Source organism: Ictidomys tridecemlineatus, chromosome 1, assembly GCF_052094955.1.
Source record: "Ictidomys tridecemlineatus isolate mIctTri1 chromosome 1, mIctTri1.hap1, whole genome shotgun sequence".
In the NCBI taxonomy this organism is placed as follows: domain Eukaryota; kingdom Metazoa; phylum Chordata; class Mammalia; order Rodentia; family Sciuridae; genus Ictidomys; species Ictidomys tridecemlineatus.
Genome location: NC_135477.1, coordinates 98,925,522 through 98,997,610, shown reverse-complemented (window position 1 = coordinate 98,997,610; position 72,089 = coordinate 98,925,522). Strand labels below are relative to the sequence as shown.

Here is a 72,089-nt window from a genome sequence, read left to right as displayed (position 1 = left end):
TAGAGTGCTTGTGTAGCATGTGTTAGACACTGGGTTGGATTCTTAGCATCGAGAATAAATAAATATATAAATAGACAGATAGACAAATAAATAAAAAAAAATAAAGGTCCATTGACAATTTAAAAAATATTAAAAGAAACTTAAAAATACTTGACCATTAAATAGACAAATAAATTGAAATTTTTTAAAATTTTAAAATAATATTATTTCTTATGGCTAAAATGGTAAAAATTATAATCTTTAATGAAGAAGGCCTAATAAGAGCCACTAAGAATTTGATTATTCTAATAGAAATATATGATGTGGAAAGAATTACAAAAAAGATGCCCAGGAAGACTCAACCTGATACGAAAGTTTTATTTCATTTCATTTTAGCAACACTTCAGCCATGGGCTGTGTGTGTGTGAGCTGTGACCATTTTGAGCCCACAAAGCAGACTGTACTGAGGTTGCTGCTCTATCTGGACTGTGCAAGTATGGGTTCCTTTCCCTTTTTCTACCTTTGATCCCCATACAGCACATGAGATGGGTGTGGCCTTCCAAGGTATCAGTCAAAGTGCTGACTCAACCCCCTGAAACTTGACCCCTTGCCTCATTTGGCTTCTCCTCAATAAAACATGCTCCTTGCTCTCTTTCTTGCCTGCCTTGCCACCCTTGTGGGAGCTGTGGCTGAGGAATGGTCACTGAACCCAAAGAAAAAGATATTTCTTTGTCTTTGTGTGATTCTTGTCAGCTCTAATTCACCTGGAATGACCCTGTTTGATTTAGTTGCCTGATGCCACATAAAATCACTTGAGAAATAGGTGTAAGAATCACCACGAAAGGCTGGGGTTGTGGCTTAGTGGTTGAGTGCTTACCTAGCACATGTGAGGCAGTGGGTTCAATTCTCAGCACCACATAAAAAATAGATAAATAGGGGCTGGGGATGTGGCTCAAGTGGTGGCGCACTCCCTGGCATGCTTTCGGCACGGGTTCCATTCTCAGCACCACATACAAACAAAGATGTTGTGTTCGCCGAAAACTAAAAAATAAATATTAAAAAAATTCTCTCTCTCTCTTTAAAAAAAAAAAAAAAAGATAAATAAAATAAAGCTAAAAAAAAAAAAAAAAAAAGCACCATGAAGACCACAGACCACCATGTTCTCAGGTCACATAAATGAGGTCTTTCCATTCTGCCCAGGAAGAATTTCCACACATTTGGCAGTGTTGCAACAAGTAGGAGTTATCGATTGTGTGTTGCAACTAAAAAATTTACACACAAATCAGCAGCAATACAGGTGAGGTTTATCAAAAAGAAAAAAAAATTGGCAACTTCAAAAACTAGGAAATGAAAAAGTGATAAAAACCCAGTGTTTTCTTTTACCCCCTCAAAAGTATTATGACCACTGCTTCTCTTTGATTTGCTGTCCTCTGTTAGATCTTGCCCTAACCTTGCAGTTCAAGTACTTAACACTGTCTGCCTCATTGGCTCCATTCCCAGGTTCAGAAGTCCCGAGGAAAAGAGTTTGATTGGTTCAGTTTAGGTCAGAATTCTTCAGGTAATGGCAGTGGTAATGGTGGAGGCCTTGGTATATGTTTTTATAGGGGTTTTGGTCAGTTAAAATACACTTTCCCTCATCAGCAGTTTAGTGAAATCCTTAGGGAGTAAAGCAGGCTGTGATTATATTTCCATTTCTGTTTTGGAATTATACTGTTAATAATTGAATCACATCTTTTTTTTCTCCGCTGATTTGAAGAAATTAAAACAGTACACACACACATACACACACACACACACACACACACACACACACACACACATGAGGTATAAAACAGTTGACAGAAAATTAAGGTTGTTATATGATCCTCCCATTTGAACTCTTGTCCTAATTACAACTAAATCAACAAATACTTATTGTTTTCTTTCAATGTCCTCAAAACACTTAATGACAGCATTAAGGTAGGGATGGGAAGAATAAGTGATAACATTGATTTTTTTTTTCAGTTGTTGATAGATTTTTATTTGATTTATAAGTGATGCTCGCACATGCCAGGCAAGGGCGCTACCATTGAGCCCCAGCCCCAGCCCAACATTGATATTTGATACTCAAGGATTTTCAAGTTATTAGAACTCCAAACCCTGAAAGGCCCCTCCATTTCTGATAGTTCCTAGTTTTCTCATAGATGTATGAGATAAAATGGTGGGATTATATTTATCCAGTCTGCTTTCTACATTTTTCTTATCTGCTTTGCCCTTGTAGACATTTGCATTTTCTAATTATACCAATTCTAGTCTCTGGAAAAATTAGGACACATTTCCAGATTTGGATTTTTTTTTTTGAGTGTTGTGGATCAGACCCAGGACTTCACACATGCTAGGCAAGTGCTACTTGCTACTGAGCTACACCCTTAACATTCACATTTGAGAATATTGAGAGGCATAGCATGCTTAAAATAGTGAGTCAAGTCAGAGGAGTCACTTCTATTTTCTTTTACTTTAGGGACAATTCTTTATTCATCTCCTAAGATATCTATTTATAAACCTAAGGAAATCCAATGTTTGCTTAATGTATTCCAAAACCTAATGATAATGTCCAGAATTTAATCATCAGCCCTATTCACCATTTGTTCAGGAAATCTAGTGCAAAAAGCGCCTCCTTGTGGTTTATCCTAATATTGCAGCACATGAAATAAGACTCTTCTCTGATATTACTGATCCCCACCAAGATGATTTTTTTTTAAAAATGGTAATATTGGGGAAATTGCCTACTACTTGGAAAAGGTAAAAGAGATACTGAATTTGGAAGATCTTCTGGAGATTACCCTGACCAAATTTCCTGTGGAGAGGCTATTTTACATTTCAATATGGGTTGAAATTAACTTGCACAAATCTAACAGTAATACAAATAAATCTTAAACACAGCAATGCCAATTAATTAGTCTGTTATAAATACAATCATTTTCTGTCTTGTGAAACATACTTTATTGCCTTATAGAAAAGAATAGAATATTAAAATTTTGCATTACAAAGTTCTTTCCAACATTTTTTTTCTGGTTCCAGGTATTGAATCCAGGGATGCTTAGCCACTGAGCATGATATCTTCAGCTCTTTTTATTTTTTATTTTGAGACAGGGTCTTGCTAAGTTGTAAAGGCTGGCCTTGAACTTGGGATCCTTCTGCCTCAGTCTCCGGAGCTGCTGGGATTACAGGCATGCACCAGCATGCCCAGCTGGCTCTTCTCAATATTCTTGATTGTGTATTTATGTATATGTTTTTGAAAATTCCCTTTAAATTGATTTTCTCATTAATGAGTTTAATAAAATCATATATGTTCATTTTATGTTTGCAGTAGACTAAAAATTATGTTTAAATCTTTTATTTTCAAAACACTGCAATTTAGTAAATCAAATGCTTTGATGATCATATTTTAATAGTTTCAAATAAAAAACAAATACAGGGCTGAGGTTGTGGCTCAGTTAAAGAGTACTTGTTTAGCATATGTGAGACACTGGGTTCAATTCTCAGCACTGCATATAAATGAGTAAATAAAATAAAGGTCCATGGACAACTAATAAAAATATTACAAAAAAATACAAGTTACTAAATGTGTAAACTTAGATTTAACAAAATCAGTAGTAGTGATCCTGAGGTAGAAAGAGGACTTGGGGTATAGTAACTAATTTTTGCATGTGGTGTAAAATTTTCTGAGGTAGGGAAATCTCCATCACAAATATTGTCTGCTCTTCAAAACCTTTCTTTCATCTTTGTTTATGGTTTCTAATACACAAAGAGGAGAAAGAAGTTTTAGAAATGATGAAATTATTTGAGGAGATAAAAATCAAATAGTGAAAGAATGTGGACAGATTCACAAACACTGCTCAGCTGTGTCTTTCTGTATGAGGTCTCTTTAAAGGCTTGGAATCTTGGAAGTTCAGATACTCCAAAAGGAAGCCAAAGCCATCCCTTTCTACCTCGGTGACACAGTGGCATTGCTGTAATCAGACAACTCAAACACAATAAATTGCTCTTTAAATATACTAAAATTTCTTCCCCTGTGATTTCCTTTTCTTTCTTTCCTTTTTAAGATAGAATTGAGAAACAGCAATTTGGTATCTTTTAAAAATATAATTGAATGTTTTCCTCAAGAGCCATTTGTCTAGTTTATTCACAAAGAAACATAGATATTGCCATCTAGTGGTTTAATTGAAGAAATTTAGTAAAGCAATTTTTCTCTTGAAGTGTCACATATTTTCTTCATGTGGCCTCTAATATGAGACATTTGTTTTTAGAAGGCAATTATTAATATACTTTTTCAAATTAATGTTTCAGACTTTGATGTTCATATTTTTCTTTTCAGGTTATATTTTTATCAATTACACTCAGAATAGAAATTAAAACACACAAAACCTTTCCATAATTGAAGAAAATATGAATAAAATATGATGTTTCACTAAAGAACTCGTTGGATTTAAACAGATTAAACAAAATAGTGAAATGTCAAATTAATAGCTTATAACAAAAATTGAGAAGGAATTATATAAAACAAATGGATATATGTTATATATTTATACAACAATCTTTTCTGAAGCACAATCTGAAGCTATGGTTCTTTGCTTTTGTTAAATAGCTCAATTATAGCAAAATTGACACAAATGAATATTCTATGAAATACTATATTATTATTAACTTTGATTGTAAAATAAAATATGTATTTCTATAAAGCTATTCAATTAAAATCCTTGACATTTAAATTATAAAAAAATATATCAACAAATTTTACTTATAAACTCAGAAAAATTCACAGATATTATTATTTACTTCCTTCATAGATACAGAAAGTACCATTATATTCTTTTGTAAAACAGAGGCACTCTAATCTACTACAGAAATATTTTATTCTTATAAACCATGAGAAATAAGAACTTCTACAGACATTCTGACTTCATTGGACCATCATAGAAATTTTCTTGGGCTCCTTCGGCTGTTCCAGGTTATCATTAACTTAGGTTTATCAAGTGGAAACTTTTCCAGTTCCTGAGTATTCTGATACCACTCATAAAGCAAATTTTATACTTCAGGGACAATAATAGCTTAACATGAGTAAAGCAGAGTGGAGCTCCCTTCTTACTCTTGGTCTGGAGAGTACCATGATGACATCCAACCATCCTGGAACAAACAAGCTGCTGGCTCTTTTCATGACATTTTCTAGGGTGGAAACAGAAGTAAGAGGGGAGACAAAGAACAAAACAGAGGATGAGACAGTTTCAGTTTCTGATCTCTGTATAAAATGACTACATTTTTGCAAAAGGTCTAGGAGCAGACTACCTTGACACCCCTGGGCAGTTTATGAGGGGAAGGTGGAGGAAGACTTGTTCTCATCCTGCAGTCCCCTCAATTATAGTCACAGATCCTCTTGTGATTGGAACACACTCAACATTTGGAGCAAGGTTTGGTTGTGACATCTAGTAAGAAAATCTGCAGGAAAGAAGTCAGACAAACCAATCAAGATAAAATACTCGAACACTGTTAAACTTCAAGAGCTATTTGTGAAGTGTGCTAATAACTTCTTTCGAAATGGATTACAACACTTATCTAGAGGAAATAAAGACTAAGAGGGTTTCCATTTGCAGAAATGATATACTGAATGTAGATATGGCTTGTACATTTGTTTATTATAGGAAATAATTTTTTCTTCAAGATCAATATTGACTTTTGTCTATGGATATAATTCAGTAATAGACTATTTGTCTAGCATGCACAAGGCCCTACATTCATCCCTGGCACAACAAAACAACATAAAACAAAAAACACAAAAATCAAAGCTTTGTCCCTACCCTCATTGATTCATGAGCTAGAATTTTGGGACTAGGCTTCAAACATTATCTTTAAAAAGTTCTCCAGGTTATTCTGATATATCTGAGTTTGACGAGCACCCTTCTAGACTCCACCAGCTAAACCAATAAGACTAAATACTTCCCAAGGAAAAGATTTTAAGGCAATCAAGGGTGAAAAAGTAGAACAACTGGTCAAATTTAATAGCCACTTAGCTGGAGGTCTGGCAGATTACCAAGGAGAGTCCCAGTTTAAAATACTAACTGTACAGGGAATTATCTTTTAAAGAGTCTTATTAACACAGGTGGCAACCTGATAAAATCTCTGTGAAAGAGTGTAAATATTCAGAACTTTAAATTTTATTTATTAATTTAAATGTTACTTATTGAGTGCCAACTATACGCTAGGAGCTACATTAGGCACTATAATTACAATGAAACTGTTCTTTGCTTTAGGAAAATTGTGTCATAATAAAATAATTCTTAGACTGCAGTATGGATAAACATCATTTTCTGCACTTATTGATAATGCAAATATTCAGTATCTGGCTATGAAGAATAATAATATAATTAGTAAGACAGAAGGTAAATGGATGTTTAAAATGCAACACACAAGTTTTAAGAGACATATGAGATGCTATTTGATCACTGACCCAGACCAATAGTGAAGGGGAAGTACCAGGCATATATTTTTTTAATAGAAGGTGATTACAACTTGAATTCCCAAATAAAAAACTAGAAATTTCCTAGATGAAAAAAAAATATGGGAAAGAGCGGAACAATGGCACTGATAATGAGAAAGCATGACATATATTAAGTACTAAATCTTATGCCTGGATTTAGGAGTTGAGGATAAGATACAGGGGAGATGCATTGGATAAATAATTGGGACTAGATCATGAACAGTCTTGTAATCTAAAGAGTTTTAGTTTCACCAAGAAAGAAGTGGTGAATCAATGAAATATCTGAGGTAGAGGATGGCCTCATCAGAATTAGGTTTTAAAAAGAGCATTCTGATACACTGAATGAAGGGATTGGCTAAAAGTCAGGATAAGGCCAAAAAGGGAGACTGGAAGGAAGACCATATTTAAGCAAGAGATGTGAAGTGCTTCCTTTAAGGTAGTGTTATTCGGGTGGGGAAGAGGGAAGGGTGAGATGTTAAGGTGATTAAATTGATGGAACATGGAGAAAAAAGTGGGAGGTGGGGAGAAACAAAGGAGGTACACTGAAGGACAACTTCCAGGTTTCTGGTGTGATTCCATTCATCTCAACTCCTAAGTAATAGTGTTTCCCTTTTTTACTTGAGAAGACTTTCCTTTTGCCATTTTAGTGCACATAGTGTACTTTAAGTAGCTCTGTCATTTGTTGAATGCTTCCACGCACTGCTAGGTAAATACATTATCTCACAAAAGGAAATGTTGTCAGTGTGCTGGACGTATTTCCTTGAGCCTTTCTAATGGTCAGCTGCAATGGATTCTACCTCAAGTCCTGTTTACTTCTAGGGCTTTCTCTGCATGCTGCAGTGTGCCTGACCTGTGTGATCAGGAAGGCCAGGAAAGTCAGGGAGTTAATAGCACCAAGGAGAAATGGAGCGGTGAAGATAACTACTCTTCCTAGCCCTTCCACAAAGAGTGCCTAGTAAGGGTGCCCCCAGCTGCCTGCAGTGGGGATGTACTCATTAGCACAGTGATTATTGGCTTTTCTCCTTTCCCTCCCTGACTTCATCACACTCTGTCTCCTGGGATAATTTCCCAAATAATATACTTTCCCCCAAACCTTGTCTCAGAGTCTGATTTTGTGGAAACCTAAGTAAAGGTACTCAATCCTCATAACAATCCTAGGCAGATGGTAAATGTGATTCTGGCCACTATATGTGCAAATGGATGTATGAGAGGTTAAATAAAATGATTTTATCACTTAGTTGGTAATTTCTAAACTTGGGTTCAAATCCAAAGGCTGTCATCTTTTTTTTTCCTTTTTGAATTTTTTTTTAGTCGTAGATGCACACAATACCTTTATTTTGTTTATTTATTTTTTTATGTGTTGCTGAGGATCAAACCCAGTGTCTCACACATATTAGGCGAGTGCTCTACCACTGAGCCACAACCCCATTCTCCAAAGCCTGTAATCTTAACACTATGCTATATTATCAGTGCTGAATTCCAAGATGCAAACTAGGCATCACCAACAGTGGATGAAAGCTAGAGAAAGTCTGTCAGTGTCTTCCAGACAACACTGAAGCTGGTGACTATTTTCAGTCTCTAATACTAATTATTACAAATGCTGAACTTGAGAGTTGCCAGCCAGCATATCATGCCTTTCCTTATGCCTGCTTTAGGGGGTTGAAAACTCATCTCATGGTTCCTTGCCCTTACTGAGTGTGGTAGTAATGTTGACTTTAGAAACTGAGCATATCATTTTTGGAGGGGGACAAATGTAATCATATAATGGCAGAAAGTGGTATGATGCATCCACTAATCCTTTGCTCTACTTATCAGACTTCCCACAAGTATACTTTCTTGGTTTGGCCCTTGGTTGAGAATATGAGGTGAAAGTGAGTGGAAGGAAAAGGGCCTTGCTTGATGTCAAGAAAAACAATATGGAACTCCGAAGCAACTCAGTATTTTTCTCCTTGTATAGAAAACAACCCACATTGAAGCAAAGTTTGAATGTGAGGATTGGAGAGATCTCATCTCAATTCGTTCACCAAATAGCTGTGTGAAATTGAGCAAGTCAACTACCTCTTCAAAATCTGGACTGTCCTCTGAAAAGAGAAGTGCTTCAAAGTGGATGATCTGTGCATTCCTTTCTAGTCTTAATATTTCTGTTGTTCTCTCAATTCCTGAGTTAGTTACTTGAATGAAGGATCCTCAGTTCAAGTATCCTAGCCTACTTTCCATTCCTTGCACATATTTTGTACTTACTGAGGCTCATGTTTTTTCTTTTGATTTCCCTTTGCTCTGAAATGCTTTCTCTTTTCTTGTAAAATTTCAAACCAACTTTCAAAATTCTTTGCCTTGATATTGAGGAACTAATAATGCCCTCCTCTGAATCCCTAAGTATTTATTATCACACCACTCACTCATAGGGCACTTAGCATTTATAGCACAAGAAAACTCTGCAAGGGATATTACTGTAGGTGAGAAGTATGGGATTAATTGGTAGAGAAATGGTTTGGAGCATAGTTCTCAACATGTGGTGGACAAATCACATTGAGAATCACATATCTAAGGCTCTACTTCTTTCTCTTTCACTGATCAGACCCATGCTAGCTTGTCAAACACTTCAGGCTGAATGCAATTAGTATATAAATGAATTCAATACCTATATAGGTTTTAACGAAAAAAATGAAGCAGTGCATTTGCAATGAACTAACAGAAAAGGGAGTCCTGCAAAAGGACACCATAAATCTCACCTGAAGGGGGCAGCAGTGCCTCGGCTGTGAGAGGTAGGAGCACCAGTGTTGCTGGATCTTTGGTTCTTCAAAAATAGTGGAAACTGAAAGTCTTTGTTCTTTGTTGCTGAATTTTTAACATTAGCAACACAATTAAACATTTTCAACATGATTTTTAAGGCCTTATTTAGTGGAAGGGGGTCTCTAGTCTATGGTTTTCTTTCCCTCTGTCCAGTGCAAACTGGCTTTTCCTGTGATGTTACTCTCTTGGAAGGTCCTTGTACCAGCTTTGTGACCCAAGAAAAGTAACAACTTGTTCAATATCAGTTTTTTTTTTTTTGCCCATGATATATATTTCAACCTTAGAGGATATATGTAAGAGAAAACACTTATAAAACATACTACACAAAAATTAGCACAAAGTATTCCAAGAATGTTTATTCCTACTGTTCTCCAATCATGACTGCAGCCTGGTTTTCTGCATATCATACTCTAAATATCTTCATGTCTTCTCTGTTTGTCATGCACACTGTTCTTCTCTTACCCTCAAAGTTTTAAATCCTTTTATTAGGTTATGTGCAAGTTTCTTAAAGGTAAAGACGACCTTAGTTTCCTCCCTACATTAAAAATGACCTCTACCGGGCTGGGGTTGTGGCTCAGAGGTAGAGTGCTCACCTAGCAAGTGCGAGACACTGGGTTCAATCCTCAGTACCACATAAATAAAGATATTGTGTCCACTTACAACCAAAAAATTAAAAATTAAAAAAATGACCACTACCACATTTTTATCTGGAAACTTTCAATCATACACAAATGTAGAAAGAATAGTATAATCTACCCCTGAGTACTCATCCATTCTCTATTATTTTAGAATACTAATATGTATTCCTAAAAGATTAAAGTTATTTTCTTCCCAAGCTTTAAAATTTTAAAAATTCTATAAGAGGCAACACTATACAGCTTGAACAAACATGGACAAAATTTAGCCATAAGACTATTGCTTGTAACATAATCTTTACTGTGTGTGTGTGCACACAGGCACATGCTCAAGCTTGGATTTGAACCCACCACCTCACATGTGCTAAATTTGCACTCTGCCACTGAACTATACCCCCTGCTCCTGTCCTACAACTTTATTATAAACAACAAATGGTACAGGGGAAGCAGGAAGGGATAGACTCATTATAACTCAGGGTAGAGGAAGAAATTATTTCTCTAATTACCAAGTGGACCTGTAAGTTTAAAATGGTTTCTACCTTATAGTTCTTATAATTAGAGAAAATTTTCAAAATAACATTTTGTATAAATCTTTGTTAATAGAAATGCTATGACTGTTTTGATTAATAAATGTCTCCCAATACTAATGTGCCTTTGTTTATTTTTTCATTTCTGTGTTGGTTCATATTAGTAATACATAACATTACAATTCATTTTGACATAAACATAAATTCATGGAATATAATTTGCTCTAATTTAGTCCCCAGTACTTGCCCTTCTTCTACCCTCCTTCCTCTTTCTGTTCGCTTTCCTCTACTAATTTTTCTGCTTTTTACTTATAATTCTCTAAAAAAATTAGTGTCTTGTGGATATACATAATGATGTAGCATATCATATATGTACATATCAAAGTTAGGTCAGATTCATTCCACTGTTCTTCTTTTACCCAGTCCCTCTTCTTTATCTGCAAGCCCCTTCTGATCTTTCTTCTATTTTGATGGACTCCCTCCCCGACTCTGTTTTTTCTTCTCTCTCTCTTCCTCTGTTTTTCTTTATATTAGATTAGCTTCTACAGATAAGAGAAAACACTCAATCTTCGACTTTATGGACCAATTATTTCACTTAGTATGCTAGTCTCCAGGTCCATGCAGCAAATGGCATAATTTAATTCTTCTTTATGGTTGAGTAATACTCCATTGTGTATGTATACCACAATGTACCTTCATTGATTTATTAACCTGAGTTGACCCCTTTCTTCTTGGTTTCCTGCACACCTTTTCTTCCTAGTTTTCTTTCTATTATTCTGGCCATATTATTTCACATGTCTTTGGTCATGTACCTTATTATTATTATTTTTTAGCACCCATTAACTTTTTCTAGTTAATTTTATTTAGCTCCATTACCTTACCATTTGAATATTAATAATATCTGTCAATTTTTGCTTTATTTTTTTTACTAAAGGATATTGTTTCCTGCTTCCCTCTGTCTTCATAAGTCAGATGAAAATAAAACAATGAAGTTCATTGAAACTTTTAATGTCTTCATCAGGGATGTGTTTGACTTCTTTACTGAATCAAATGCTAGTTTTTGAATCCTGGAAGATAATTTCCTCATTTGTTTGTGCTATGCACAATGTAATGCTTAATAACATACTTTTAGGGTTAATAAACATACTTTTAGGGTTAATAAATATTATCAATATTTTATCATTTCCTTAAGCCCACAATCAGAAAAACAACAAATTAAGTCCTAATTTGTAGCATTTGACAATATCAGTGGTATAAATATTCCCATAATGACTAATTTCAATCTACCTGTATGAGATAACTGAAGATGTACATTAATACATTATTGTATAGCATTTCCATTTTATATATATATATATATGTATATATATATATTTTAATACAGATCACTTCCTAGAGACTAGGAAATGTCTTTTTCTTCACCCAAGGCTCACAAAAGCAACTTCCAGACCCATCACTAGCTAGTTAATAATATCATAATTAGAAAATGGAGAATTTTGAGTATTTATTGCTTTTGTGTTAAACAATCATTTATTTAATTGATTTTATATAATTTAATTTCACAAAATTATTGAAGATTTAACAATTTTTGAGATTTAAAATTTCTAAAGATTTGATTTTTGTCTGTTCAGAACTCCACTGACACTGGCTTTCTTTCTGTTCCCATAGTATGCCAAGCTGTTTGTGCATTTGCTCTTTCTCTGTTCTTCAGTCCTTCACCAGATGGGATTCTGATCTGAGCTCAAGTGTTGTAGAGAGACCTCTGACCACCCTAATTGAGCAGCTCTATCCTGTTATTTTCCTTTATTCTTTTCACAGATATTTGGTAATCATCAGTTCTGGGAAAAGTATAAATCTATGGTGTTTACTTATTGGAATGAATGATTCATGCTTATTTCAAAAGAAAAAAAAAGGGCAAAACCAAAAATCACTGAATTACCTAAGCAACAACAATGTTTGAGGAAGCCTTGTCCTGCCACACTCACCAGAGTAAATTTGTATTACCAAATCTAGACCTTTGCAAATTCAATAGGTGAAAATTCGTCTTATTGTAGTTCATTTGTAGCATGTATTTTATTTTTAATTGTTTTCTGTTATATAATAGATGAACATATTATAACATGTTACCACATATGTGCCATACACTACGGATAATCTTTTATTTTACATAATACCTCACATTCCATTGAATTTTACTTGTAGGGTATATTGCACAATTTAGAAATATGTGTATGTATTTTCTTATCCTGTCCCATGAAAGCTCCTACTGTGATTCTTGGCTTCTTTAATCTACATTCACAAAGTTTACCTGTAGTTTAATATTCAGATGTTGACTGTTTTAATGTATGTATGAATGTATCTTTTTCAGAATTTCTTTTCTGGTCACCAGTTCCTACATTTTACTCTTTGGCAAAAATACTTTTTTTATTTTTAAATTCACAATTTTTGTTTAATAGACTAATTCTTCCTTCCTTCTTCTTATTCTCTCACCTTCCTCCCTCCCTTCTTCTACTTCTTTTCCATTCTACTCATATCTAAGCCGTTGCTAAAGCAATCACTTTATATAATTAGATGCCACAATTTGGGGAGGAAAAGAGAAGAATTTTTCAGGAACATTGTGGTTTATTAAACTAAAAGAACCATTATTTCACTCCTGCTCTTGATGTTGTCTTGATGTTGTATGTAGGTGGTAGCTAAAAATAACCCTATTAATATTCTCCTTTATATTGTATTCACTAGCATGTTTAGTGCCTCATTACTAATGAGAATTCATCAAAAAATAATGTAAAATTCTTTGTTTCTGATGGTTTTAATAAGAACACCATTTGTGTTCAGAGATATCCTACAAATATGAATATCTAAAAACAACTTACTTGATTGTGAGAAATATAAAACCAGACAAAGAAGAGAGACTAGGAAATGTCTTATTCTTCACCCAAGGCTCACAAAAGCAACTTCCAGACCCATCACTAGCTACAAAATATTCTGATTTGAAGAAAAGAATTGAGATTAATAAATCCTTTCAGTTTTATGCCTCATAGGAAAGCTTACAGTAGGGTGACTATAGATAATAATAATGTACAATGTATTTAAAAAATCTTAAAGAAAGGAGTTTAATGTTTTCACTAGAAAGAAACAATATATATTTGAGGAAACAAATGTAGTTGACCTGATTTAAATATTGTACAATGTACATATATTGAAATATCACACGGTATCTTGCAAATATATATATTTTTATGCTTTTATGTATCAATTAAGAAAACAAATTAAATTTAAATAAAAACTCAAAAGACTAGGTGGCTTATTTATAGTCTATTTTAAAAAATATTTTTTGTTGTAGATGGACACAATATCTTTATTTTATTTATTTAACTTTATGTAATGCTGAGGCTCGAACTCAGTGCCTTCCATGTGCTAGGCAAGTACTCTACCACTGAACTACAACACCAGCCTTTCTAAGCCTCTTAATAAGGACTATATTTTTCAGCGCATTCTAATCCAGAGTTTTTCTCTTTCTAGTCAATAAAGTATTCCTCTATTTACTGCTGGATGCCAGAGCTTTGGATAATCCTAGACCTAAATGTAACTAGCTGTATTCCCAGTTCTGGGCACAACAGGCCTCTTTTCAGGGGCCCCTGTTTCAGAACCCACTCTGGCCCTTCTTCACTCTTCCACATAAGGTGAGGAGTTCCAAGGGCATAGAAGATACACTCACATTGGATCCACATTCACTCTTTCTGCCTCCAAATACTTGGAGTCCCAGAATTCCCTGCCCAAATGGCTCTGAACATCCACTAGAGCTTTTGTATGGCAAGGGCCATGCCATAGGAGTATATATTCCTAGGCCCAAGGATGATAGAGAGTACCAAGGGTGAGAATGGAGCTTGTATTTGCAGAATGGAATATCCACATACATACAGTGGAGGCACCTCACAGTGTGGCTATGAGCTGGAAGAAGAATAATCCACATTCCAGGATTCAGTATGGAGTTCCAGAGAATCTCAGAATTCTAACTTCAAAGCTAGACTTCATGTTGTTTGTTATAAATTATGTTTGTCAAAGGAGGAGGATAGAACACATTTCATTCAACAATTTGTTAGTTTTATTTATATTTTTAAAATATTTATATGTAAGATATTTTGGCCCACATTTGCACCAACCCTCACAAATGTTCGTTAAGTGTCTGTTGACTGGATTCCATATCTTCTGCTGTTTTTTTTTTTTCTTGCAAGTTGGAGAGTTATTTTTAGCTACTCTGGTCCATTTTAAAGGGGAACTAGCATTTACCATTTGTCTTATATGAATACTTTATCAGCCCACTCAATTTTACAGCAATTCTGTGAAGAATAGTAATTCCTATCAAAGGGATAAGAAAACTCAAAAAAAGGGACTTTCCTAGGATCCCACAGTTAATCTGATAGCTAATTGTCTTCTCTTTGACTACTACCTCCATTCCTGCCTGACTGGAGGTAACCACAATTCTGATTCAGTCAACATTGATTAGCTCTGCTTGCTATTGAATTTTACATAAATTAAATTATATACTACATGCTAATTTACATTTAGTCTTTTGTATTTAACTTATTTCACACAAAATAATATTCATGAGCCAGGCATGATGATGTAGGCCTATAATCCCAGTGATTTGGGAGACTGAGGCAGGAGGATTGCAATTTTGAGATCAACCTCAGCAACTTAGTAAGGCCCAAGGACCTAACAAAACCCTGTCTCAAAACAAGGGCAGGAGATGTAGCTCAGTGATTAAGCAACCCTGGGTTTAATTACCAGCAATAATAATATCCATGAGTCAACCTTGTTGTAGACTATATTAATAATTCCACATTTTTTCTTGTATCTATAGTAGTATTCCATTGGATGAACATAAATTTGTTCTTTTACCTGGTTTATTTCCAGTTTGTGATTATTATAACTAAAATTGAAATGAACAGTTTTGTGAATATTTTTGTTGTATGACTAGCACTTCTCTTGGGTATATATTCAAGAGCATAATCACTGTGTCATAAGGTAAGTGAATGTTTAATCTTAGTTTTACGAAAATGGTTGTATCATTTTACCTTCATGTCAGCAATTTATCTATATTCTTGCCACTATTTGCTATTGTTAGTCTTTAAAATTTTTTAAATTTAATTTTAGCCATTTTGGTACATACATAATGATTGTGGTTTTAATCTTTTTTTTCCTGATAACCAATGCTTTTGAATACTTTTTCACAGGCTCATTGGCCATTTACATATCCACTTTGCAAAGATGGTGGAATGAGATGGACATCATTACCCTAGAAACGTGTATGACTGCACATATGGTGCAATGCTACATTGTATACTACCAGAGAAATGAAATGTTGTGTTGCAATTGTATACAATGAATCAAAGTGCATTCTGCTGTCATATATACCTAATTAGAATAAATAAATAAATAAAATTTAAAAAATCCACTTTGCAAAGTGCCTATACATTTATTTTACCTATTTTTTTTGTTTTCATAAATGATTTTTAATGCTTTGTCACATATATGTAGTGTATGCTTTGTCACATATATGTATTGTCACATATATGTATTGGTTTTGATTTGCCTTTTCAGTTTTCTAATGGTGTCTTTGATTAGCACACATTTTTTATTTTGCTTACAAATAATTTATCAATTTTTCCTTTTATAATTAGGATTAAGTCTTGTTTAAGAAATCTTGTCTGTCCCTAATGTCATGAAGATATTTTATTGTTTTTTTCAGATGCTTTGGAACTTTTTCTTTTACATTCCAGTCTGTGATCCATCTCAAATTAATTTTTGTTTATGGAGAAAGGCAGGAAAGGCAGGGATCAAGGTTTTTTTCTTTTTTGTGTGATATCCAGTTGCTGCAGTGCCAATTGTTGCATGGATCTTTTCCCCACTGAATTTTACTGGTGCCTTTGCAGTGAAGCAGCTGACGGGTAAGTAGATCTGCTCTACTCATAGTTTTCTATCCTTTTTCGAATGCCATACTCTCTTAATTATGGTGACCTACTAATTGTGAAAAGCCAAGGACATTTCCTAGTCCTTCTGTTCATTTTGGGGGCATACTTTAAATTTGCCAACCACTCACATTTTTTTGTGAGCCAAGTATGCATTGGAGTCATGCAGATACAGTTCCATCACCATGTAATGTGAACATGAAATCAAGAGCAAGTGTGAGACAAGAATACTTAAAACTAGGAAAGGCTAAAGGATGAGTGTGTGTCACATTGGAGCATTGTTTAATAAAGTTTTCCAATGATTATTTAATTCTCTAGGAAATATATCTTTGATTTGTTATTTCCTCTTGATTAGGGTTGAGTGTTGAAAATGCTAACTTAATAGATTTTTGACTTACAGAGATGCAAAAATTTTTCTCTAGTAGAAAATGTAATGCCAAATATTGGTAGGTTTTTTTCCCTATAGGACATTAGTTTGAACATAAATCTATTTAATTCATTCTATAAATGGCTAAGTATAATCTAATTTTTTTTGTAAGCCAGTTTTACCATTTTTCTGGTCTCCTCATAGAGAGTTAAATAGACCTTAGAACATATTCATTTTATATTTGTATAATAGCCATATCTTTAAATTTTAAAAATGATACTTTGGCAATAGTGTGGCATTAATATAATTCTGGGAAGTTATATGAACTGGCTGACTGGTGATGCTATTATTCAATACAGAAAATCAGAAGGATTTTAAAAGATAATTATTTTTGTTTTGGTACATTATGCTATATTGAGGTAGAAATGCATGATCCACAGATGAAAATTTAGATTTGAAGAATAATCATAGAGAGCTAGAGTTAAAAATTTGAGAAATTTTGAAGTCATTATCATGTAGGTGATAGGAGGTGAGAGTGTTTAGGGATAGTATGAAAATATTAAGGACATAATTCTGAGGTGGGGTAGGGAAAGAGAAATAAACATTTATGGAATGGATGGAAAAAAGCCACCAAAGGAAATTAGAAAATGTAGTGGAAATCAGCCAGTTTAGAGCAATTTTAAGGAGTGAATGGTTAATGTGCCAAAGTGACCCAGGGGAAAAACCAAGATGGGAATTCAAGAGAAGTAACTGAATTTAGCAATTAACAAGTATTTGGTAACCTACTAAAACTATTTCCAATAGAGAGAAAAGGATATAAGTCAGATTTGCTGTGAGTTGAAAGAAAATGAGATATGGGGAATGGATGCTCTAAATATAGTTTAATGTTTTAGAAAGTTTGAATCTAAAATCTAAATCAGATCATAATAAAAGGTTAAAACCTTCTAATGTCTTTCCATTACCCTTGGAATAAAATTTACCTCCCCACATCATGGTCTGTGGGCTTCATATGATTAGGACTCTGCTAACCAATCTGACGTCATGTATCCTTTTGTCCTTCATTATGCTTCAAACATTTCTTTCTCTTCCTCAAGTAGCCTTTTTTTTTTTTTCCTGTCTTAGGGACATTGCCTTTGCCATTCCTCCTCTTAATATACTCTCCCTCCAAGGCTGATGGGACAGCAATGAAGTAATGCTGCTCAGATCTCTCTTTAAGAGAGAACCTGCTGTGAGGAGAAGTGGTAATAACTCAGCACCCATGTTGTGAACATGGATGAACTTGTTTGAGTTTCTGCTTTCATTTCCTTGGGGTATACATCCAGAGTAGAACTACAGGATCATATAGATCATATTACATTTGCAATACACAAAGGTTCTAATTTTCCCACATCCTCACTAATACTTGTTATTTTGTCTTTGTTTTTATAGTAGCTATTCTTTTGTTTTAAATTGATGCAGATAATTGTACAAATTTATGGGTTACAATGTGATTTTAATACATATATATTGTATAATGATCAAGTTAGTGTAATTAGCATATCTATCACTTCAAACATTTTATTATTTATTCGTGGTTTAATATTAAAAAATCTTATTTTGTAGTTGTTTTGAAACATACAACACATTGTTAACTTGTAGTCTGTGCAGCTGGATCACCAGAATGTATTCCTCTCCTCTATTTGTAACTTTGACCAATATTTCCCTATTTTTCCAACCTCCTAATCTTCTCAGACTCTGGCAACTACTTTTGTACTCTCTACTTCTATATAATCAACATTTTAGATTCTACCAGTTATTCCTTGAACATTTCACCTCAATGTGGTATCTCATTGTTTTGATTTGCATTTCCCTAATGATTAGTGATGCTGAATATCTTTTAATGTTTTTATTGATCATTTGTATATTTTCTTTGAAGAAATATCTATTCAAGTCTTTTGCATATATTTTCATTGGTTGGTTGTTATTGTTGAATTATAGGAGTCATTTATGCCTTCTGGATATTAATTATCTATCAGATACATATTTTCCAAATATTTTCTCCCATTCTTCCACATGGCTTGTCTTTTCACTTTTTTTTTCTTTCTTTTTTTTTTTTTTAATACCATGGATTGAATCGAGGGGCACTTAACCACTGAGCCACATCCCCAGTCCCAGCACCCCCTGCCCTAACTTTTTATGTTTTATCTTGAGACAGAATCTAGCTGTTCTTTATAGCCTCCCTAAGTTGCTGAGGCTGGCTTTGAATTTGCAATTCTCCTGTCTCAGCCTCCTGAGCTGCTAGGATTATGGGTGTGTATCACCAATTCCAGACTTTTAACTCTCCTTAGTATATTATGATGCACCAAGGATTTTAATTTGATAAAGTCCAATTTATCTACTTTTTCTTTTGTTGCCTGTGTTTTTGATGTCATAACCAAAGAATCATTGATATTTGACATCTGTATTGATCACTTTCTTCAGTTTTCATTGTTGTTTTCTAGAGTGAACTGTTAATTATAAAGTTTGGCACACATTTTATTTAAAAGCATAGATATTTTACTTTTGTTTTCAATTAGGAATTGAACTCGGGGTTCAATGAGCTACATTCAAATACTTTTTTTAATTTTTAATTTTTTAGGGTTTTACTAAGTTGCTGAGGGTCTTTCTAAGTAGCAAAGGCTGTCCCCAAACTTCCAAACTTCCAGCCTTAGCCTCCTGAGTCATCGGGATTACAAGTAGGTGCCACTGTGCCCAGTGATATTTTACATATTTATGTTGTCAAATATATCATCCTCTTATGAGCTCTGACTTAGTAATTATGCTGAGGAAGACTTCCTGAATTCTAAGATTGTAAAACTATTGAATGATATATTCTTTTAGTAATTTTCTTTTACAATTAAAACTTTTAACTTATTTTGATAAAAATTTGAAGTCTGTGTCTAAATTTATTTTTCCTAATTAATTGCTTTTACTTCTTTTACAGTGAAGAAATAAATACTTTCTTTATATGTCACTGACTGCATTCACCTTGTGTGCCCATTTCTATCCATTGTTTGAAATCTATCCAAATTTTCTTCTTAAAAATACTCTTTCAGCTATCCATTAATTCATTTTAGACCAATTTCTTTTAAATTTCTTGTTTATTCTCCTTTCTCTTCCCACTGCCTTATGAGGTGTATTAGTTTTCTATTGCTGTCACAATAAATTACTACAAGCTTAGTGGTTTAAAACAACACCCATTTGGTATGTCACCTTCCTACAAGCCTGACATTTAGGTACAGTGTGGCTCAACCCAGTTTTCTGCTTAGGGTCTAGCAAGGACTCCCAAAATATTATCAGAGTGGTGCTTCTTTCTTCAGAGTCTGGGGATGAAAGTTCTTCCCCATTTGTTCAGGTTGTTGACCCAATTCAGTTCCATGCTTTTGTAGGACTGAGGTCCATGTTCTCTTGATGACTGTTGGATTGAAGAGTCATCTCAACTTCTAGAAGCAATCTATGTTCTTTGGTTCATTACTTCATTTTTAAAGCTAGTCATAAAGTGAATTGAGTCTTTCAACTATTTCAGATCTCTCTGACCCCTCCTGCTATAATACTTCTGCTTCTAAATGGAGAAAAGTATCTAATTTTTAGAGCTCCTGTGATTATACTGGGTTCATTGCATAACTCAGGATACATAATTTTCAGGCTGGTAACCTTAATGGTACCTGCAAACTTTCTTTTGCCATGCAACATGATATACTCATAAATTCCAGATAAGGACATGGACATTTTCGTGGGCCAGTCTGTCTCCATACTCTTATATTTCACATCTGTTATTTTTGTATTTCACTCTTATATTTCTGGACAGCATTTCTCAGACAGAGAATATGATTAAGCTTTCTAAATTATGTTGTGACATGATTTTTGTCTTGACAGGAAATAGGATTCTAAGTTCAAAATAATTTCAGTTTAGAGTTTTGAAGGCCTTGCCCTTTAGTATCTAGTGTTTCTGATAAGAAATTTGATGCTAATTCATTATTCCTTTAGGTCATATTCTTACCTTTGGAAGCTTTTAGTCTTTATTTTTTTTCATGCTCTAAAATGTCTTGTTTATGTGGCTAGGTTTGTTTCTTTTACCATTTATTTTGCTCAGACCTAGGTGAATCCTGCCAGTCTGGAGACTTTATGTGTTAATCTTTAGTTCCTTGTAATTTCTCAATTATTTCTTTGATAATTTTCAGTCTTTCCAACATTTGCTGTTGTCTCTGGAATTCCTATTAGATATATGATAAATTACTCCTCTGTTTTTTCCAAAATGCCTACATTTTTGTTTGAATACTGTATGTTCTGGAATGTTTCCTCAATTGAATCACCTTACCATTCTATTATAATTTTAACTTCTGCAAACATATTTTCAATTTTGACAGTCTTTTCTTATTCTCTGAAATTCCTGTTTCAGGGTAATGATTTTTCTAATACCATATTTTCTTGAGTATGTTTTAGGAAACTTATTTCCTGTTAAATTTACTTCTGGGAAGTTCACATTGCTATTATTAATCATTATATTTCATAAATATATTGATTTTGTATGATAATCAGCTGCTTTACTGAATTCTTTTATCAATTACAATACATTCTTTTATACTCTTGCTTTTTCCAGGTAATCATATCATTAATACATAATATAAATTTTATGTCATTTTTCTTGTCTTATTGCATCACTGATGAGAATTTCAAGAATAATATTGGTAGTTGTTTTAATGATGTCTGAGGCAGAGCTGCTAATCTCATTTTTATTTTGTAATAGATGATCTGACTTTAAGGTGTAGCAGGGCACAATGTTCCAGATAGATTACTTCCCCACCATTCCTTTAAGAGGATATTCTGTTGAAAACATTTTAGTTTTACATTTTAAATCTATTTTCACCAGATTATTTGCCCATAAAAGGACTATAAACATCTCATAAATTCTATTTTAGAGACCAGATTTGAGAAAAAATTTTAAGTATGTTGTCCACATTTTTAAAAAGTATTTCCTGTACCTGTATTATCTTATTAGAATTGAATATTTGAATATTATTCAGTAACTTTTTAAAATTGAGATGATCTCCTTCATCTAGAATGATTAATAAATATTTTGAATTATCCTTGCACTTTAAAAATAAACTTCACTTGATTATAGTAAAATACTCTTTTAAGACATTATCAAACTGATTTTGCTAAAGTCTACGGTTTTTTGCACATATGTTTACAAATAAACATCAAATATGAGCCTGGTATTAGAGATACCATGAGCCACATGCTATCTCTGTCATCACTGGGCTTATAGTGAGAAATTTTAAATGCTTTTTTAGGATGCTGAAGGTTGTGTTACCTTCTAAAAATAAGCCCCCAAAGTCTCCATTTTCCATTTTCTCTGCTTTGAGATTATAGAGCAAGAATTAACTATTAAAGAGTTTTTAAAACTCCCCCATTAAATCTAAGTATGCTGGATGATTATAATTTGGTGTAAGTACTTTTAGCATATTTTTTTCAGTTTTGTTATTTACCAAATCCAGTTTTCTATCTTCATTTGTTGTTTTCCTTGAAAAGTTACTATTGTGTTTTGATAGTACATATTTGCTCATGAAGTTGTGTAGTTAATAAATTTTAAACCTCCCTTTTAAATTACCAATTTTTACTGGCAATATTCTTTCTTATTACACATCACAGAAACCCATGAATTTTATCAATATTGGTAAGAAGTAGCTTAATATGAGAATATTTTATCATTTATTAATTTTATCATTCTTTTTAATTTTTTGTTGCTTTTTCAATAATCAGTTATTTTGTTCTTCCTTTCCAACTTCTTCAAGTACATGCTTGGTTTATTTTCATCCTTTCTTATTTAAGTAAAATTATTTTCTTCTAAATCTTGATTTATATATTTTCAATATAATATTTTTCAATGTCATTACATTCTAGTGTATAATTGCAATCTATTTTCCTTTTAGACTCAGGTGATTAATAAGGTCTTTAAAATTAAATATTTTATTTTTAGGGCTGCTATGCTTATATATTATTTTTTAGCTTCTATTTTATGATGTTTACTTGCCCAAATTCATCTCATCCTTCTATGACTAATACATCATTTCTTTCAAGAGGCCTCTGCCTGGCTATGTTTTTCCTTCTCTTTATATACATCCTTTACACATAAAGTATTTATTTATCCTTCCACTTTCTCTGACCCCCGCTCTCAGGCTATTTTATTCACTTTATGAAATTTGCTGTTTAGTTCATTTGTAAATTTTCCACAACAAGATTACATTCAATGCAACAAATATTGAGACCTATGCATCATAGGTACAAGGAATAGTATTAAATGGAAGATAGATGTCTTTCAAGAAATTAAGCCTAATAGGAAAGTAATAACTAGACTTGTACTCAAGATAACATCTGTGTACAAATAGCTCACAGAAGTGGAAAATAAAGGACAGAAATGGTCAAACCCATTTCAAACTGTACTGAAGAGGAAAAAGGAAGGGATGGTTTGGGTACCACTTCACCGTAAATAGTCTAATAATCCAACCCAGTGACAATCCAAGTATATAGTCCATAGCACCTGCCTCAGAATCACTTGAACGGTAAGCGGAAAACAAATCCACACTTACTGAAATTAGAATGGAGAAAGGAGCATTTAGACCTGTGTTTTAAACAATTCCCTAGGTCATAGGACATCCAAAGTTTTAGACCAGTGCGAAGCCAATTTTCTCAGATCTCTTCCCCAGTTATCACTCCCTCCATCTAGGGGGAGGGCGGCCTCCGGAAACTCTTCTTGTCCCCTCCCTCAGACTTGTCCGCCTTGTCTCAAGTCACCCAACTTGGGTCTGCAGGTCTCCACGCGCGGGAGCAGCCGCCGCCCGCCGCCCGCTCCACACGCGGAGAGTTGCAGAATGGTCCCGCAAAGGATTGGGGGGAAAAGCATCAGGCCAACCTAATGGGTGGGAGGGGCAGCAGGAGAGCTGGGCAGAACGGTTTATTTGATTGACGCGAAATTCCTCCAATGAAAATGAAGGACTCGTGAAGCTTCCGCCCTACTGGGCAAAACATTTAGCAGCTTTCAACCAATCCAGCCGGTCCTAGAGGCCGCTGAGGTCGTTCGAGTCTGTTGAACGGCTTGTGGAAGTCGTGCTGCGTTGGGTAGGGGTTTAAAATCGTTCTTGAGAGGAACATCTCTGTCCGAAGAGAAAATGAGTTTAGCTCTGAGGTCGGTAATAAAGAGGCGGCAATGCCCACACCCTGAAGCCGGGCCCAAGGGCGGGTGTAGGGAAGGGGAGCCATTTGCAGCCCAGGCTAGGAAGAGGTTGCAGTTTGCGACGAGCGAAAGGAACCTCGGCCAACCTGTCCGGACCCCTCACTCAGGGGCCCAGGGGTCCCGCAGGTGATGAGCCCAGAGCTTTTTGGCGAAGGCGGTCATTTCTGTCAGAGGGTTGGGCTTGCGTCGGCCCAGAAGATAGGTTTTGTTGCGAGCCAGGAGGGAGTGAAATATCGCGAGGTTTCTACCGGTGTTTGGGTAAAAAAAAATCAGGCCCTGGAGGCTCCCTTCCTATGGTTCCCGGTGCCTGCTGTATACCTCAGCTAACGTAATCACTCACCTATGAATGTGGGAAAGAACATAAAAGCTTGGTGTACTCCGAGAGTCATGCTTTACTTGATAATTGGGGACCCATTTTAGTGACTTCGACTGGCATTCTCACCTAGATTTCCTTTTTGAATTTCTTGAGTTTTCATTCAATTCCAGTCTCTGACCCTCTGTATATTGCCTTCTCGGTATTTAGAGGATGTACTTTATCCACAAAGTTATGCCATTCTAGAAACGTGCATTGCTGTGCTTAAAGGCAATCGTGGTCCCCATTGGCTGTGTTCACGTGTGTGTTCTGGACTTGGACTTTCTGAGTCTTGGGAAGGGAATGACTGACCCCAGGAATGCCCAGATTTGTGTAAAGTCAGGTCATTTGTAAAGGAAAATCAGCTTTATTATACTGTTCCTGCTGGTCACTTTCTAGCTATCTCGTCTTTTTTTGGGGTATGTGTTAAAGACCAAAATGACTTTGAAGTGTAATGGGATAACACATTCGAATACTGTCAACTTTTTTTATATGTCAAAGTTTTACAGGATTCTTCCATGTTTTAAAACTTGTGCTTATACACGTGTTGCACCCTCATTTAAAAACTTGGACCACTTTATAAATTGGCAGCTCTTAAGGAATACATCTCTGATTTAAAATTTTGCTTTTTATTTTTTTAAGCATTTCCAGAGTTTGTTAGGAGAAAGAAGTTTTAACATATAATTTACATGTTAAGTGAAAATTACTTTTCACATTTCTTAAAAAATTAAGTGCAAATATTATATACTATGTTTTGGTCTCTAATATTTGTGACATCTTTTGGCCTATAAATACTCTGGTTGATTTGTTAATATCAGTGGAAGAAATTACAAATAAAGTACCAAACTGTTAGAAAAACATAATCTAAAAACATTGTAAATTAAAAATTTAGAATGCCAAAATAATTTTATAAGTCATAGATAAATTACATGGTTCTTTTTTAGGTAGAAATTTTAAGAACTTATTTAAAAGTACTATCAAAAGTAAATGAAGTATGTAGTTATTATCAATTATTAATTTCATTTGGAAACTTTTTAAATGATTTTATAGAATGTTGTGAATGTGGTATGGGTGCTTTGATTCTCAGGTAGTACAAGTGAGAGTAAATGCATAGGAGGGAAGAGGGAAAGTTTGATATTATTTCTTTTAATAATAACCTGATATATAACTATTCAGTTTTGGGAATACAAATTATTAGCCCATAAGTCTAGCCTTTTAATTTTGAAATAAGCAGTGCTTTGACTTATAGGGAAAATTTCTTTATGATTCTCCAAAATGTTTCCTTTTATGAAACTTGGAAAATTGGGCTGGGGTTGTGGCTCAGTGGTAGCACGCTTGCCTAGCATATGTGAGGCACTGAGTTTGATTCTTAGCACCATATACAAATAAATAAAATAAATAAAGGTCTGAAATTTGGAAAATCACTCTGTAGCTAGTTTGCAAAATATATTTGGATTAAAGTGAGCTAAAGGCTTTTCTTTCCATTTCATAGAAGTGAACTTGTAGTTGACAAAACAAAGAGAAAAAAAAGAAGAGAACTTTCTGAGGAACAGAAGCAAGAAATTAAAGATGCTTTTGAGCTATTTGATACAGACAAAGATGAAGCAATAGATTATCATGAATTAAAGGTAACTAAATTAAAATATTTTTCTATAAAATGATCTGCATTTTTGATAGCTTAATATATATTTTTAAACAATTATTTTAATTAAACTGATTTTGGAATTATAAAGCCATTTTAAGCACTCACAAGTGCTGTAATAGAATGGAATCAATTCCCTAGCATAGCATTTAGAAAATCTTTTTCATTTAATTAATAAAATGAAATATATTTTAAATATAAAGTTATTTTAAAAGGCATTTTAAACATAAAAGTTTATTCCTATGGAAGGTGATTATTTTTCATTCACATAATTAAACCATTTCAGAACATGGCATTTAAACAGTTCTTATCATATTCTTCTCCCACTGTTGGTTTCTTTCTTTTGTGGGATGGGGATTACTCATACTTTTGAAATTAGAGGAACATTATAAGTTTTTGCATATTGCCTTAACCTACTTTCTTTAGTGCAAACACTATAAATTGTTTGATACTTGATGTTGATGCACACTAATGGGGATAAATGTCAGTCTTGAGGCTTGGAATTATTTATAAAGATAAAATAGAAAATTGGTGTCTAGGGTTATAGGGGTCTTAGAGAAGGATGGCATCTTGAGATTTTGAGTTTTCTTTAATGGATAGGTGAATATAAATGTGTACTTGGTAGTTTTAATTTTGGTAACTTTGTAAGGGATTTTTAAGTAGAAGAATTCCAGATAGGAATAGGAACTATACAGTGACATGATAGAACATATAAAAGCAATGATGAGTCCATAAGTCTAGCCTTTTCAATCCTGCAGTCCTCATTAACTCTCTTTTTCTAGTTGTTCTTTTTTTTTTTTAATTTGGTAATTACCCACATTTATTTTATTCTTCCTTTATAATGTGTCTTCCATTTGTTACTATTGACTGTCTTGGTTTGGGACTCATTTCATAGCTGAATATTCCTACGTTGTTTCCCCACTTCTAGTTTGTCTTGTATACTACCATTAGATTTAGAGCTTTCTTACATTTTCTTTCCATATTGTTCATTGCTGACAAACTTTTATGACTCCTTATTACACACTGTATAAAGGTTCAAATTCCTTTCTTTCTGTTGAATGCTTCCTATATTTCTATTACTATCTATTTTTCTCATTTGCTATCTGCTCTCATTTATTTGAACTCTTCTCCTTCTGATAAGGTAAATAGTTCTGTTCACCTCAAACCTATTCTTTATTTTAGTGTGTATTTTAATGCCACTCATCCTTTCTAAATTTCCCATTGCTATACTTTATCTATTCATAAGGGACAACTTGAACTCTCCAAGTAAGACTTTGTTAACCAGTAACATATTACTCCTTTCTGTTACAAGCAACAAAACTTCTCTTTCTGTTTCCTTCATTGTTAACCTCAGGATTCTGGACCACTTCTTTAGTAAATAGTCATTCAGGATTTGATGGTAATTCTTAATCCTTTTTTCTCTTCTCTTATATAACTTTCTAATAGTTATGCCATGTCTTTTCTCTATTTTGATTCTAATTCCTTGAGAACAAATATGTTGTTGAAATTATACTTGTGTTAATTCAGTACATTGTAGAATATACAAACACTTGTTAGTCATATTAAAAAGTAAAATATAAAAGAAAAATATTTTTATTAAGTTTCAGTGGTGAAGAACAACTACATTAACACTGCTATTTTAGAGATATGAAACATTTAAAATAATTACATTTTATTAACATTATTTCTTAATATGTAAAATCTCAAGAATCAGAAATCACTTTTGTAAAGAATGCTTTATAATTTGCTTTTCCCTTTTAATCCAAAAGGTGGCAATGAGAGCCTTGGGGTTTGATGTAAAAAAAGCTGATGTACTGAAGATTCTTAAAGATTATGACCGAGAAGCCACAGGGAAAATCACCTTTGAAGATTTTAATGAAGTTGGTGTGTATTTTAATAATCTTTGTAACCGGCTGTTGTTGGTAAATTATCTAATTAATACAACATTTTTCCTTTTTTAAAATTCTCATGAATTTGAATTTAAATTCTTAAAATTCTCATGAATTCTCAAGAAGCAACATGATTATAGAATTTTGTTATTCAATGTTGGTGTATAATATAGCTCTTATCCAGGTTATCTTTTGGTCCTCCTTTTTTCCTGGTTTTCAAAGAAAACATATTTATAACTTTGCTGTGAGATTTATAGTTTTGTCTTCATTTTGTTCTAAAGATTCTAACAAGGAACTATTGTTTTTTATGAAAAGAAGTTTTTCCAAGGAATGTGTATTTATTTTATGTTAAAACTAAAAGGGTGATCAAAAATTATTTTCTCTCAGTAAAACAGAAAATTGGTATCCTGCTGTGTGGAAAATATTTCCCAAAAACTTTTTGGTATATGATTTTTGTTGGCAAAGTGGGAGAAAAGGAGACTTGTAGCAGTTAGTACCTTTGGCTGTAGATGAAGCACATGCCTTCAGGTTGACAGTTTATGAGGGACTATATAATTTGGATAGACTTGATTTCAGTGAATAAAGTCATCTGAGGGTGGGGAGAGGATTGTAGTAAGGGAAATAATTGGCTGACTGGAAGTAGGAGAAAACATTTTGGAACTTCCAACTGAAGATAATGGACTTAATATAATTAAATTTTGTATAGTTGATTTTAGTGAATTATTTGTAGCATACATAGATGAGGCTTTTTCAGAATGGGAGATTCTGGAAGGCTAGGACTTGGCTATTATAACTTAAATTGCCTAGAATGTTAAATATAGAATGTATAAATATTCAGGTTTATTTCAGTTAAATTATTTTTTTAAACCAATGATAACACTTTGTATGAGTCATAATACAAGCATATCATATAGTTGTTTTCAGGTATTTAAAAAATTTGGAAACAAATGCAGATGCGTGCGCGCGCGCGCACACACACACACAAACACACACACGCCCCTTATTTTAAATATTCAGCAAGAAGCAACATGGGAAGCAAAAAGAAAAATAGATTCACAGTAGTTTAGAGAGGCAGCTTATCCCTTTTGGGAACATATTTGTTTTTTTTCCCTCTAGCTTGTGAAAGTATTTACTCGAGAGGAATAGTGTCACCTTTCTTCTTCTGAAATAGATGTTCTTCTGAGGTTTATAATTGTAGTATTTGAAGTTTCAGCTTGAATCATTTATAGAAATAATGTGTTAGGATATTTGGAAATGATACTATCAGGAAAGAGCAATAATTCCTTTGAATGGATTACCTTGGAACCAGATTCCCTGGGTTCAGATGTTGGTTTTGTCACTTACTAGTTATAAAACTTGATAATTTTACTTCTCAGCATCTCATTTTCAATTGTAAAATGGGGGATAGTTGTAATGTCTCATAAGGTTCTTGTGAGGTTTAAATAAGTCAGTAATATTTGAAGTGCTTAGAAAAGTACCTGTACCTGACATATATAAGTGCTACTAAGTGTTTGCTATTATTATTTTAAAAAATAGATTTTGTTTCATTTGTTTTCAGTATCTAAAAATATATATGCATCACTGTGACATAAAGTGTATCCTATTTTGCATTTATTTTTCTCATTGTCTTTTTCATAGATGCAGACTATTTTAAGAACTATTATTATCATTAATAATCCTATACATTATTTCATCTTAAATGAATACTTTTATTTTGCACCAGGGAATGAACCCAGGGGCATTTAACCACTGAGCCACATCCCCAGCCCTTTTTGTATTTTATTTTGAGATAGGATCTCCTAAGTTTTGCTTAGGGCCTTGCTAAATTGCTAGTCTGGCCTTGAACTAGTGATTCTTCTGCCTCAGCCTCCCAAGCCACTGGGATTGCAGGCTTATGTTACTGTGTCTGACTAAAATAATAATTCACTAAAATCAACTATACAAAATTTAATGAATACAATTTTAAAATTATAATTTTAATGGAGACCAGATACCCATTTTGTCTCTATCTTTTCCTGACACCCTGTCAACAAAGCATAAATACTGGGTTCCTTCTAGAATAAATAGCTATGGTAAAACTTAAGCTCTCAAAGATCAACCTTTTGATGTGCTCAACACATATTTTGGCTATTTTAAGGCCACCTATTGAGTAGTAGTATCCAATAAAGCTTTATTACTGTTTGGGTATCAAACAATCAAGAACTATGTATAACACCCATTTGTTGATTACTTTTAACTAATAAGGGATCACAGATTAATTTGTTTTATGTTTTGTGACAAGTGACTCTAAATCAGTCTTAATTTTCTGTACTGTTCCTTTAGATATTTCCCAATGAAGTCTGGCACTTAATTGGGTTATAATACTAGGGAAAAAAGCACTTAAATATATTTAATCCAAGTTTAGAGTCAAGGCAGCCTGAGGCTAATGAGTGCAGTAGGTATTTTAGGAATTGCTGTCTTTAAGACAAATTGGATGTTTGTATTTCATCTGTTTTTGGCATATATTACTTATCATTTAATTGCCTATTTAGAATGGAATATTGTATTTTCATTATGCTTATTTGACAAACACTGAATTTTTTGGCATTATGTACTATACTGGTGTGAGGAAGGGGAATTAATGAAAAGTTACCAAGAGATTCTTCTTTTCAGATGCTTACAATTTACTACATCTTTGGTACTATGAGGTAAAGTATAATTTTGTCATGGGTGGGAATTGTTGAACTATAGCTCTTGGAACACATTTAATGGCACTCTGTACACTTCCAAACACATTCTTTTATGTTGCTTTTCTGGTAACATAGCAGTTTTGACAGAGACCTTATAGTCCCCTGCAAAGCATAAAATATTTGTAATCGTCCTTTTACAGGAAAGATTCCTCTGGATGAGGAATTGAAGATGATATTCTAGAGGGGACTTCTAATTTAGGCCTTTAGAATGTGAATAAGATCTCCAAGGAGAAGTTTGCAGGAGTAGAGAAAAGGCATCATAGGCATACAAAACAACAAAAAATGATACTGAAACTATTGCAGTTTGGGAAACTTCAGTTAGTGCCCTTGACTAAAGATTGGGAAATGACTGGGAAAGTAGGCTTGGGCCAGATTAGTAAAGTATGGCATAATATTGAGTTCTGACTTTAGTTAACAAAGCATCATTAACAATTTTTAAGGAATGGGATATGATGTGTTTTAGAAAGATAGCTGATGAAAATATAGTAGATGATTTGGAAGAAAAAGATTGTAGACAAAAAGTACTAGACTTTTTATCCTGATGATGAGGAGGATAAAAAGGAAAGGGTTATATTTAAAAGTTTTTAAAAAAACCTTCAGAAATACAAGAGCTAATCATTGATGATGATTATGGGAATAAAGTTTAGATATTTGAAGTAGGGGAAACTAGCTGTTAATGATGATTTTCGGGGCCTGGTGGACTGGGATTCAACAAGGAGCTACTATGGGGATCATGGAAGGAGTTTGGAGTACAGCATGTTGACCTTAAGTAAGTGTGATATGTTTGGACAGAGCCTTTGAAAAGGCAATGAGAAATATAGTTGATATTTCAACCATGACCTTTAGTCATTTTTTTATTTACTTTTAATGTAATGTTTTTGAGTTTGCTGTATTCTAAAGTGATTTTTATATGGGTAAGGTCTAATTATTTTGATGAAGTACATTTCTGATAGTGTAGTAAAATCATTTGAAAATAGTCACATGGACAGAAATTTGGTATTCTGTAAAATAAATAAAACTTATCTTAATTGCCTGTATGACAATTGACTTATTTCATTGAAAAAAATGTTCTTATAATTAAATTTTACTTTGTAGAACAGGAAAAGAATGTGAAAGCATGAAGGATAGTCACTATAAAATTATATGCTAATGTTTTAGCTGTTCGGAATTATGGGCATTTTAATTCCTAAGAAATTTTTATTCTAAGAGAGTATTGATACAAGACTATATAGACACATAAATCTGAAATAACTAACACAAAGTACTAGTGGGATAAGAATTTGTACATCTTGGAGCCCCATCTGTTCCCCAGATCACCCTGTTGCTTCTTTAAGTACATTAATACTTTTTTGCAAGCTGCTTTTTTGGTTCACCTGTCATGTTAATTATTTAATTGGTGAAGAAAATTTCTTAACACTTTTTTTTCCTTGTCCTGCTTTTTTGTTGGGACTAAATTCAAAATAAGTTGAGTATGAGCCATAGAGTTAAGTGTGGTATTTTATTTTGGTGTTATGGCTGTATATATGCCAATTCCTTTTTGACTGAATATTTATGAGCTTTGATGATTTGCATACTTATAGTAATATACTTCAGTTAGTTACTTGGAAGCCTATTTGGATAAAATTAATGGATTAAAGTATTGAATATATGTATAGATGACATAACATCAGCTTCAATAGGTGCTTGTTCAACTAAATACAGATGAAGCAGCAGCAGCAAAACAACTTGTTGAGAACTTGGATTGTATTTTTTCATTTGGGGTTCATTTAAATGTTCTAGTATTTCCTATCTACAAGCAGTTGCAATTTTCTAAAGATTCTCAACAGTACTAAGTTACTTTTAATGGTATAATGAAAATCATATAAATAACCTTTTCTTACAGAGATAGAATAGCATATAGAATAACTTCATAAGTGTTTATTTGCATATTTTCAGAATTTTATCTAGTAACTTAAAAAAATTATAACACAGATTTTCAGTTCAGTTTTCATTATTGTGGCTATTTATTGAAGACAGAAAGTGTGGAAAATATTTAAGCTGACTGTATTGTTATATATGATTACATTTAGTATGTTAAAGTAAACTATTACTGTTAAGGTCTGAAATCACATTTATTTTCAGCAAGTTGAGAGTTATTATACTGAGCAAATTGGATATGATTTTAGGGAGACCTCCTTTTCAGAGGGTTTTATTTTTTCTTTTAAATATAGCTTTCTTACTATAATCAGATTTAATCCTTTTAACTTACTTCTCACATTTTGGAAAACCAAAAGTTTCTTCTACTCATGAAGATGTTAGTTGAATTTTCATCTACTGTCCGAGATTATACCTCTATCAATGATGGCAGTGCTTTTTGTTAACTCCTCAGGTCTTGTGTTGTTGTTTGTTTTTAAGTTAGATTAAATTTGATGAAGAATAAATGTATTAAGTTTAGTTAACAGATGGCATTTATCTAGTTAGCTCTAAATATTTTCTTGATATTTCTTTCTAGAAGTAGGCTATAAACTAGATTTATTTTTGCTTGATGTCAGTGGAACCTAGTGTAATTCTTAGTACAGTTCAATAGTAGACATTAAATAAATACGGTATATATGTAGTCCTTTTTATTTTTTGCATTTTTGTGATATACATAGTTTTGCATACCCTTATAATAAGATAAATTGTTGACATTTAAAATCTAAAATATAGATTTGATTTTTCTAATTTAAAGCTTATCTATGAATTTTATGAATCTAATTTGACATTTTATTTATAACTATATTAGACTAAATGTTGACAGATTTGCAGCTTTTCTTCTTATTTAATATTTAGCTGATTTCAAATACGAATGCTTTTGTGATTATGCAGGTTTTGTTTAAAAAAAAAATATATATATTTTAACTGTAGTGACAGACTGGATATTGGAAAGAGACCCACATGAAGAAATACTGAAGGCATTTAAACTATTTGATGATGATGATTCAGGTAAAATAAGCTTGAGGAATTTGCGACGAGTTGCAAGAGAATTGGGTGAAAATATGAGTGATGAAGAACTTCGGGCTATGATAGAAGAGTTTGATAAAGATGGTGATGGAGAAAGTAAGTTTTGCATAAACCTATTTTCCAAGTATCCTTGATATCACACATACACTAAATTTTTCTAAAACTAAGTGACTTTCAAGACTCTTTACAAACTTATCATTTCTTTCTTTCTTGAGACAAGATGTCAAGGTGTTGCCCAAAGTGGGCAACTCCTGGGCTCAAATAATCCCCTGCCTCAGCCTCTCAAGTAGCTAGAACTACAGTTATGAGCTACTGTGCCTTGCTCTAAACAGTCACTTTTTATTCAGTGTGTTATTCATCTTGTAATATCATATTTTTGCTTAACTATTTGGCAAATTCAATTTAAAATGAAGCAGATCTTTGAAACCTACTGTACAGATTTTAATATGAAGTTCCAAACTTCAAGAAGTAGTTTAGTTTTCTCTGAAGATAAAACATCACCAAAATTTTAACCACTCAGTAAAATTTTATACTTTAATGCTTTTTCCCTCAACCTGCATGCATTTCTAAACTAAGTTATATTTATTTTACTGTTCAAATGTTTTTAATCTGTCTTTCCCTTGTTCACTGCTGCTGTCCTAATTCACACACTGATTTCTTCTTAGCAATTTTGTAATAGCCTTATTTATTCTTTGCTTGGCTATCTATTAGGAGCAGTGTTCTGTGTGCTGACTAGTGCTATACAATGAAATAGGCAGATGTGGTTCCTGCCCTTACTTTGCTGTCTTTTACAGCCTTCTAATTGCACTCGGTGTACATAAATCTCTAATCTTTCTTCTTCAGTCTATTGATAGCATTATTTTCCTAAAATACAGGTTTGATGATACCATTTCTGTGTTTAAACATTTTAATGGTTCTTCATTGCCCGCAGAGTAAAGTATAAAGCCTTCTATGATCTGTCCCACTTTTAAGTAACTAGTTTTATTTCCCACTGTATTCTTCCACTTTTCTACTTTAGCTCTCACCTCCTGTATGTACACACTTTGACAGGATACTCTGTATCCTTTTTTGTGCAGTGCCTTTCATCATGCTGTTCCTTAATCTTAGAGTGCTCTAATTTGCCAATTTCTGTCTGCTAAAATGTTATTCATTTTACTGGGTACATTTTAAACACTAGCTTTTCCTCAAAAAACCTCCCCTAATGGTGTGTTTGAATTGAGTCTTCCATTGAGACTCATAGCATTTACAAGAACAAATTGCTTTGATACTTTCATGTATTTAATATGGATTTTTTTGTTTGCGAACTAAATTTAGTTAGAGGTATAAACTATTTTTTTTGTATTTTAAACTGCTAAAGATCATACTATTTTGCTGTTTCTTTTGTGGACTTTAGTAATTGCTTTTGTGAATTTTCATGCTGTCTAGTTTTTAAGGACAATGAATTTTTAAAAACTTATATATAAAGCAAAATAAATATGATGTATGTGGAGTTGCTACAAGATAGACATAAAGCTGTGATAATGGTATAATATCATACCCTGATCTCCCTAAATAAACATAGTATATATCTTTTTGGAAAAGAGAAAGCACCATTTCAAAAGATGCTATGCACCATATTTTAAATAATGATGATTATTGCTAACATTTATTTAGTAGTTAGATTTATGCTTCAAGTGTAAAATCTTTGAATTATAAAACACATCTGTGTTTCAGATTATTAATTATGTTGCCTAGTTTTCATAATAACTTTTGTAAAATATAATATTATACCTTTACATGCATAGGATAGATGCATGAATAATAAATGAAGAAGCTAAATCTTTGAGAGATTAATAGCCTACCCAAGGTTATCACAAAGCTAATACATGACAGAACTGGAACTGAAACTCAGATCTCCTTAATAACAAAGAATATGCTTTTATATATAATACATTTTGCATCTTGTGCTGTAAAACAGAGTGTTGACTAGATTTCTATGTTTATGGAGTTTTAGAAATGACATAGGAAGCAATCTATCAATTGGTACTTCTGATGCTAAACTTTAGTTTTATCCCTTTTAAAGACAGATGTTCTTTAAGGTATTTATTCTGTTTATTCTCTGTAATTCTCTAAAATTCTTATTATAAATAACTTGTAATAAGATTTACTCTGTGAAATGACTGAGTTATGAAAATTTTCTTAAAGGCAGCAGTGTGGAAGAAAATAAAGCCATCACTTGCTTGATTCAATAAATATTTTTTGTCAAATGCTTGTTTTATGCTAGATTTATGAGACATTGTTGATAGAAGTTATAAAGTTAAATGTACAAAGGTAGTACTGATTCTCTTCTAATTGATTGAAAGGCTGTTAGTAAAGTATCTGATTCCTCTAGCTTCTTTTTCCTTTTATGTTTTCAGGTATGGAATAGCTTAAAATACATATATACTCTAAAAGTATATATGTTTAAATAATATAAACTTAAGTGTGTGTGATGAAACTTAATTTAAAACTTAAGTAGCAGAACAAGAAATTTTGTAGATTTTGAATGTTTTAATCATGACTCTTATACTGTTAAAATGATATGTAGTAAATTCATCTAAGAGTGTTCTTATTATGTTCTTTTTCTTAAGAACATACAGTCTTGCTACCTGTTTTGGTCTAGATGCCTCAGTCTATGTTTACTAAATCAGAGGTTCTTAAAAGGAGGCCAATACTGATTAAATTTTGAAAAGTTTTTATATATTTGAACTTTTAAATATTTATTGGGGGGACATAAGGGTCATAGCTTTCACAAGATATTCAAATGTGGTTATTTAGCATCATAATTTAAAGATCACTACTCCAATTTCTAAGATCCTTGAAGGTAGTGTGAGAATGTTACAGAGTTTGTTCTCACCACATATGTTACAGTGCCTTGTAAATGTTTAATACTGAATACATAGATTCCTAGTTTTCTATCAGCTTTTGAACAACTCTTTCTCCTTAACTTGAAGTTTCTTTTTACTAGGTATGCATTATTCTTTTTCTGTTACTGTATTTCTGATGGTATTATTCTACTTTTGCTCTTTTTCCACCTCTTTCAAATTCCTTCTTATTTCAAAGCTTAAATAATGGTTTGCTTTTACCTAATTTCTGTCATTAATAATGATTTTTTTCCTTCTATAATAGATATTTTTTTAATAATAGGTCATATTTTATTTTAGTAACACATATTCTCTGTTTAAGGTATAAAACCTAATTGACATAGTTATTGAAACTGGTTTTCAATGTGATTTCTGCAACTAGTATATTCTTATTTATTTATTTATTTTAATTAGGTATACATGACAGCAGAATGCATTTTGATTCATTGTACACAACTGCAACACAACTTTGGAACTAGTATATTCTTTTTATTCCTGATGTACATGGTTGTTTCCTCAACATTTTTAATCGGTTGATTTTTCTAACTTTTTATTATGTATATTCTCAAACAGAAAATTGTTTAATTATTACAATGAATACCCCTGTACACCTGCCTAGATTCAGTAATTAATATTTTACTGTATTTGCTTTATCCATGAAATGTTTTTTGAACCACTTGAAAATTTTTACTATATCCATATGTCAAAAATGTCTTCCCAATATTTTAACATTATTAAGAATAAGGATTATTACTAAGAATAAGAATAACATTAATAAGAATAAGGATATAGTTTTGCACCTCAGACAATTAACAATGATTTTATAGTATTATTTATTATCTTTCTCACTTCAATTTAGATATATTACAAAGTAAGAACCTTAGTGTCTGTTTTGATTTACTATATAACACTTAGTGTGGTGTTGGCGTTCTCTAGACACTTAAAAATGTCTGATTTAATTCAGTGTTTTTATATTTTGTCATTGAGGATTTTTAGAATGAGAAACAATCTAAAAACATCATCTGATTTTCATTATATTCAGATGAAGAAAATGAGATGAGGAACTATTCTTGGCAGAGGTATAACTAGAAGGTCAGATCTTTTATTTCTCAGTGTAGTTTTTTTAACTATTATTAAAATTATCAATAATAGTTTATGGTTTAAGCGATGTTAAGTCTTGGAGCCATAAATTCATAAACTCACCTGTTAGATACAGAACATTATTTTCTGAACATTTTTATTAATTTGGGTTTGCATGTATATACTGTTTTTAAAATTGTATTTAATAAGATTATCTGATTTCCTGTTTATTTCTAGTTTATTTCTTAAATAATATGCCCTATAAACTGGAGATTCTTACTGACATTGGTAAACTTACAAGTAGTTGTTATCAGTTGATTTTCCCTCCTACATTTACATCTATATTTTATAGTTGCTATATTTCTTTGATAATTAAGATGAAATTTGTATTTTTCAAATTGCCATTTCTGTTGATACTTTTGAGGTGTGGTGACCTGGTTTCTGTTATTTTTTTCTTTAAAATAAACTTTTGAAAGTTCAAGAAGAACAACTTGAGTTTTTAAAAATTTAATTTTCATTCTTTAGAATTCTACTTATTTACATGCATGATATGTTTAAGCTTATTTGTGAAGGAAGGGTTTGCTAAGTGAACTAGTAGAATAAAGATTATAAAAAGGAGTTGTTTAACCATTTAAGAAATTTAAAATGTCATGTTTTTGAACTGTTTTATCAAGTGTATACAAATGCTTTGACTGTGATACTGTCTAAGTAACACATAATATACTGTCTTTTCCCTGGTTAATATTATAGAATACTAATTTAGAATGATTATCATATGTATTTTCATATTCATAAAGTTCATCAACTTACTATAATTTTGTATAATATAAAATTTAAAAATTAATATAAAATGATTGTTGTAATATTTGCTGAACAAATAAGGTATCTATTTCTGACTTTTATTTTCTTTCTTACTACAGTAAATCAAGAGGAGTTCATTGCTATCATGACTGGTGATATTTAAAGAATTACAAGGATAAAAACACTAAGAATGTTGAAGTTACCATATTACATTCTATTTTTTTTTTTGTGCCTGGAGTAATGTTAAAAAAGAAACCTACTTAAGTTCTTATTCTCAGAAGGACCAACATTAAGCATCTTCTGTATTTATGTTTTATTGTTAACTTTCTTTGTATGAGCATTGTTTAACTTTGTATTCATAATATAGGTTTCTATAAAATTTTTAAAAAATCAAATCGTGGTACATATTCTTTGCAGATTTTTTTAATTTAACATTAGTCATTTCTTTTGGTGTACACTTTTTTTAGACTTTCATTAATAAATGTTTATTTATTAGTATTCTAAAGTTTAAAAATTTTCTATTTTACTTTGCTTTCTAAAATCTTTTAACCCTTTTAATAGAATATTCTAAAATCTTTTTTATATTTTTACTGGTTTCTAAAACAAAGATTGAAATACAAATAGTGATAGAATAATACCTTTATTTCCATCACAAAGATCTCATCAAATTTTACATTCTGTTTCAATATTAGATGACTCAACATAGGCCTCATTTCTTTTTAGAGTCATGCCTTTCTAGTTAGAGGGACTAAACATTGTGTATATGGATTTGACCTGTTTAACTTTGTGTTCTTGAACTCCTTTGGCATGTTAACATAAGAATGAAAGTTAAATCTGAATATTTCTTCCTTAACCTAATTGAGTGAGAAAAGTTTGAATCACCTAACTTCATAAAAAAAGTGAAAGATTTAAATTTTGATCATTTAGAAAATATAAAATAGTAAGCTACAGAAATAATTAAAGGTTATGTTTAATGAAAATAAAGGAACATTCTGTGATTCACCAGGAAACAGTAGATAGACTTTTTCCAAGTATTGGCTCTTCTGCCTTGTAAAAGTTCATTAGGGGGAAACAAATGACTACAGAAGATAGGTCATAGAAAAGTGGTACCCATTCCAGGCCTTCACTAATATGTTTCCTGATTATATGGGCTTTCTTAGGAAGAAAGTTGGGTTGTCTATTTTAGTGACCTTTCTTTAAACTTCAAGTTTTAGATTTAATATAATTTGAGGTACTTTTAAATGCTGTGAGCCTCCTAGAGTATTGTATTAAGAGTTAGCCATTAGAAATTTAATAGAAAACTAGTAGGGATTACTAGAACAGTGAATGCTATTTCAAAGAATTCTCTGGGAACAATTTAATTGTTCACCTTGAATAGAAAATTTGAATGTGAAATCAGTGTTCATAATAATAATCATTGATTCAGAGCAACAAATAGAAATTTAAAAATTTGTACTACGTGTACTGATGATTGCCTTCTGTGTCTTGATCATGAAATATATTGATTTCCAGGAAAGTGAAGAATAAAACATTAAAGTAAGTCTAGACTTGCTAGTCTATCACTTTATTGGAACAATACCTTTTTTGTTCCCTCCTACTTAAAGAGATATCTTCTTGGTTTTTAAAATAAATTCTTTCCCTGGGATGCCAGTAGTTCTATTTTTACGGTGGCCTAGGGAAGAATGCTCACTGTTCATGTTCGTGTAACTTTTGTCTTATAGTAGAATATGAATTATTTTTCCATTTCTTCTAGTGTTAATAATCAGTAACTGTAGAGTTGAAAGGCTTATAAAGTTGGATAGTAGAGGTGGCAGTATGAAGAAAGAGTATTTTCTGTAAAAAAAAAATAAGGAAGGGGCTGGGGTTGTAGCTCAGTGGTAGAGCCCTTGCCTGGCACACATAAGGCACTGAGTTCGATCCTCAACACCACATAAAAATAAATGAAAAATAATGGGGGGAGTGGATATTAGTCACGTTTATCTTTAAAATCACAACCACACTTATCATTCAATTGTATTTCATGATATGAAAAAACATATACTTTCTGCTAAACTTCCCTAGCTCTTTGCTGCTATACTTCCTGGTGAGCTTTGCTAGCTTGAAATTTATCAGCTAAGATCTTTTCCTTCACTTTTGTTGTAAGCCAGTAGAGCTTATTTTCTAAAGAAGTTATGTAATTACTAGTAGCTCTTAGGATTTATAGTTTTCTGTTTAGGTAGTTGATATGGCGAGGATATAGAAAACAGTTTGTTAAGCATTTACTATATGGTAGTGTAAAAGAGTAGGAAAAACTTTTCCTACACTTAGTTTTTATTTCTGACATCAGATTTTCTAGTGGACATCAAGTGGCAATTTATAATTCAACTAAGTTCTGACACTGTCTCCTAAAGGTAGTGTCAGATCCAGCAGCTTAAGGACTTGGTTCCACAAAATTGCATGATGCTTCAGATGGAAATCAGAAGCTTGAGGTTGTGACTTATGCTTCTGACCCATGAGCAGCTATAATTTAGAAGTTCCTGCTGCCTACTCCTTGGGTTAATTAATTTGCTAGGATGGTTCTCAAAACTGGGAAACACTTATGTTACTGACCATTATAAAGGATATTTAAAAGGATACAAGTAACCAGCTAAATGAAGAGATAAAAGGACACATTTATGGGATAAAGGGGAGCTTCTAGCCCCATTCCAGGCATACTATCCTTCAAGCACCTCTAAGTGATAGGTATTTTGGAAGCTCTCTGACCCTGGGTTTTTATGAAGCCTTCATGAAGTAGGCATGATTGATTACATTGTTGACCTTTGGTGGTCAAAGGAACCTTCAGCCCCATTCCCTTCTCTGGAGGTGGTCGTGGGAGTAGCACCCTTCCTGTCCTCCAATCACATGGTTCATTCTCATGGTACTATAATTGGAATGAATATTGCTCAGGGAGGCTGACAAGAACGAGCAAACTGGAAATAGCATGATTCTTTCTCTTCTTGCTTTCCTAGTTCTGTCCTCTGTTCCTTCTATTAGTGGAGCCTAACAAAAATTCAGCTGGCAAAGGAGAAATATAATTTTGACAGTCCCAACTCTAGTCATGTTGGAGTGTAGAAAAGAGATCTATGCTATGGGGAGAAAGTAACTCGGTAACCAGCACTGCTGACCATAGATTTTATTATTGGAAAATTTGAAAGTGAAGTTGCTTGGTGTAGGTGAGCTATAATTTACAGTGGGTCAACAGGTGTAAATCAGAACTGTCCCAGCAAACCAGGTTATATGATCACTTGATCTTTGTGAATCACTTTTATTTGAGAAGTTATGTTTTATTCTTAATAACCTCTTAGAATAGATACTGTTGGATTGTCTTTTATGCAAAACAAAAACAAAAATCCACCACGAAAAAACACCAAAGTTGAGAAGGCTTAACCAAGGGAATAGGCAATAACTGAGTTAGAATTTGATTGCACAATTTCTTATTTTAGTGTACTCATAACCACTAGGTGATACTTTCTTCTTACAGTGATTTTTATAGATTCTCTTAAGATGTAATGGATGAGACCTTTAAAACCACAAAACATAAAAGAGAATTTGAGATTCAGAAGCTCAGCAGCAAAAACATTTATTAAACATTTATGCTCAATTTAGCAGGGCATTGTATTATGTGTTATTCCTTGTGAGTAAATGTTTGGTGTCAGACCTCTGGAAGTTTATAAACTTGGATAGACTATTTTTACATTCATGTAGACAACATTGAAAAAATAAAATACATTAATTTAAGATAATTAAAATTGCAGTTTTAAATATTTATTGAGAAAGTACATATTATTGAGTAGTAAAGACTTAAAGTTTTCATTTTGAGGATACAATTTAGGAAAGTATTTTTTTCATATTAATATTCCAGAGAAGGTTTTATCCTAGGAATTGCTTGAAATGAAGGGAACTCTGGGTTTAGGAGAATGGTTGGTAAAAGTTATATGGGAATGTCTTTAAGGTAGTAAGCAGAGAGGAGAAGGGAACAAAATTTATGAACCTGGACCTGATAGTCCTAAAACAAAGCTCTTGTAGGTTTCAGTGGAGCTGTGGTGGGGCGGGGTGGAGGGGGAGGGTGATGGTGGTGATCAGTAAATGTCATTTTAATAGTAGGATTATAAATTGTTCAGAATTTGGGAAGCAGAAAATCTCAGCGAAATGTGGCAGGCATCTGGGTAAAAGCTTAGTTGAATGTTGGAGATCTTTGTTAAATAGCCTAGGTTCACCCATTCTAGTAGAATAGGTTTTCAGTTGGAATAGGTAACTTGTTTACGTTTCCTATTCTGAATTCAGTACATCATATAGTTAAAGCATTTATTAAAATCTTCATCCTCAATAGTATGAAAAATTGACAAGAAGGATCTAAAATGAGAAAAGTCTAGTTTATCAGAGATATGTGGAAGGTGAAGTTACCTCCTCCATGAGATATACTCTAAATATTAGGTGTAATTATTAATAATCTATTGTTTGTAAAATCCAGCTTATCTTTTCTTATTAGAACTTTGGAAAGTTATATGTTTGTACTGTTCTGAGAATATATAAATTTTTTTTTTATGAAATGATGATTTTAGGAAGATTACTGACATTTTGTAGACTCAAAGATCAGGGTTACCTTCACTTTATACTTAATTAAAATGTTTTAAAATAGATTTTCTTTATTCCATTATAAAATATATTGGGGATACTTAATAGGATCCCTGGAGTCCGACATTTCCATTTCTGATTTTAATATGCTTGTAACATTTGTCCAACACACTACTGTGTTCTCTGAAAAGAGTGATCATTTTCTCTGTATGGTATTATCATAGACTGCCTATCCCCAGGGCCTTCCAAAAAGTTCATGTAAAACCTGACAGCAAAGAAACATATACTGTTGTGGGACATAAATTCTTGTGACTTATTGATGAAAATGTATTTCTGATGGATAGCTTTTTAGAGTAAAAACCACTCAATATACATCAACTAAATGCTAAGTGATAAAAATTTCCAAATCATATTTCCTACCCTTGAGAATCGCCTGAAATTTAATAGCAGGTTAAAGGTATGGGGTTGGCCTACTGAGAAGCAATCTTTCATTATAAAATGTGCAATTCAGTTGTTTTGAAAGTTCATGCTTTTAAAGGTCCTGTGAAACAGGTAGATGTAACCATACTTAAAGCAAGATCTGCATTTTCTTTCTCATTTTCTATTAAACTAAAAATGTTCAATTTAATGTGAATAATTGGCCCAAACTAAACTTTCCAGGAGAGTTTTTCTGTACCAGTCTTCTTGGGTGGTAACTGTTGCTCATCTTAGTCTTTAGGGATAGTGAGGCATTTTACAACGTGGGCCATAAAAACAAAGAAAGTGGGGAAAAAGAAGCAAGATTTGGATTCTAATAGTGTTCTTTGGGAAAGAAAACTATTCAAATTTAGTTGGTTTCACTACTGTAGCAGATTAAAGAAAAAAAAACAAAACTGGGAAAGATTTTTGAAATACTAGAAAAGTAAAAATCTGTTTTAACTATCTCATTTGGTTTTGGGGAAAATTAAATGAGGTTTTATTTGTGAAAGTATTTTGTGAATTGCAGTTATATGAAAACAAACATCATTATGATTAGGTTTATTCTGTAGTTCTATTATTGGCCTATGTGCCCAATTTCCTGTCATTCTGTAATCTTCGAGGTTATGGGATCTTCAGTGCCTCTTGGGCCTGGTTGTACTCAGATCCAGGTAGGTAGGGTGTTACTTGAGGGTCAGTTTTAAAGTTTCTTTGGAGTATTCATAAACAGGTAAGCAAGCCAAATGTTCAGTCTCTTTGAAGGAAATATAATTTTATATATCTTAGATCATCATATGCTGTTAACATTTTGTCAAAATAAGCTTAACAATCATGATTAATATTTCTACTTGTTATTAAGACCATAGATTTAAGAAAAATTGTGAAAAAGCTAATCTTGCTTCCTAGCATCTACTAGGGTTTCTTCTTCTAAAGGGTTAATTCATGTGGAAAAAGTTCTTTTTAAAGTTTATGTATCATATTTTTCCAAAAAAGCATTTGTAGCAAACCTCTCAAGCACAAATATGGTAAGATTATTAAATTAGAAATAATGTAGATCACAAACCTGATAAAAGGAAGAATAAATTAGTATAGAAACAACTTTAGTTACTTGGGGTCAGATGAAAGAGTTTTCAGAGTAATGATGGTTAAAAAGACACTGTAGAGACCTGGGCAAGGCTCACTTCTCCATCAGTAACTGTTGTCTTTTACTACCTTTTTCCCCCTTTCCTCCTCCCCCTTGTCTCCTATGGAATTAGAAATTTGTTGAGTTAACTTTAAGAAATGTCTTTATTTGAAGTGAGTGTGGGAACTAGTCCCTTCCACAGAGGTGGGAAATTGCTAGACCTCTGTTATGTTGTTGTTAATCTATAGACTCATTAACCTGTTCCTATATAATCAAGAAATGTCCTATATAATCAAGGAGTCCAGGCTGAGGTAAAAGATTGAGGTAAAGGAGAGGTAAAAGAGAGTTTGATTTATGGTATGGCTTGTAGTATGGATGCAGAAGTTTTCAGAAGTACTAATTAATTCACATGCTCATTTGCTAAATTATATACTTCATATACTAATAGGAACATGCAATTAAAGGGATTAAGACTGTTATAATGTTTGAACCAGTTTGAACAACATTCTAATAAATTAAGCATTGAGGAATACACTGATTGTGTTGATGGGGGCCAAGAAGTTCCTAAACATTAGTGAAGCCAGAAACTTAAGATGATGGGGAAACTGGCAGAAGTCACAGAGAAATATCACTGATGGCTGAGAAAGGATTGCCAAGTAGTTATTGGCCTGTGGGTTCAAGTGGTTCCAGTTCTACAGTCTGATCTTAGAAGTTCTGGGATCTCTAGAACCTTTAGGATGTGAAAAACAGCTTTAAAAAAAAGAATATATAAATTTCAGTTTTTTTTGCTGCAGACCTACACTGATTGAACATTAATTTTCAAGAAGACAAGGAATAGAATCTGAGTTCCAGAGGGGTTATGCTTCTATGTGGTCAAAACTGAAAGAATTGAATGGGAATTATGGTTCTTGTTTTTATTTCAAGAACTTCTATCTCATGTGTGAAAGAAGTTGACACGTTTTTTCCATTATCACTTGATAGGAAGTCATCTAAAGTAGCTTAACAGTGAAAATTGTACCTCTTGGTACTTCAATTTGGATACATTCTTGTGAGTTTTCAATGAGCAATAATTGTTCTTTCTTGCCTCAGGAGCTATTTGCCTTGTATATATGAATAATATAGACTATTAGAGGAATCATTAGATAGTTAGATTCTTATTAATCAGTATGTGGTTTTTTAAAGCTTTATTATATTGCCTATTGCATTTTGTTAGTCTCTACCAACTAAACTATGTTTTGGGAGATGTTCTTTTTTAGGGTGAGGGGTTTTGATTCATGCAATTATGAATATTATTAAATACAAATTTACATGTAGAGAAGATGGCAGCCAATCTGTGGGCCTTCTAACCTCCTTTAATCAGCCAGTTTTTCTCTAAAAGCTTTCCCTGTATATTTCTTCAAGGAATTACAGTACTTAATCCAACTGCTCAAATTAGAATAGTGATTTGGAAGGAGAGAAAAATAGGACGAACATATTTTCAGTCTCCACCAGGGGGACCTATTGCTGCAACTAAAAAATTGTTTTGAGCAAGAACATACATTTCATGAGTTATATTATACTACTATAATTTTTATTCTTTTTAAGTTTGAAAATTATAATAAATATACTTGTATAATAATTATGTTTAATGTTATAAATTATTTTATATATAATTGAAATCTAAAAGTAGAGAAATAAGATGAAGTCTTGATTTGTTAGCAATAATAAGCTTTTTAAGTAGAATGACTATAAGATGCAACTATAAATTCAGTCTTTAAGAATAATTTATATCTCACATATCTACACGATTTCCTATAGAAACTATGAAAGAAGATCTTTTTCATAAAGCACATTTTATCATATTTTTTATTGGTGCATTATAGTTGTAAATAATATTGGGGATTTTTACATATTTGTACATGCACACAAAAAATCAAGTAATTTGGCCAATATCATTCCCCAGTATTTGCCTTTCCCTCCCATCTTCCTTTCTTCTCCTGGTCTCTTTCCTCTACTCTACTGATCTTTGTGGTTTTCATGAGATTCCCTCCATTGTTCTTTTCTTCTTTCCTCTCTAGCTTCCAGACATGAGAGAAAACATATGATCCTTAACCTTCAGAGTTTGGTTTATCTCACTTAATGTTCTCAAGTGCCATCCATTTTCCTGAAAATTACATAATTTCATTTTTCTTTGTGGCTGAATAAAATTTCATTGTATATATTCCTGTTATTCTTTTTCCATTGATCAATCTGGGATTCAAAGGCTTACAGGTTTTCTGAAACATTTTCATACTATAATATATATAAGCACAAAATGGTAAGTTCTGTAATTACAAAATAAGTAAATCTATCTTTTTGCCTCATTTCTGGTTGCAATGACATTTTGTTTTGTACTTTCAGATTGTATGCATTATTATCATTAGGAATAAATAAATAATAAACTATTAAGAGAGATGGTTTATGCTCATATCTCTTAATAGTCCTTAATTGTTTATGGTTTGAATATTCTCCTGAGAACTCTATAATTTTTTTATTGCAGATATTTTTTACCCGACTCAGGTAACTACCTCATTTCTGATTTTATTGATTACAAGGTATTAATGGTATTAGTGACCTCATAGTGGTATTACATAGTGGTATTACAAGGTATTAATGGTATTAATGACCTCATAATTTGAGTGTTAGTAGGCATTCTGTCAAAGACATGCTCTTCTATATAAGAAATACCTTGTTCTGGGTAGCCTACTTGGATAATTTCTATTGTCCTTTATATCAACACATGGTATTTTAAATGTAGCAAGAGCTACTTTTAATATACTGTAATTGCATGTTTGACTCAACAATGTTGTAATAATGCCTTTGAACTTCTGCTTACACAAATGCATGTATGCATACACACACACAGAAAATTTTCCAAAGAATTAACTCTACAAGAATGATTAATGATTATAGTGCTCTAATTTTTTAAAAAAAGGATGAAGCTCAAGCATAATGAAATGAAGATGTGTTTTAGACATAAGAAAAGTTTTATAACAAGAGAAATACAAAATTAAAGTACATTGTATATCACTTTTACCTATTCAATTACTTTTATGAAATGTTCTGTTAAATGCTGGAAAGTAGGGGAAATAAATAAACCAGACAATTTTTGGCTAAAAATTGGTACAACTTCCATGCAGGAAGATAATTGGCAGATATTGATAGATAATTGGCAATATCTATCAGCACACCACCTGATCCAACATGTTTCTTGGAATTTGGTGTATGTATATATGTGTGTGTGTGTATATATATATGTGTATGTGTGTATATATATATATACACACATATACATATATACTTGTATACATGTTTAATTATGTCTAAAACCTTTCATTACAGGTTTGTTATAGCAAAAATTAGAAACAAATATTCCATGATAGGAAGCTGATGAAATGGAATACTATATAGCTATTAAAAGGACAACTAAGGACTGGGGTTGTAGCTCAGTGGAAGAGCATTTGCCCAGCCTCTGTGAGGCACTGGGTTTGATCCTTAGTACAATATAAATAAACAAAGGCATTCTGTCCATCTACAACTATAAAAAAGTTTTTAAAAAAGGATAACGAAGTTCTATTCTGATGTGTAAAGCACTTCAAACACATTAAAACTGCAAAAGTACAGGGCTGCGGTTGTAGCTTAGCGGTGGAGCACTTGCCTTGCACGTGTGAGGCACTAGATTCAATTCTTAGCACCACATAAGAATAAATAAAGGCATTGTGGAAATAAAACCCAAAGAGATCTTTACCCAAGATAGTTAATTGTAAGACAGTATAGAATTGTCTTACAATAAATTATCTTGGGTAAAATGGGGGAATTATATTTCTTTTTGTATAGAAGAAGACACTCTTGAAGGACACATAAAAGCCTGATAAAAAGAATTGTTTAGGATTTAGGGACAAAAGAGGCAACTGGGTGACTGAGAGATGGGTGAGAGAAAATTATTTTCTCTAGAAGTATGAGAATATTCTACATATTTAAAATATGTATATGAGAGTGAAAGAGGGGGAAAGAATATGTAAGTGTTTAAGTAAACAAATATATCTTTGCTCCCTAAAATGACAGATACCCATAAAACCAAAAGAATGAAATAGGAAGAAAAATAGCAAAATTTTGGAAGCTAGAAAAGCAGATTAAAAACTGGTACTGACTCAGCAGACCTAGAAAGCCAAATTCTTTGCTAACAGTAGGCAAAGCTGAGATGCTTTTGCACTGCAGACTATCCAAGAGTTTCAGGCATTTCCAGGTGCCTCTGGAAATGGGTTTGTGGTGGGGCAAAAAATAGGAGAATTAGTTGAAAGCTTCTATATAAATTATAAAAATTATATAAATTTCCAATTGTATATCCAGGCAACTTTCCTCTCCCAACCTGGTAGACTTTTGGAGATCTGGTTTCCAAAGTGGATAAAACAAAACAAAACCCCCAAAACTCTGGATTAAAATATACCAGGAAGAGGGTGGAAATTTGCTGAAAACAAAGTGACTAACTGATCATTTACATACTGAATATACAAATCCCCTCTCTCATGTCTCTTTCATCATTTGGCGACCACAGTGTTGATAATCCAGTCTAGGCAGGAGATGCTTCTTGATGAAATCTGGCCAGTCAAGAAGAAAGACCAACCAGAACTCCCTGAGGTAGAGAAAACTGTTCACAGGAGCTAGCTTGCACCCAGAGCTTCAAAAAAACTTTAGTGTCACTCCTAAATATGAAAAACAAAAGATTACCAAGTAACTGAGAAAAGCTTTTCATGTAGAACATAAATGACATAGAGGATGCCGTGTTGTACTGCCAAGATCTGTCCTTCCAGGATTGAAGCACACTTTCCTCTGCTGTGGGCTTATAGCTGAGTGGTTAAAATGTGCTGCCTTGCCTAAGTTTACATCCATTCCTCCTGAGCAGCCAAATCAATACCTGTGTGAAATGTAAGGTAGAGATTGGGGACACAAAATTGTGGTTCACTTGCCTTAATTGGGAACAACCTTAAAGGTCTATCCCCATTACAAACCCCCCTTATTCACCCCCCAAGGTTATTGCAATTGCATTATAGTTCAGCTTTGTAGTTGGCCCAATCCCCTGTGTCCTCACTTATTTAAAGGCAATGTTACCAGGAATGCTTCCCAATTAACCACCTGCATCTCAGGTAGTCTCAGGAACTCTTCCTTACCTATGACAAAATCCAAAGCCAATAAATAGAAAAAAAGTGGTAAGAAAAAGATGAAGATTTTTATGCATAAGAAAGTAATAATAATGTTCTATATTGCTTGACTATAAAAGGTAAACACAATATTGATCTAACTAAAGTTTACAAAAAATATTGGGAGATGAGGAATGTATATGTGTGTGTGTGTGTGTGTGTGTGTGTGTGTGTGTGCATGTTTGTGTGTGTGTGTACTAGATTTGGAAGGACAACTGAATGCTTTCATGGTGAAAAGTTAAAACATAAGAATGAAGTGTATTTTCATATAAAGAACATGAATGTGGAGTCCAGACTGCCTAAATTTGGCTCTTGGGTCAGTGGCTTTCTAATGGTATGATCTTGAGCAAGTGATTTGACCTCTCCTGGCCTCTGTACTCATCTAAAAAATGGGGATAATATCAGTACACAACTCACAGGGATGATGCCAAAATACATATCACAGGGTTATTGAAGGATACTGTATGAGAAAAATTAGAAAAACATTGTATTGTTATGTAATAACCACTATATAAATATCACCCATTTATATTGAATTATATTATAGGTTGAATTGTGTCCCCTGCACTGCATCACATGCCATTCCTAAATCAACTAGGAGGAAAAAAATCAACTAGCAGAGTAATAGAATTGCAATGTTTGGCTTCATCCAAATTGTTTTTCACGCTCTGAAATTAGAACAGACTCAGGCATCTCTGAACACACCCTAATCCATACTGGAACAAAGTCTTGATTATGTCAGTAAGGAATCAAGGAGGAAAGAGACAAACGCCATAGTGTAGGGAAGGAAAAACATACGTTTTAGAGACAGTTCTCATCAGATAGGAAGAGAAAGTAGAAAATTTTTAACTGGGAGGAGGGGTCAGGGTTGAATGTTCTGGCTCCCTACTTTTGTGGGAAGGAGCATTGTATATATGGTTGGGGGTGATACAGATACTCAGGTTACTAGAAAGGAACTTTTAATTCTGGCTTCCAGTAAAAAGCCTGGATAGTTGACTTTTAGGAAGTTCTGAAATTAGAATAAAGTCACAACTGATATGTCATCGTGTAAAAGAGAAGATAGCTGAAGGATAGAGCTAGGAGAATGGGTGTGGTATGGTGTATGATTTGTATGCTATCTGAGGTTCTGGCAGAAGGTAGACTGTAGGTCTGGAGACAGTGGTTGAGAGAGGCCAAGACAATCTCAGGCTGCTTCTGAGAGAATTGACAAAATATGCTGGGCACAAGGGAGCCTCTCTGAGTATTTGACAACTTCACCCTATTCTACACTCTCAGGAAGTGGAAAGGAGGAAAGACAGTGAAAAATAGTCCTGTAAGGGACTTTGAACTTTGCAGTGACTGATTATAGTTTTAGATGCAAATAGACTGAATTACATTTAATTGACAGGTTTCTGTTCCACTGGAATGGGGCCCCAGAATGAGATCAATTACAGAGAAAAAAATACTATGTTTCCTCAACTTAAAGTATATGAAATTTGAGCTCAAATTTCACATATTTCATTATCATTTTACATATTTCACTATTATTTTATATATTTTACATATTTCACTATTATTTTCCTTTTTCACCTTTTTGGGGAAATCATGGAAAAGTGGAAAAGGAAAGAAGAAGAAGTGTGAAGATGAAGGCATATGGGGCCCTTTTGAGGAATATCTAATGCTAGGTCTATATATTTTCAGAAAAACATTTAGCATTATGTAAAAAATATAAAATTATTTGGATAACTCTTTTTTCTTGAATTTTTCTTGAATATTGTTAATGAAACAATTTTTCATATAAATAAGCCAAGTATGATCTCATTTAATTGGGTTTTTAAATATGCATGCCTTAAATCTTTTTTTTATTATGTAATGATAACTATGATTCACTACAAAAACAAGCTACCAGTTTACTTATATTTATTTTGTTTACATTATGTTTTCTTTTTTCTACATATGTTTAACCAGGTGGAAAACAACAGAAAATTTCCATTTTTTTTTAAACAAATATAACCTGGTCAGGAATCAAATTTACATTCTAATTGCATAATAATAAATCAGAAATGTTTATGGTCACATCTAGCACCCAGTTAAAACTCAGCACATGCATAACAATAATAAGAAAATTTGTCGGCCAAAATGTTGTAATAGCTACTAAAAATACATGAATAAATTTTAATATACAGACAGGAAAAAAACAGACATACAGTGTGTATTTGAAGCACATGTATCATTTGAACGGGCGCCAGAGTTATATAGCTAAAGATTAAAGTGTGATTTAGAGATATGTTCTATTCCGTATGCACGTGCGTTGCCTCCATTAGCATTAATAGAATTTGCATGCACACAGTTAGGAGAGAGAACTGAAATTTGTTGAAAGGCAAAATGATTTTTAACTTTGCCTATAATTCCAGGAGCGTGGGATTGTATTATTAAAAGCTCTGTGAAAGGCCTTAATTTAGGAACTGAGATATAGAAGCTCTATATCAAACTACTACATGTATACTTCGTTTGTATTATTAGAGAAAAGTGAGCCAGGAAAGCCATAGGATTTGTCAAAAGCTGTTCTGGGATTATGATACTGTGTAGAAATGGGGAACAGTATCTGCATTTTGTATGTGGCTTAATTTGAGGAATATGAACAATTTTTAATGTGGGACAAAATGTGAGTGATGTCATTATGGACAGTGGTGCTTGATTGCACACACATACACACACACAAAGTTGCTTATCGTCTATAAGCATCTGTCTCCTATCTAAGATTTAGGAAAAAATGTTTTTAGCCTATTGAGTACATTTCTTTTTCTTGCTGCAGAATTCAAATAAACTTGAATCCTAAAGTCCCAGAAAAGGCATTTGTAAAATTAGAGGAAAAACAAATTTGTGTCCTCCCGTTTTCTGTTTCCTAGGAAATGGCTACCCTTAAACACATCTATCCTTTTAGTTAGCATCAAGAAGAAATATATAAGCTAAATAATGAATTAGACCAAGATGGCAACAAGTGATAGACAACTTTCTGTAGAAATAACTGCATTTGAAAGTACTGTTTATTTGGAAAAGCCCTTGGGCAATGTACTCATTCATTCATTTTGTAGATTCATAGTGAATGTCTACTATGTGCCTGTCACTTTTCTGGCACTATTGACCCAGAGGCAAATAAGATAAAGTTACTGACCTCATGGATTTTACAGGTGAGCAACATATATTAGGAACTCTGTGAATGTACATACTTTTTGACTTAATTATTAGATTTTTAAATTAATTTATCTTACAAATGCTTAGAGATTTAAGATTGATACATGGATTTAAATTTCCATTACATCATTATTCATTATACTGAGAAACTATTGTTTTCTTAAATGTGCAGTAGAAGAATGCCATGTATCAAATACCTATGTATCTTTGCATATATGTATGTATTTTTGCACATATGTGTGTGTATATATAATATATATAATATATATTATATATTTGAATATATCTACGTACCTATATAAATATTTGATTTTAAGTTTGTTTTTGCCATGCTGGGCAAGTACCAGTCCCAGCATTTATTTTGAATTTTCTACAAATGGACATTTTTAGGCAGGGAAATTTGGATACTTTAAGTTGTCTTGCTTTTCTTCTCTGTCTGAAATTCCAGAGCACATATTGCTATTTAAATTAAAAATATTTTAATGTCTTTCAACATAAACATGTAAATTTGATAGTCTTTGGTTGTAGAAAATATTTGTGAAAAGCAAGGTCCTGCTGTGTCCCTTCCTTACACAAATCTTCTTACCCTGGTTTCGAAAAGGTTGTCAGTTTCTATTCCAGAATCCTTCAGTGGATTCCTCTGTATCTTGGAGGTAAGATAGCTCAGATGTGTTTTAGATAGTATGTATCTTTGAGCCAGACTTGAGCCTTAAGAGGGAAGAAACTATAGAGAGAGAGCTGAAGTGCTTTCCTACTCCTTACCAAGAAATGTGAGTTGTAAGGTGCTCAAGTGTAAAATATGTCACAGAGTATTCACAGGTATTTACATTCTACTTGCAAGCAGGTGGAAGAATTAAACTTCCTTCACCTCTGAAGTTAGGTGAACTATGTCACATGTTTGGTGAGATCTGAGCAGAGGTGGGTATGAGTTCAAGTGAGGCATGTCATCTATCAAAGTCCTGTTATTGTGATGATCACAGAGCTCTATAAGATGGACCTTCCACCTGGAAGCTTGGTTTCTTAGTGATTTAAGATTTATGGCCCAGTGATCCATCTTGAGTATTTAGCATGGGGCTAATAAAAACTCATTGTATCAAGTTGCTATATTTTGGAGGTTGTTTATAATCAAATCACAGTCTAATCTTGTTGCACTGATACAAAAAGTAAAGCAAAAACTGATTTTAAGGTATCATAAAAGCATTGATTTGTATTCACAAGTCATTTGCTATAGATTATTCTTACAAATAGTTTTTTTTACCCCAAATGCTTATTATGTACCAGTGAATCAGAAAGAATTACTGATCCTTAAAATCTCAAATATCAAATAATTATTCCTTCTGTATCTACTTTTTATAGGGCTTTCTCATTAGCTTTCTCTTTGTACCATTATTAATCACATGCAGTTCATAAGACAGTGAAAAGTGTTCAGCAGGGCCTGTTACCCATAATCAAGAGCGAAAAGAGGGGCAGAGAGCAGCAGTCAGAGCTTTATGTGTGGGTTGATACAGAGTCTTTGAAACTGGCCTTGGAGAGTAAAAAATGCTTACTGTTTTAATTTATTCTTTTGTTTACCAATTTTAATTAATTGATTAATTTTAAACTAGAAGTTTCTAAGTATAATTCTACTATTTTATAACCATTCTATAATATTTCAGGTAAGTTGTGACAAACTGAAGAACTTTTCTGTATTAACCTATAAAGCATCTGTTATGAAGAAATTCTACATTTTTATGAAAGATAATTATGAAGAAACTTTCTATAATTATGGTGTGTCTGATTCGCTTTCTCTGCAGATTGATTTTTTTTTCCTTTTCTAGGTAAACAATCTTCCAAAAATTTCTAGGTTTTAGGTTTTACATAGCCTCAACTTTTTTTGTTTTTCTTTTTTCTTTCTTCCTTTTTTTTTTTTTTCAAATCTTGAGCCCTTTTTAGCTCTAATTTTGAAAGAGGGTCTTGCTAAGACACTTAGGGCCTCACCAAATTGCTGAAGCTAGCCTCAAACTTGTGATCCTCCTGACTCAGCCTCCTGAGTCACTAGGATTATAAGGATGTGCCACCATGCCCCACCTTGTTGTGTTTTTTCTTAGCAAAAAGGATATAAATCGGAATCTACTAAAAGTAGCAACACATTGGTGAGGTATGGGAGGATTCCATTGTAAAGTTTCAGGTCTTTTCCCCATGGAGTTCAAACACATCATCATTCTGGCAAAATGATATATAACAATATACCTAGAGTGTGTCTACCAGGGAAGCTCACCCAAGTACCTGTGTCCAGAGTTTGTACTAAGGCTTCATTATGTATGCATGATTGACTGAATCATTAGCCACTGATTCAACTCAGTCTCCAGGTCCCCTCCCTTCCCTGGCCAGGCTCAAAGCCTGAACTCTCTAATCACATGGTAAGTCTTTGTAGAGAAGTCAGCCTCTTTCCTGAATTGCTTCTTTAGCATAAACTATCTAGATGCCCACCATGAATTCCCTTGTCAGCATAAACTACCAGGGGTCATTGGGAATAATTAAGACCTAAAACTTGAGACAAAGGCCATCCAATTCGTTATGACTTATCCTCCCCACTGCCCCTCTTTCACCAATACTACTTCTAATCTTAATTATTGGTAATTTCAGTCATGTAGACATTTGGTTCTTTGACTATTTCTCCTTAAGTGATATTTATATTAGCCTTAATATTTAATTCCCACAATCATACTTTAGCTCTTGACCAGTAACTGCAACCTCTCTACAATTTCAGTTCTATGCAGTCTACTCTCTGGCCATTACTTGCTATTTTTCTACCTTTCTCCCTCTAGTACCTTGACTTCAGTAATCCTTTCATCTCACAAGGACCACCAATCTATTGATTCTACCACTATCTCACTTCTCATCATCTTACTATCTTTTCACATTTCCTTACTTAGCTTACATCATCATGATTCTCTCTTGCATAAGCCTTTGACAACATTTCTTCTTTCTCCATTAATTGTTCTTGCTGAGCCAAGATGGCATTCCTGGTTAAATATAACATTCATTCCACTTATTCCATACCTGTTGTCTTGAAGCTGGATGTGATAAATGAAAAAACTCATGATCTTACCAATTGGTTTATTTTAAACACATGACCACAAACATCATGTGGGACCTTAGTGATTCCAGGTAATCATGATATGTATCCTTAGTCTAGGAGTGGAAGACTGAATGTGTGATTATTTTACATGTTTTCCTCTCATATCATACTTCTAATACTTTCCATTGTTTTTCTTAGCTAATGGTTTTCTTTCTACTTTATTGAAAACATTTAAGAGAGCTTCCACAGAATCTCACAATAAAATCTACTAGCATTTGCACCAATAATCTCTGTTTTTATCCCTATTGAATAAAAACAAACCAGAATTGCTTAATCTGAAATGTGGCTTCCTGGGAAAATAATCTGATTGAAAGAGCTTTGATCTAGCATTCATATTCAGATTTATTAATTATAGTGGAATGCACCAGTTCATTGAACAACATATAAACTGTCCTGACCCACTTCTTAATGGGGTGGAATTTTTTTAGGAGAAGGAAGCTGACACCTTAGAAGGTGTATACAACAGATAGCAGTTGGAACATGGTAGAGTGGCTTCTTCACTTAGTGCTTTTCAAAAAGTTTTGTCTTAGGGTCTATTGAATCAGAATTACCCTGGAGTTTTACCTTAGATTTACATATTAAATTAGAATGGAATCTCTTGCAGTGGAAGCCAAGAATCTTCATTGTAGTGAATTCTCCAAATTATTCTTCTATATAATAAAGTCTACTCTGCTTAGTGAAATAGACTTGGAGAGATGTCCAATGGCAACCTTGATCTACAAGATGGATTTCCTCATTTTTGATTAGATAACAAAGGACTGTATTTAAACAATCTCATAATTGATATGATTAATCAAAGCTTTATTTTAATGTGATTAGTTGATTGATTAGTTTTATAGATTCTGTTTGTACCTTTTAGTCAGACAGTGAATGAGGATGAACATTTAATGACTGGTTTTTGTGAGGCAGGCCTTATGTCCCAAGTGAAGAGATATATAGTGAATTATACACTCTAGAACCCAGGTCCTCTTACTTTTAGTCCAGTACTATTTTGTGTTGAATTTGCTTTTCTAAGTTTAATTTTTGCCTTTGTTCTCTATTTTTACTTCTAATATAGTTAAAACTTTAACATTTTTGACTTTAGTGTTTTCAGAGTTTAATAGGAGTTTTTCTTATTAAGTGGTACAGTAGAAAGAATATTAATTTTGAAGTCAAATTGAATAATAATTTCATTCCTGGCATGTAATAGCTGAGTGAGTTAGCAAATTTAATAAATTCTCTGGACCTCAAGCTCCTCATCTGTTAAATGGGAATAATACTGCCTACATTGTAAGTGTGAAACAAATAGATGCTTACTGATTCGATTCTGTTTCTCTTACATATCTTTTAACTAATTTTTGTTCTGCCTAGATTAATTTAACATGACTAAAAGTATTTATCATGTTCAGTTCCCATTTGTTTACATTTTTCTAATAGGCAGTTTGAAAATGATTAAAGGTGTTTTTTTTTCTGATTAATTGGTTGTCCTTTCCATTTATGGTATGTAACATTCATCTATCTTCCATGTAAAAAAACATGTATCAAGGTTATAAATTAAAGAGAACTCTCTTATTCAAACCATCTTCCTCTTCCTCTTTCTGTCCTTCATTAAGCAGATGCCTTGGTACATATTTCAGGAGGTGCTAGTGATGTTTGCCCTAAGGAATTTTAGATTTGTCAGTGGGAGAGACATCACAAACAATCAGAAAGGTAAGTCAAAATAGATTGAATAACATTCTAAGCAATTTTAGGAGAGCTTCCCCAGGAACCTGAGTAGCTGTCAGGCCACCATCAGCATAAGTAAGTATGAATGCAGCTCTCTGAAGAATGATCAACTTTTACATGAAATAAAGGTTCCATCTGAAGCTGGCACTGGCAACCAAAATTATACTTCCCTTCCTGTCTCCAGGGCAACCCATAAAGGGAAAATGAATGATGTCTATAATTATTTACCAATCTCTATTGCAAGGTTGTGAGATATAAAAACAGGACCTTCCTTCTTACTGTTGGAAATTATTCCTAAGAATAGTAATCAAGTATGCAATATTTAAATCTTTCTTTGTAATGGATGTAATAGCTAAAGAGAGGAGGATTAAAATAATGAAGTGGATGAAGTTTTTCCTTTTTCCCTATTATGGTATTGGAACATATGATATAAAATGATCACTTGTAGCCAGGCGTGGCACACCTATAATCTCAGTGACTCAGGAGGTTGAGATAGGAGGAAAGAAAATTTGAGGCTGGCCTTGACAACTTAGTGAGACACTATCTAAAAAAAATAAGTACAAAGGGATGTGGGTGTAACTTTGTGGGAGGATGCATCTGGGTTCAAGCCCCAGTACTGCAAAAATATATATAAAATAGTCTCTTGTGTTTTGATTCTAAATATTTTTAAATAACAACAGGTCACATATATAACAACAGTCCCATAAGATTGCCTGGTTATATCATAGTCATCTTAATGTCAGCACAATGCATTATCACATGTTTGTGATGATGCTGGTGTAAACAAACCAACTGTGCTGCAAGTCCTAAAAAAGCATAGCACACACAATTATGTAAGCACAAAATACTTCATAATGACAATGTTACTGATTTATGTATTTGCCATACATATACATTTATCATTATATTAGTGTGTTCTTCTAGTTACCTAAAAAAATAAGCTTATTATATCTGAGTGTGGTGGTGCAAACCTGTTATTCTAGTGATGTGGGAGGCTGAGGCAGGATAATTGAAAGTTTGATGCCAGCCTCAGCAACTTAGTGAGGCTTTAAGAAACTTAGCAAAAGCCTGTTTCAAAATTAAAAATAAAAAGGACTGGATATGTGGCTCAGTGGTTAAGTGCCCCTGTGTTCAATCGCTTGTGCAAAAAATCTCAAAAAACAAAACAAACAAACAAACAAACAACAAAAGCAACACACAAAACAAAAACAAAGACAAAACTTACTATGATGCAGTATGCTATGTTACACAGGCAACAGCCTCATGAGTTTTGTATTTTCTTTGTCTCTTGATTGCATCATTTTCTCTTTTTTCTTGATTTAATTTTATGTTCTTTTGTTTATCATGGCCCCAGGAGCAATAGGCAGCACCATAATTATGCCAGGAAACCTACACCATTTAGGTTTTTGTAAGTGCGTGCTGTTATATCCACACAATGAAAATATCCCCTAATGATGCATTTCTCAGAATGGGACATTTCTCAGAAGGTAGCCTCATCACTAAGCAAGGAATGAATTGTTTAAATTATTGCACATTGAATATGTCCCATATTTCCCTCCATGTTCTCCTTTACCACTAGTTTATTTTTTTAATCTCACATATTTGCCATGCTCTTTACTTCACTTAAGTTTTGTAAGATTTGCATACAATATGTTAGTAGAAAGTATAGCTCAACATTACCTATACAAGACCAGAGAGATAAGAGAAAGGATTAAACTATGAATATTTATTACCACAAGGGGGTGTGATTTGTAGTAGGATGAGAGTGAAAAGGGAATTATTAACTTAAAAGAAACTATTGTTTAACTTGTTAAAGTAAATGAAGATTTCATAAAATTGTGTTTAATTAAATGAAAGAAAAGGGAACAAGACAAAAGCAAATAAAATAATCTCACAAAATAAACAGGAAGTTTTTCAAAGAAAACTTTCCTACCAGATTGAGTCTACCCATTCCTGGGTTGTGGCAGGTACTGAGAAAGGGCATTGAAAATTATTGTAAAAATTATCTTGGAGAATTTTGACACATACCCTTACTACACTTTCTCATCCAGCCTTCTGATTCCCACCTCAAGTCATGAGCTACTGCTTGGAGCAAATAACCCTTCTTGGTTTATTGGTTAATATACCCTATAAAGGGAACTCAGAGGGGAGCCTTTACTTCATATTTGAAAGTAGCCACCTGGAGGAAGTGACTTCTCAGCTTGGAATTTTTCTGTGAGCAGGAATTAACCAGTGGAAGGGGGAAGAGAGGAATGTGGGTGAACTCTCCAGAGAGACACACCTCTGCACAGCAAGACCCCAAAGGGAGGGAAGAGAAAGCCAAGTCGATTCCGGAATGGCAAAGTGTTTAGTACAATTGATGTACAGACTTCATGTATGAGCTCATGGATGTGGGGAAGTGAGAGGAGCAGAGGGAAATGTGTTTCAAGAGACATTATGAGAAGTTTAGTATTCATCCAGAGATCAAAGGAGACAAGTTTTAAGCAGAGCAGTATTATGATCATGTTCTTTTATTGTGGGAGCAACAACGGAATGTTCCCAGAGAACTTGAGGTTTGTATTCAAAGTGTTAGACTGTGCCATATACATAGAATTATGCTAACTCAAGTAAAAAGAGGAATAACTAGGCTAAGAACTGACAATCTTAAAGAAGGCGGTCAGCAATGATAACCAGGCAGAAATGGGGCTATTTTACAAGAAGACTTTGACGGCTTTGTTGCTTAAAATCAATAATTTTCTGAGCAAAGGAGATGCCTTCCGTGTGCCAGTCTTTTCCAGTTGAACACATGTTCCAATGTGCAGCCATTTCACCCATACTGCTTATAGTTTACATTAACATCACTTTACTGTTAAGTAGCTTTATTAATACAACTTTGTTATTCCACTGTCTTCATCAGTTTGATTTTATTATTTCAGAAAATTATTGCCTAGGAAGATGAAATTGCCAAGAAGTTTATTGTTTGTTTCAGAAAATTCTTGAAAATACACTTAAGCAAATATTAGACTATGACAATTAAGGTAGCAGTGAGCAGCTTGTTTACTGTCCAAGAATTCCCTCTAAACTCTTCAAAACTCTCCCCTCCTTATTTTTACTATTATAAACTAATAATCACAGATTTGCTCAATCATTAATCAAGCTGCTCTTCCCACAGCAAAAGATTCACCCTGAAAAAAATCTGTCAACTCTCATAGGTGTCTTCTTTTTCCTTCCTCTTCTGAGTCAACATAACATTCCTGTCGAGGAAGTAAGTGGCCACTCTCTCTGTGACACTCGGTAAACTCAGGTTTGCTTTGTGAAGAGGTTATTTTAGTGGTGTTTTCAGGTAGTAGAGTACCTATAAGAGTAATTTCTTATTTTATCTTCTGCATTTTGACCCATAGTTTCAAACCATAAGCCCAAATTTATAGTCCAAGCATATCTCACTTCACTTCCTGATTTGTTCTCTTTCTTTCAGCCTGACACATGGCATTTACAGCCAGCAAGCCTTGGAAATGTCATTTGTGGATCAGTCAAAATTATTGTTTTTCTAATTACTGAGTCTGGGAATCTATTATGATTACAGGAATAAGTAAGTGAACTTATGATTCCCAGCCAATCAGTCTACATCAACCAAGAAAGACTTTAAAAAAAAAGCTATATAGATTTTATGTAAATTTGGTATTTATGAGCACCAAACTTTTAGCACTGACATCTGCCTGAGAAGAAACTTCATTTACAGCAGTGGCAGAAATGAAGTTCACTGTGAACTAGTTTTGGATACCATATGCTTTAACAAGCTGAAGAGGAGGGGGAAAGAGGCATTTTAAAAACAGATTTTTCTTGCTCTCACTGTGGATGATGTTGCATGACAACATTGTGACATCATAACTTACGCGGTTTTACTTGCTGTTGCACCAATATAGAGAGCATCTGGGAGTGTAACAGCACCTTGGATGTGCGGGGCGCTTTCCTTCCATGGAATTTAAGGCACTTCACAGGCATTTTCTTTCTAAACCTCACAACATCTCTCTAAGGTATTGCCAAACTGGAGGCAAATTTCACAGTTTAATCATGTGGAACACATTGGTAAATATAGATGTGCCTTTTAGAAAGTTGCTTTAAAGTGTATTTTGCAGCTCACAAGACGTTTCTCAGGGTGTAAACCAGTGGTGTAATGTAAAGCTTTTGGCCCTCCCCCATGTGAGCTGGGAGGATAGACGTGTTTGGCACAACACTGACGGTGGCACAGGAGGGAAGGAAGGTAGCGCAGGATGCAGGCCTGCTGTTTGCTTACATGTCCTTCCCTTCTCTTCAACTCTTCAAGGCTATTCAGGGGTGCCTCCTGTACCTCCCTCTCATTCTTTCCAGCACCAAAAAAAGAAGACTGAGTTACAAAATTTAATTTGTAATTAAAATTCTGGTCTGATTTTCAGGGCCCAACAAAAAAGCCCATTTTATTCTCAGGCCTGTTGATCTAATTCTGGCAATCAAACCAGTACTTATGATGTAGTTTTAGTAGAAAATGGGGTCTTCTGATGGGAATGTGGTAGCCTTGCAGATTTGCCAGTTTCTTGTCCTAATCTTTCCAAATCCACAGTGAAAGGGAATAGGCCCATTCTCAGAATAGTCCTCCCTCACAGACACCAACCTTTTCCTTCCACTTCTCCCAATTTCTTAAACTCCCAATTTCTTAGTAAAGATTGTTTGAAGGAGAGCAGAGACCTGGATTGAGTCCTAGCTGTGCCATGCAATACCTTGTGAGGATGCCGTGGTGAGCTGATAAACCTCCCTGAGTCTGTTTCCCCATTTGTAGTTTATAGATAACATATAACTCTCCAAGTTGTTGTGAAGATTAAATAGCAAATGGGTGTTATAAATTCTAAAGTACTTAACCTGGTGAAAGGTTTTTCTTTTATTGTTTTGCTTTTGTTTTCAGTACAGGAAAGCTGCTCACTAGATAAAAATGAGGCCAATCAGAAACAGTTTGGTTGTCCAGTTTTCTGGAGGATGATTTAGTCTTTGATTACTATTCAAATGAGGATAATGATTAATAATTATTCCAGAACAACCACAGACATATAAAATAGAGCTATCTGAGGCCAACCAGGATATATACTCAACCTACACATCAGAATCTTTGAGAGGAAGTGCCTGAGCCTAATTGTATATGGTATTGTAGATAGGAATGTTTGCATTTTATGAATAAATGCAATGAATTAAAATGCTTGCATTTTATAAGTATCATTTATTGCTTACAAATCATTTGAACCTGTAGATACAACTCCTATTTTTATCATTCCTTGTATAGTTTTTATTTCCCAAAATGTGGCATATGGAAAATTGATGGTATAGGAGATCATGTTAACTGATACACAGCAAACATTTGTTTTAAAACTATCGTGTCAAATCTATAATTTTGGAAGTAAAAAAGTTTTATTTTAAAATAAATTTGTTCAGGCAAAAATTTGAAGTGATCGAAATAGGCAAATCTTAACTGTAGTTGAATTACATATATGTGAAGGTTGACCTGGAATGAATGATATGTGGGAAACTCGCTTGATAAGATACAGTCAGAATGAAAAATTATGCTACTCAGTATTTGAATGAACAACACAATAATGTATCGCCTTTTATTCAAGGTAAAGTGCTTTGCCAGGGTTGAAGACAAGTACCTGATAGTGGCTCCAGGGAAGGAAATAGAAATGGAATAATGGCAATTGAAAATCAGCCTTGGATACAGTTCCTCATTAAGTTCTGAGTCTGACCATCATTTTTGTACGTTATTAATGTAAACTATGTATGAAGAATGACAAAATTTGGCAAAATTCTATACTTACTCTGATTGACTTTTTTGTAGGGATATTTTATGCATGTTGATTCTCTGAGAGAAGTGATTTAGGACGGGGTGAGCTAGTCTTGTCTTGAGAATTTTATAAAATAAAGACTTCTCAAACTCTTTGAGGAGTTCATTTAATTCCTGATAGTCAGAGAGTTCTTCCTGATATTTGGCCCCAGTTCCTTCTACTTTATGAGCAGTTTCCAAAGAAACAGAAAAATGGGAAAGGTTTTGCTGTTCTCCTCTCTGCATTTGGTTAGAGACAATGACAGCAGCGGCCTTTCCAATCCTCACCTTCTTTTGTCTATACTCACTTTTTTTTTTTGTTTGTGATTTCTGTCAGTGGAAAACACAAGCTCTTCTTATTGTTTTTGTTTGTTTGCTTGAAATGGAGATAATTTAGATAATGTATCAAGATACTTGGTATGAATGATCTGCAGTCAGTTATTAGCAATTACATCCTTCCTAAGACACATAAGAATATTTGAGGAATTGTCATTTACAGATAGCTGTGTGCACTAGAGTTCAGGGTTTGTAAAGGTTTACAAGTATTTATGTATGATTTTATGTGTGTTTTTTTTTTCTCAGAGATTTTTTTTTTCCTTGTGGAACTTTGAAAAATGAAGAGAATTAAGTTGTTTCTAAAAAGCCAAAGCAGCCTGCCATCTCTTTTTCTTTTCTGGGCTACGGTCCAATTTGCACAGCAGTTGCAAAGAAAAAGCAAACGCATCACTAGATTCAGCGAGAAATATTGTAACAGTATGTAATCTCTGTCAAGATAAAATTGCTTTGTGATTTACATTACAATAAATCCTGACCTTTAAGTGCTGCAGACTAAGCTAATCTGTGAAGTACTTTATTCCAACACTGAATCAGCGAGTGCAGCTCAACCAAAGTGACTGTATTAGTCCCACGGTGGTGTGGTTAAAGAGCCTATATATATCGAAGCAGATTACAGAGCATTGTTCTATGTGTACTATAATAAGGAGAATAATTGAAATATTCAGTCTGTTTCATCATTGCAAAATAATAGAATTATTTTAACCTCCCTTTTGTTTGCCTATTATAGGAATTACAAGTAGCTACATTTAAATATCATTAAGGCCTGATTTAGATTGATTAGGAACAAGGAAATTCAGAATTAAGGTTAAAATACCGCACAACATTTCAGCCTTAATTCACTTCTTAGACTGTTATTTCTTTTTCTTTTTTTGGTAAAATATTTAAGATGTCATGTTCAATTTTCCAGGACCAATTTTGAGTATTTTTGGCTTTTTGTCTGCCTAGGTCAAGGATTAGGCTCATCAATCATTAGAAAGTGAAATGTTCTCAGAAATACTATGAATTTAAAAAATAATTAGAATTTATCAAATTTGGGAGGCTTAAAGCCATTATTTCTCCAAATATTTTTTCTCTTCTTCTCTCTTTTCTTTCCCTTGGATTTCAGTTACACATTTATTAGACAATTGATGGAGTCCCAAAATAACAGATACTTTTTCCAGTCTTTTATTTTTCTCTACCCTTCATTTTTTATAGTTTCTGTTGCATGTCTTCAAATTCATGAATTTCTTTTTCTTTTTTTCATAGTGCCTAATCTGCTGTTAGTCACATATATTGTATTTTTAATTTCAGGTTCTCAAGTTTATATCTCAGAAAAGTTTCATCCTCCCCACCCTGGCCAAATCTTCTTTTTTCTTGTCATTATATTGATCTCTGCTAATTTCATCAGCTCTGTTGTGAGCATATTTTTGTGCCTGGTCATTATTAATTGAATCCTACACATTGCATTTTTGTGTTTGTGTTTTAGAATTTTTTGTGTTTTTTGTGCTGGGTCTTGTCCTGGCATACAGTTAAGTTGTTAGGAATCAGATTCTTTTCTTTTCTTTCTTTCTTTCTTTTTTTTTTTTTTTGTAGTTGTGGATGGACAGCATGCCTTTATTTTATTTGCTTATTTTTTGTATGTGGTGCTGACGATAGAACCCAATGCCACATATGATAAGCAAGTGCTCTGTCACTGAGCCACAACCCTGGTCCCAGGAATCATATTCTTTTGAGACTTGTTTTTAAACATTGTTAGGCAGATCCACAGAGGGCTAGTTTGTCATCACTATTAAGAACCCGCAGCCACATCAATGTTTATAGCAGCTCAATTCACAATACCTAGACTATGGAACCAACCTAGGTGTTCCTCAATAGATGAATGGATAAAGAAAATGTAGTATATATACTCAATGGAATATTACTCAGCTTTAAAGAAGAGTGAAATATGGCATTTGCCAATAAATGGTTAGAGTTGGAGAGTATCATGCTAAGCAAAGTAAGCCAATTCCCCCCAAACCAAAGGCTGAATGTTTTCTCTACTATAGGATGCTAATTCACAATAAGGTAGGGGGCATTAGGGAAGAATAGCATTACTTTAGATTAGGTAGAGAGAAGTGATGGGAGGGGAGGGGAGGACATGTGGGGATAGGAAAGATAGTAGAATGAAACAGGCATTATTACTATATGTATATATGTGACTACATGACCAATTTGACTCCACAACATGTACACTAAGAAAAATGAGAAATTATATCCCATTTATGTATGATATATCAAAGTGCATAAGTGCATTCTATTGTCATGCATAACCAATTTAAAAAATATAAACAAATAAAAAAGAATAAACCATCTGGATTCTTTGTAGTGCTGGTGTATTATGAGACTTCTCTCTTCTGGCTGGTAGAAACATGGATTTTTTCCAACCCTGCAGGAACTGTGTGAGTTGATTAGCCTACTGCTTCTGCTGCTTCTTTATTTGCCCAGAGTTACTTTCTTTTCTCACATGCATACCTCAGAGCTCCACCAAAGATCTGAGGAGAACACTGCAGATGTCTGAGAATTCCTGTCTACCTCCTTCCTTTCTGGTAGTTTGCACACAAATTCTAGCTGTCTTATCCTCACTGAATCCAATCACTGTCTCTTCTACTCAGAGACCACAGGCTTAGTCTGGATTCTGTTCCTTTCCCTGAGAACAGGAAACTGTGTTTAGATAGTAAGCCGGGCCAGCAGTAGAGCTCATATTGTATGCTTCTCTTTTCTTAGGGAATCACACTCTTGTACTGTCTGTTGAACATCTGAAAACAATTATTTCCAATATTTTTATCGAGTTATCTCATTGTTTAAGGTGGAAGTCTCCTCATCACTATGTCATGGTCAGAAGCAGATATCTTAAGTTAACTGGAATCTAAAAGGAATTTAAGATTTTTATTTAACTATAGTCATGTGTTGTTTAATGAGGATGATGTGTCTGAGAATGTTATTAGGCAATTCCATCATTGTGCTAACATCATAGAGTGTACTTACATACACTGACAGCTACAACATCATTTGGTGGTGTAATCTTATGCACCACTACCACATATGCTATCTGTCATTTACTGAAACATCACTATGTGGTGCATCGCTGTGTTTGTTCAGCCTTCCTACCAAGATGTTTCTGGAGACAGCAAAGAAGATGATAAGAAAGTTATTCAAACAAACTTTCAACACAACAAATTGTACTAATTGTTAGTGCTCATTGTGCAATCACAAATCAATATAAAGATTGCCAAAAATGTAGGGCTCCAAAAACACTTCAACTCCTTAAAATCAAAACTTTTTTACTTCTTTCACAATTATGTATAAGAAAGTGCTTCGTAGAGTGCTAGAGGCCTCTTCCATTGTTTCTTAGGGCAACTGTTGCTCTGCTCTATTTAAAAGTTTCATTGAGTGAGGGGAATAGTTTTAATTTTAGCAAGACAGACTTTTTTTTTCTTTTTTTTTAATTTTAGATTTTTATAATAAATTTATAGGGTGCCTCAAGGCAGCTCAATTTGCATTATTGGGGGCCACTTGAGAAACTCATTAGGGACAGACCACTCTGTTCTGCCTTGAGCACTACTGCCTGGAACCAGAATTGTTCATGAGATTCTTCACATTATAAATAGAGACAACCTCAGGGCAACATATCAATGTATACTGGAGGGTCTTCTTATGCATTTTGAGGGGGGAACAGCAGTTTTGATATTCCCAAGATGAAAGTATCCCCAATGCTACAAGGATCTTGAGTACTTACCTGAAATAATGTTTTGAAAGGTCAATTTCATTGCTCCAAATAATTTTAAAACTAAAACAGTGATTTTCTGTAGTCACTTTTGTGCCAAAAAGAAAACAAAATAATTGTTTAAAGGAAAGACTGTATAAAAATGTTAATAGATTGATATAGGCAAGGCTACCCATATGCATACATAGTTTTTTATGCAGCTACCTATTTTTGTACCAACTTTTAAAATGTTGACAACAATAGACTCTTTTGACTTACCAGTATGCAAATGTTCTGTGGCCTAATCTTCAAATGATGAGTAAGAATATCTCACCCATCTTTTGTGGTGTCAATTAAGCCAAGGAATACCTTTGAAATACTAATTTTATTTTCATTAAGGAGCAAGCTTATTTTAGCTGGGACACTTTCCAATGACCTGGGGCTTTGCTGTCCTCAGATTGTCAGACATACTCCACCTCCTTACATACAAAGGTTGATTTAACACAGACCTGTGGCTCTTGAGGTTTTGTACCCATCTTCTTAATTTGGGATTCAGTAGGGATACTTCATTCACCTATTTTGTCTTAGACTTGTTCTGTGGGCTTTTGATCTTATTGTGGTAAATGTCTTCACTATCTTTAAGTTGGAATTTGGGGACATTCAAAACTACCCAACTGCCATTGCTGTCTTCCCAGAATTTCTCCTACCTTAATTTCTTAACACTTTTGCTTCCTCACTTGTTAAAGACAACTGAACAATCTCCTAATATCCTTTATAACTCTAATACCTTTGTATAAGGAAATGCTGTTTGAACCTAACTATACCCAAAATTGTGGAGGAAGGGATACATGTGGTGTTGCCTCACTTTCATGCTTAGACTCTGCAGGTCTATGAGTAAGTTGCTATATGCTATGATTTTACTTTGATCCCTGAGTAAATATATACCCATCTACCTATCCTCCCATCCTAATAAGAAACATCTTAGCCTCTGTATAGCTTTGTTTCTACAGGTACTTATCAGATTTGCTGTACATGTGAAAATACACATTGTCATGCCATGAATATCATTTCTCACTAAGCAGACCTGATTGCAACGTGGAGGAGAAATGTGTTATAAGATTTTTAAAAATAAACTGTTTTGGCTTTTCCACATAGAGAATTTTTTTGCCTGCTACCATAACCCTGGGCCACTTAACATAATCAAACTAGAGCTTGAGGTTTCTCTTAAGATTTAATAATCCCCTAAAGAAAACTGATTGACTTCACCAGTGGGTTAATAGCTGGACTCTATGAGCGTGGAAAAAATGAAAAACAAAAGAAAACAAAACAATCTAGGCATCTGGCATGTCATTGGGGAATTCTGGTAGATGATAGGTAGATGCTGTTTTAGTGCCATCAAATAGCCTTGTGTAGGCAGCTACTCATTTTGCTCTGTGGTAGGACAGTCTGTTGAGTATTGTCATGAGAGGTTCCAGCAGAAAGCACACTCAGTGAGTGAATAGACTAGAGCACATTTCAGAAAAAGATTCCATCTCCAAAAGAATCTTGGGTCCCATAAATGTACATCACTGATCTTTTACCACATTCCCTGAGGCCATATGATCTCAATAATAAATATCTGTGAAATACCTGCCATATGCCAGTCACTCTGCTAGGGACTTTCTTTACTTTTCTAAGATAATTTTTTTTATTGAAGTCTTATTTGCATAGGCTTAAAAAATCAAAGTAATAGCTGGATCTGTTTTATTTCTGCCTTCTAATTCTTTTGTTCAGGGGGCACTATTTTAAATGATTTTTAGGTGTTTATTCTAATATTTGCCTTCATATATCTAAATAATAGCTTTTATTGCTATTTCTTCATTTGTCAGTTTTAAGTATGATTTATTTCTACTTCTTGCCATAGAAGATTATGGTATGGTTTTCTATCCCCATTTTTTTAATGTAGAAATATTTTACCTTTCCTTATGTTTCCAATAAAACTATGTAATAATTTTTATTTAAATCAATATCTGTTTACATGGTTATGATCATACAACTATTTTTGCATTAATTATGCTCTTTTGTTTCCTTTCTTATGTGACATGTTTCCTCTGAAATTAAAAATCCTTTGGAGCAAATACTTAGGATGTGCAAGGTCCTGGTCAATTCCAAACACCAGAAACAAAATTCTTTCTTTTTTATTTTTACTTTTCTACATAAGTATCCCTAATTTATCCCAATTATCTAACAGAACTAAATTTCTAACACTTTGGGTGATTGTCACAGGCATTGAGAAATACAGAAATTCCTTCCTGAGACCTCTGTGTTCCTGCTCTGACCTGCTCTGGTAGCCCTACACTACTGCCACACAGCTGTCATGGGGAAATAGCCACTTTTTTGTCTGTCACATGTCTTTGCCCCCTGATTGTCATGCTTTTTCTGACTTTTCCACTTTTTATTCTTATGGTTTAATTTTTAAATTTTTAAAAATTAGTTATACATGTCAGTAGAATACATTTATGAACTTTGATATATCATACGTAAGTGGGTTATGGTTTAGTTTTGATTATATTTTTCCTAGTGTGCCACTTTCCAATTCATTTATCCTTTTTTTATGCTTGTCTAATCTGTTATTACATCCATCTATTGATATCTTAGATTTAGTCATTTTATTTTTCATTTCTAGAATTTCCTTTTATTATGTTTTAAAATACAGATGTCAGTTCTGAAGATAAATTCTTTATCTTGCCACTTCTTTTCTTAAGTAAATTATTATATCTACTTTAAATTCTTTGTTGATAACTTGAGTATCTGCACTTGTATCTACCTGTGGGAATGTTTCCAGTTTTTATTTTTATCATTCTGTTTTTAGTCAATTTATCTTCCTCACATTTATGATGATTTTTGACCTAGTGCTGAACATTGTAAATTAAAATTATGGAGATTCTTGATGACTTTATCTTTATCCAGAGAGAATTTTACCCTACTTACAGCAGACATTTAGAGTAGGATCGCCTTAGACCAGTTGAAGACATATTATTTACAGTCTTTGTTTCTCCAAAGGTATTTCTTTTTTTGTGAATTTCAGCTAAAATTCTGGAGGTGTTTACCAAGACCTCTTAATCTTAGTGAGCTTAGTGAGCTTTGAACTCCAATTTTTGTCTCCTTGATGCTATAGTTAATACAAGACTCTGCTTCATTTTTAGATTGCAACTGGAGATTTATGCTTGGTTTCTTGGTGTCTAAGTGTGCAATGCAAGAATCTGGGTAAATGTCTTTAGGGGAAAATGTTCTAAGAGATGTCAGGTTGGATTGTTCAGAGTTTGTTAGAGAAACAGAAACAACAGGAGATTATCTCTCTATCTATATATAGAGATCTTTATTGTGAGAATTACCTCAAAATATGGTTATTGAAGATAAGAATTCGCACAGCTGAATAACAAGGAAAACCAGTGGTATAATTCAATCTTGGCCCAAAGATCTGAGAGCCAAGGAAGCCAACAGTATAACTCCTACTTTGATGTTGAAGGTCTGAGAACTCAGAGCCTACTGGTATATGTTCTGGAGTCCAAAGTTCTGAGAATCAAAAGCTCTGATGTCCTTTGGCAGAAGATGACTATCCTGATTGAAGGAGAAAGAGACAAAATCCACTCTGCCTCAACCTTTTGATTCTATTTGGGTCCTCAATGAATCTCTTTACTTGATCTATTGATTCTAACACTAATCTTTGCAGAAACACATACACATTCACATAATATTTTATCTGTCTTGGGAAAATGATAGCTGAGCACACTCAAGTTGATACATAAAATTAACCAATCAAGTTGATACATAAAATTAACCATCAAATATATTTACTACTTTCTGTGCTCCTCCCTCCAATTCTCTTTTTTTTTTGATTTTAGCTTTTCAAGTGTTGGGAACCTAGGCATCCCTGATCTTGAATTTGAGCGTGGTGAGACTGACACAAACTCAGGAATATTCTCTTTATTTAGTTTTAGTGCCCCATAATACAAATTAACAAATGCCCTGAAGGTAAAAAGTAGTGGTGAATGTAAAGCTTACTTCAGAGCTTTACTCTTTTTTATGTGAACTTGGCTCTTCAAGTCCTGTCTGCTTTAGTTATTGCCAATGACTTAAATAAGTTGTTTTTATAGATTTTATAGTTTTGGGTAGAAGGTCTGGGTGGAAAGATGACACATAGAAGAGGACAATAATTATTACTCTGTGTGTAATGTTTTTGTTTTTCCTTTCTCTGGGAGCTACCCATATCTTCTCCTTCTTTATAGTCAATATTATACATTTTCATAGGGGTATAACTTGATATAATTCTTTTCTTATTCACTATTTGTTTCCATTTAGTTTGGAAACTCATGACTTTCAGGATTTGAAACTTTTCTTTTTGACTTTCCATTTTTTTTCACTTTCTGCAATTCCTGATATTTTGAT

General features: G+C 33.4%; 1 protein-coding gene across 2 annotated transcripts; it reads left to right on the top strand.

Annotated features, from left to right (window-relative positions):
• The first annotated feature begins 23,832 nt into the window (after positions 1-23,832).
• Cetn3 (centrin 3) lies at positions 23,833-38,791 on the top strand. Of its 2 annotated transcripts, XM_021726618.3 has the most exons (6): positions 23,833-23,991; positions 25,884-26,019; positions 27,803-27,917; positions 33,538-33,729; positions 37,558-37,607; positions 38,516-38,791. In XM_021726618.3, exons 1-5 carry the CDS (start codon positions 23,975-23,977, stop codon positions 37,602-37,604), a joined length of 507 nt encoding a protein of 168 aa, XP_021582293.1. In that variant the 5' UTR covers positions 23,833-23,974; the 3' UTR covers positions 37,605-37,607; positions 38,516-38,791. The 2 variants fall into 2 exon arrangements, with proteins under 2 accessions (XP_021582293.1, XP_005315735.1); XM_005315678.5 differs by lacking the exon at positions 37,558-37,607.
• Positions 38,792-72,089: the final 33,298 nt, after the last annotated feature.

What these genes read in the sequence shown, in the direction of transcription:
- Cetn3 (XM_021726618.3), top strand. An exon ending in TGAAGATTTTAATGAAGTTG is followed by an intron (nt 27,918 to 33,537) that starts GTGTGTATTTTA and finishes TTTTAACTGTAG; the next exon opens with TGACAGACTGGATATTGGAA. An exon ending in TAAAGATGGTGATGGAGAAA is followed by an intron (nt 33,730 to 37,557) that starts GTAAGTTTTGCA and finishes CATTATATTCAG; the next exon opens with ATGAAGAAAATGAGATGAGG.